Source organism: Cupressus sempervirens, chromosome 1 (assembly GCF_028749045.1).
Source record: "Cupressus sempervirens isolate cs-2001-9-10 chromosome 1, ASM2874904v1, whole genome shotgun sequence".
NCBI lineage: Eukaryota > Viridiplantae > Streptophyta > Pinopsida > Cupressales > Cupressaceae > Cupressus > Cupressus sempervirens.
In genome coordinates this window covers 864,621,279-864,693,367 of record NC_143118.1, presented here as the reverse complement: position 1 = coordinate 864,693,367, position 72,089 = coordinate 864,621,279, and positions in this window count along the sequence as shown.

Genomic DNA, 72,089 nt, shown 5'->3' with positions numbered 1-72,089 from the left:
CATAGTTTCCCATTATGAACCCAACTCAAAATATACCTAATCCACTTGGTTTGGAAATTTCTTGGCATATGCGAGATATGAGTCAAGCCTTTGGCTTCAAGATGCTTGTATTCGGGTTTCAAAGAGCCATATACACTCATTTCTCCTAGGGCATTGTCCATCTCTAGGTTTCCAATTTCTAGAACAAAACATCTGAAATGAGTACGAATATCATTGATAAGAAGTAAGTTAGGTGGAATTTTTGATTGAGCTCCATTTGGGTCAAGTGATTCTACAATTGTTGGAGCTAGCTTGAAATTTGGCACCTTCCACTCCACACCTTTGGCTAGCATTTCTAAACCTCTTTTTGCCTTGGTGTCGTTGCTACTCCCGGATGCCATTGGTGCTTGATAAAATTTCTAAATAGATTTTTTGCTTTTAAAAATCACTTGAAATTGCTTGGAGTCGCTTGGAATTTTCTCCAGAATCATTGAAATTTCTTAGCTCTAAAATTAGGATGAAGAATGAAATCGAATTCTGCCCTTTTTGACAAAAATTTTGCCATAAATGTTTGGTATGAAAGTAGATTAGATGACATAGTGTTTGATAGGTTGTCATTCATTTTCTCAGTAGAAGCTTGCAACTTGGTGGTCAAACAAAAACTTTTAGTTACTCTTGACCTAGTTCGGTAAGGTCTTCAACCCACTTTCCTCGATAGATGCAACTCGGAGAAAGATGTGTATCTGGAATACTGATTTGATCATTTTTCTTTCTTGCATTTGGAACTGCTCTAGATATAGCTTGATGATATAGTTTTAGATCCTTTATGAATCTAATTGGAAATGATGGAGTCACCCACTTCTTGAGTAACATTTCCATCACTTGAATGATCTTACTCGGTGGATTTTGGAATCCACTAATGCCTCATTTTCTTCTGAATGTTTTCAAATCTAGTTGTCTTTTCATCTTTAACTCTTCCTATATTCATGCAATTTTTAGCTATATGACCAAGTTCTGTACATGTATAACATCTTACTATTGTGTCTCTTTTCCTCAAGTGATGCCTTGGGAAGTCTTTGCCAATGTGTCCATATTCTCAACAATAATGACATCTGCACTAGGTATTGTAATCCCATCCAAAGATTGCTTTAACAAGTTGTTCAGCTGGATTGAATGGTTTGGATGTGCATTCGAATGCTTTGTGACCATACTTCTTGCATTTGTGACAACTACCTTCAAATTTTGGTTTTTCTTTGCATTCATTAGCTTTATGACCATGTTGACTGCAATTGTAGCATTTACCATTGAATTTACCTTTTCCATTACTCCAACACTTGTTTGATGTGTGACCTAGCTTACCACAATGATTGCAAGTAGGTCTTTGATTCCTTTGGGCACCTTGTTTGGAGGTTTCACCTTCTTCCTTGTAACCAAGTCCAACTTTGCCTTTTTGTCTATGAAGATTCTGCTTACTTTGCTGATTTAATTGAGTCATGTCTACTTGAGATTTCATCATTCTCTCATTGATTTGCTTTTCAGTGATCAAGTCATTTTCCAAACTTTCATTGATTTTTTTTTTAGATCTCAAGTCATTTTTTAAGCTTTCATTGATTTGTCTTTCAGTGATCAGATCATTCTTCGGGCTTTCATTTTCAGATCTCAGATTCATAATTTCTTCATTTGCATTAGATAGTTGATTTACAAGATCTTCATGCTGAAGGGATTGTTTATTTCTTGCCTCTAAGTCTTCATTTTCCTTGTCTCTCTATTCCAAGACTTCACATAGCCTAATTGATTGGATTTCTTGTTCTCTTTTAATCTTTCTTACTTCTTCCTACAGAGAACCATTCTTTGCTAGGAGTTCCTTAATAGCCTCATTAGCTTCATCTGAACTGCTTGATGGTAAAAGGTCTTCAATCTTTTCTTCAACATACTGATGATCATTCATTTTTCTTGCAAGTTCCTTCCTTCTCTTCAGGGATTGAGAAAGATGCTCCTTTTCTTCTTTGAGTTAAGTCATGGCCATTTCTAGATCTATCTTTTTATTTTTAATAACTTTGTCAAGTCTGAATATCTCCATTGTCCTTGATCTTTGTTCAAGTTGTCAAGCTTTATCCTAAGAACCAAAATGCTCTGATACCAATCATTGGAAATATTCAAGATATAATAGGTTACTGAGAGGGGAGGGGTGAATCAGTAACTTCAAAATTTTGAACAATTCAGCATTTTAACTATTCACCATTCAATCATCTAATCTACTGCATATATGAGAAATCAAACATCCATAACACATGTACACAGTGATTTGGTGACCCAAAAACCTTCCAAATAGAAAGTAAAACTAGGGTGGGGATGATACCCATAAAACTTTGTTACTGTAGTATGAAGTTGACCTGTTAAGGCTTACATTTACCACTTCTAGTGATCTACCCTATTAGGAACATAAAGGACTGCTAGGTCCAACTTGTTAGAGGATTTACAAGCATACACTGAAGTATGCACCCTGTTAGGAGATTTATACAAAGATTGTTAAGTCTACCCTGTTAAAGGATTTACAAAATTGATTCACTTGTTAGGATGAAACAATGGATCTACTTATAAACTTGATTTTCTGATTAGATCCTTGAAGTATATATCACCTCTTGTGACTAATGAATCATTACTGCTCCTTGTAGACCTTGCTGAATATTGTACTCTTTTGCTGATTTGCATTTACAATTCTCAAAATATTACATGTCTATCTTTTTACTCTAATTCTCATCATATTCCTCTTGCAAATGATATAATACATTACATATATACCATTCCAATAATTACAATTGCAGCATCAACTAAAAAACAAGTGAACAAAATATTATTGAGTCGACCAAACAGTAAATAACTCAGGTTCACTAAACTAACTCGGTGACCTTCTGATACTTAGCATCCACTGAATTACTTAGCATCTTCATGCACTCAGTAGAAGTGAAGGCTTGGTCCATACTAATCACCTGACATAGTTCTAAACTTGGTAACCATTGGAGACTCAGTGGATATAGTATCACTCGGTAAAAATTGAATCCTTTGTTTACCTTGCTTTCACTTGGTAAAGATTATACTTTCATTACTTGGTAAAAATTGCACTTGCATCACTCGTCAGGCGCTGTGCTTCTATCACTCAGTAGACACTATGCGTCCATCACTCAGTAGGCACTATGCTTCCATCACTCGATAGACACTTTGCTCCCATCACTTGGTAGACATTGTTCTCCCATCACTCAGTAGACACTGTGCTTCCATCACTCAGTAGGCACTTTACTTCCATCACTCGGTAGACACTGTGCTTCCATCACTTGGTAGACATTGTTGGATTGCACATTCACTCGATAGTTATACTCAGCTCAGTTAACACTTGAATGCTCGGTGTGAATTGCAAGGCTCCGTTTAAACTACTTAAGTGATGAATGTACAAGGTAACCACTAAATACTTGATATACATTGTAGATTGAGTGATGAGGTCGACATCTATACCGATACAGATAAGTGTTGTCACTAATGGAAATAATAAATTAATGCCAACAACCTTTCTTGCTTTAGTAGCTCATTGATATAGATAATTTTGCCTAATTTCAGCAAAATACTCATCATTTCCCAAGATTACTTGCAAGGCTCTACTCACTACCTTCTCTGGGATATGCATTATTTTTTGTCTTTTATTTCCCTTAGGTACCCATGATAAGGTTGATGGTTGTTCTTCTTCTAACTCAACCTCCAGTTGCACATCTAGTTTAGGTGATTCTCCATTTACAGTGGCATCTTCTCCTTTTGGTTCAGGTGACATTTGGGACATTATGTAGTCAAAATTCTCCACCACTTTCTTTAAATTTTTAGGGTACGACACTTCTATGTAAAAACCCTTAAAATCAAGATTTGTTCTCCTCAAAGCCTCTTCCACCTTCCTAATTTCACCATACTTTTCAAGTAGCCCATTAGCCTCCTCTATTGTTACTATATTTGCAATCGAATCTTCAACAGGAATAGGTTTGCTTGGAGGTAGGACATATCCCCTAATGGCCTTGACGTCATTGGTAATATAATTTTCAAGATCATACATCCTATATGGCCTAGTAGCAAATTTGTATTGGCTCAAATACTCACTCAATTCCTCATATGCATTTTTCCCAATCTCAAAATCCCCTACTTTAAAAGTTCTACAAACAAATGCAAGCTTGTGTAGGGTAGGAGGGACCATTTCCTTATTCATTAAAAGAAATTGCCAAAAGAATTCAATAATGGCCAATCTAGGGGGTAAATATTTGGGAAAAATGTGAGGAGGCTGTGGACATGAATATACCCTAATCAATGTGCAATCCTTAAACAAAAAGAAGTCCCCCCAATTATGATCTATCCTATTTTTCTCATCTAGGAAAGTAGGTCTATGCAAAGGTCTTAAAACATTTGGTGCTCTGAAAAAAGTATGGTCTACTATCCTCATAATAATAGAACTAAAAAAATTAAAGAACACAAGGACATTTGAATAATAGAAATCCTTATGCCAAATATGAGTCCAAAGTTGCATAGGTAACTCACCAATTTCATCAGAAGTTTGATCAATGAAGTCCCCGTTGATGTATTCAATGTTGTTATATAAGATAAGTTGCATCGGCAATGAATAATGGTGGAACTTGAAGTCTTTCATCTCTCACTTCTTTGCATTACAAATCTGCATGTGCATATTTTCAATGATGAAGGCTACATAATCATACTCTTTATGGTGGAAAGGGTCCTATATATCACATGCCATCAAAAAAAGGGAACCATACACACAATCCTCTGCACCATCACTTCCCATCACTTTGTGCAACCCATACACTATGTTTTTGAAATAATTCTTAAACCTACTCAAAGGTAGAAAATTCCCCACCTTTTTTGGAAGTAACCCTACCTTTTTTACCCTATAAGAAATATGTGGTAGCAGAACATTGTTCACAAAGTATGTTTTATTCCTGTCAAATTTTCCTTGCAAATCTGCAATGTCAATAGGTACATCCATTTGTCCCATTAATCCAAAGGCCTCAACAAAAGAAGTTTTGTCCAATGTGCATAGTATACTCTCGTTATGCCTACGAAATGTTCTAGTTATTGGATTGTAGGAATTCATCAGGGCTTTCAACAAATCAACATCAATGAACACTTATGAAAATATCAATTTTGTCATATTTTTGTTCCATGGGTTACACATGTTGGATACAATTGTTCAATTGTATGATGTCTTTGATGTCACACAAATGTCATATCAGTCATCAGATAGAGTCTACCGAGCTCAAAAAGTTAGCAAGGAAAAGGATAGTGTCTACCGAGCTCAGAAGGTCAGCAAGGCAAAGGACAGTGTCTACTAAGCTCAGAAGGTTAGCAAAGCAAAGGATAGTGTCTACCGAGCTCAGAAGGTCAGCAAGGCAAAGGACAATGTCTACCAAGCTCAGAAGGTTAGCAAGGCAAAAGGACAAAATTTACCGAGCCCAGGAGGTTAGTAAAGAAAACTTGCAGTATCTACGAAGTAAATAGTTCTTACCAAGCTAACTCAATCATCAAAGGAAATGTGGTAGAAATAGTTCTTACCAAGCTCACTCGGTCATCAAAGAAAATGTGGTAGAAATAGTTCTTACCAAGCTCACTCAGTCATCAAAGGAAATGTGGCAGAAGTAGTTATTATCGAGCTCTCATGAAAGAATTCAGTTCTTACCGAGTAAACTCAATAGCCAAAGGATTTTATGCATATTGAAATGTTAACTAAGTCAAGAAGGTTAACTTAGGAAATTTCTGGAAGTAGTATTTATTGTGTAGGGTTGGCCAGTAAAAGATTTCATTGTTTTATGAAATAACATTTATTTGTTTAGAGTAATATTTCTAGCCGACTGATGTATGGTTTATTGGTAAATGTAACATGTAAATGGGCCAACATGACAATCCGAATGGTATAATTAAGAGGTCAAGTTGTGAATTCTAAGTGTGAAGTGGAAGTATGTGTGGAATTAATATGATATGAAGATTGATTATTGTGGAAGCAAATTTGAAGGATGATCAGAGATCATTGAGGAGCAGCAAAGCTATATTTGATCAAAGAGGATCTAATGATGCTGATCAGAGACTTGTAGTTAGAAAATTCAATTGCATCTTGCTTAGGTCAATTCATTGTTTCTTTCTAACCATTGTAGTAGTGATTTAAAATCTCTTAACAGAGTTGGTTTAACAACCATTTTGTAAATCTTCTAACAAGGTGATAGTTTTGTTGAATTGTTCTAAAGACCTCTAGCAAGGCCACTCCTAACAGGGTGATTAAATTCTCTAATAGGGTCACACATAATAGTGTGTATTGTAACATTTAACAAGGTTGGCTCCTAATAGGGCTCACTTCAAAAGAGTGAAAAATTGGTGACTAGTTACTTGGTGGTTTTTCCCATATTGGGTTTCCACATTAAATCTGGTCTCTTGTGTTCATTTTGTTTTCAATTGCATGCATGTTTTCTTGAAAATAAGTAACAATATAATTTATTGACTTAAAAAATTTTTGTTATGTTTATCAAGTATCAGAAGTAATTGGATCTTTAAGACATCTAAGGGATATGTGGATTAATTTTTGTAAGTAATTGATTCAACCCCCCTCTTAGTTACTCTACCTTTAATTCCAACAACACATTGGCACATTTTCTATTCTATTCTGATAGAAGTACATAAAAAGATCATAACCAGTCAATCTAGGGCATTCAACATCTCAAAAAAAAGCATATGGGTCTTAGAAAACATGATCATTTTCTGAAATTGCATTCAATGATCTTGGGAGAATTTTCAGCCAATCCTCAACATGCTTTTTTGGTTTCCCGACCCTTGTCTTCTTCTTAGTCTTAGCAGAAGATTTCTTCCTTTTTCCTTCAAGTGTGACCTCTACAACATCGTCACCCTCATCTTCAAATTTGACTTCTTCTTAATGCATTTCTTCAACTTCCTTGTCTGCCATCTTCTCTATAAGTATGCTCGTGACTCTTTATAGAGGATACACAAAACTCTGCAACTGGTAGATTTCAGAATGGAATAGAAAAACAATTCTTCAAAGTGGCAAATATTCTATTAATTAGTTAAACCCTTAATGTTTTAATCATGAAAATATTAGATTTTTCAATAAATTTAGCATGCACGAGCTTTAAAACCATTCATGGAAGTTGTCATCAAGGTATATCAGCCACAAAATTTGATTTTGATGTAATTTTCAAAGCTCTATTTTACTTCGCTATAGCAATTTTGTCTTTCCTACTTACCTAGCATGACACATCAGCTACATTTTTTCAAATTATGGTTTCCTGTTCTTATGCTGAGTCAAACCTTCAATCATCATAACACCAAAAATACCCTTGATGAATTTCTATGTTCACTCAGAGATGCTTCAGCATACCCTAATCATAACAATGTAATGATGTCTTGGCACTGTATTGAAAATCCCTTTTACATTCTTATGATGCCCTTTACCCTATATGACCTCAAACCTTTTCACTTGATACTTCTATTCTTACGATTTAGACTTTCATCATAGAAGTGTAAAACCCTTATCATAGCCTTCTTCACCCTTTACGCCTATATGCAACCCTTTACACTGCAACATCAAAAACCTTTTTACTGACACCTTCGATCTCATGATCCAACTATTCCTTGTATGAGCATAAAACCCTTGCTAAGGCTTTCCTTTTACCCTTTTTATTGCTCCTTTATGCCCTTACAAGTTGCCTTTACCTCGTAACCTCGAAGAACCTTCTCAGATGATATCCTGCTCTTACATTTACCCTTTCTTGTAGAAGCGTAAAGCCTTCTCTTCATCTCCTTTATCTACCCTTTTACGCCTATATGCTAAAACTCATCTCATGACCACAAAGAAAGGATAAAAAGGCTCTTCATTCATACGCTTAGCTTGCAAGCATAATGGCGTAATGACAAAACTGCCCTTTTCAAGTATCAATAACCTTGATTTGATCTTAGAAAATTAAAAAATAACATCGTTGTTAATTTGTGCATATGAAAAATTCAAACCTTAAGTTGTATGCTACGCGGGCTAGGCCCATCTGACATGGGTGTCGTGTTCTCATCTGATTCGCTTGCACTAGGGCCCATATGACAATTCAATAGGTCCCACTCGACACTTTTACTACTAAAACATGGATTTACGGTTGTCCATAAACTCAAAAAATGTATGCACGTAATCACATTTGAACTTTACTTTCATTCTTATGAAATCCTTTTACTCGTAGAATCGTAAAACCTTTCATGCACCCTTTCAAATCATGCTTTACGCCATGCCAGGGCATTATGCCCTTATGCCATCCATTGAAATGTATATGCATAAATCATAACTCAATACCTCTCTGCCCTTTCATTTAACTATTTACTCGTATCCCCGTAAAGCAATATAACATCTTCATTAAAAAACCCTTATGCTTACTCACGAATCACCTTAAGTGTATGCCTGGGAATGCCTTTTCAAACCCTTTGTGCTCATTTTCTCAAACCTACATCATAAGACCCTAAAGGGAAAATTTTAAGTGCTCTACAAATCTTTTTAAATATTTAAAAAGAAACCTAGGGTTTTTCACACATAGGGTATTTTAATGGCTGAGATTAGAGACAAACCTTGAGAATTTAAAAGGAAAAGACAACACATATAATAGGGCATGAATAGGGTAACCTAAAAATTTGAAAAATATGAGGAATGAAAACCCTAATCTACTTAATTCAAAGACTTAAATGATTTTTCACCCAAATTTTCAAAAAGTTTCTATACTGTGAAAAATCAAACCAATAGTGGCTCTGTCTGGGGATGATAGACTACCTAAGTCTATGCAAGAATTCAAAATCTATGGAGGAGAAGACCACATACTTGGTGCAAAAATGACAACTTCTTTAGAGAGCATAGAGCAACACATAAAAACAAGAAACCAGACTGCACAAGGATATTTACAAAGATTTACAAAATATACAAAATGCATAAAAAAACCAAGAAACCCTAAAACTACTGTTCATTGAAAATAGATACTTCAAGAAAAGTACCTCTTCAAGAATTGTCCATGAACTAGAAATTCAAGAATCCTCTAGTTAATTCCCTCAAAAGATATAAATCTTCTCCGTTTCTATCACAAATGTTATATGGACCATGCCAAATTAGGTCAAATTTACCATGTTTTCCCTTATCTTCCATTCTAGCATTCCACATTAGTACTATATCTCCTATTTCAAATTTTCTTTCAATGGCCTTTTTATCATATAAGTGCTTCATTTGTGATTGGAACTTAGCATTCTAAATAGAGGAATCTCTTCTTATCTCCTCTAACTGTTTAATGTCATCCATTCTGAGTTGCATCTCATCAATGATATCATCTTCATATAGCTGAATGGATTTATACATCTCCCTTAGATTATTCTAGGGAAGTCTAGCCTATATACCTTAAACCAAGTCAAATGGGGCACAACCAATGGCCTTTTTCATAGTAACCCTGTTAGCCCACAAGGCTAATGGAAATTTTGAATCCCATGCCTTCTTTTTTTCCCCTAGAATTCTTTTGATAATCTTTAGTATACTTTTATTGCTTGATTCTGCCTGACCATTCCCTTGAGGATGATAAGATGAGGATGTATATTCTGTAATGCCATATTTTTTGCAAAAATCTTTATATTCACCAGATCTGAAACACATAGCATTATCAATTATTATCTTCTGTGGGCAAAAAAATCTAGTTATAATATTGTTTAAGATGAAATTGATCACCACTTTTCTTGTAGCCTTCTTGGTAGGGATTCGTTCAACCCATTTAGTGAAGTAATTAGTTTCCACCAAAATCCAAGAATGTCCACCACTGGATTTGTTTGAGATTTCACCTATGAAATCAATTCGCTATTGTTGAAATGGTGCCTATACTTCTATAGGTCTTAATGATAAATTCCCAAAAAAAATCAACTTTCCACTGAATCTTTGGCAAGTATCACATGTCTTAACCAATTCATGAGCATCCTTGAAAAGCGTTGGCCAACAAAAACCACATCTAAGGACTTTGTGGGCTATGGTTTTAGCCATGTAATGACCTCCACACAAACCTTCATGCATATGTTTAAAAATTTTCATAGCCTCAGTTTCATCTACACGTTTCAAAAGTACTCCTTCCATATCCCTCCACCATAACTATCCTTGAACTATAATATACCTTATAGCTTGCAACTTCAAAGATCTTTTTTGATTGTCTATTAATTCTAGTGGGGACTTCATATTTTGCAAATAATAGATCACATCCTTGTACCAATTAAAGTTATTCATGTCACAAAGATCATCTCTGCAATTATCATCCAATTGATTAATTTGGTTTGCCTCTAGATTTTCTTCTATCATTAACTTGGCCAAACCTTGACCTCTAACCAATTTAGTAATTTGGATGTCAATATTGAATTCTTGTATTCTATTGATCCACCTACACCTCCTACTAGATACATCTTTTTGTGATAAAAATTCTTTCACAGCAGTAGTAGGAACAAAAGCAATAACTTTAGCTCCCATCAAGTAAAACCTAAAATATTTCACCCCTTTTACTAGTGCATATGCCTATTTTTCATTGATGTCATACTTAAGCTCTATTGCTTGGAAAGACTTGCTAAAGAATGAAATTGGTTGCTCATAATCTTCTTCATTTTTTTGTAACAATACTACAGCAACAGTGTGAAATGAAGCAAAAGAAAATATGTGCATTGGCTTATCATAATCACGAGCTCTAAGAATAGGGGCATCTTTAATAGCTTTCTTAATTTTCTAAAATGCAACACTAGGTTCACCATCCCATTTTATCTCAGATCCTTTCTTCAGAATTCTTGATATTGGCCTACTAATCTTTGCAAAGTTAGCCACAAACCTTCTGAGAAAATTAATTTTCCCAAAAAATGATTGAATTCCTTTAACAATTTTAGGCTTCTAAATCTTGTCTATTGCTTCTACCCTTTTAGGGTCAATCCTCACTCCATGCTTACCAACTAGATGGCCCAACAATTTTTCTTCAATTACACCAAAGTTACACTTTCTAGGATTTAAAGAGATGCCATACTTGAGGGCTCTAATAAACATCTTTTCTAGATACATGCAATGATCATTTTCATCCTTAGAATAAGCAGTTAAATCATCTTGATATACAACCAAGAATTTATTAATGATATCAGCAAAAGCTACATCCATGGCTCTTTGAAAAGTAGCCCCAACATTGGTAAGCCCAAATGGCATCCTGACATAAACATAAGTACCCCATTGAGTAGTGAAAGTAGTTTTAAATTGTTCAGATTCTTTAACAACCACTTAATTGTAACCTAAAAATCCATCCATCATTGACATAAGCTCTGAACTAGTGACCATTTGCAACATGGCTTCCATATTTGGCAAACCATACTTGTCCTTTAATGAAGATATGTTAAGATTTCTAAAATCAACACACAACCTTATATCTCCATTTTTCTTCCTAACAGGGACTAAATAGGATACCCATGATGAATGTCTAATAGGTTTTATGATCCCTACATCTCTTAGCTTGACCAATTCCTCTTGCATTTTAGGGGCCAAGGTTGAATTTATTAGTCTTTGTTTTTGTCTAAAAGTCTTAGCATCTAGTTTCAAAGGGATTTCATGTTGAAAAAGATCTTCGCCATAGGCCTTTAGATCATCATACGACCATGCAAACACATGTCTATATTTCCTTAGTAGACCTATCAAACCCTGCCTTATATTAGGAGACAATTTTTTACCAATATATATCTTCTTAGGGGTTTCTCTAGTTTCCAAATTTATCTCCTCCAGATCCTTAACACTGTATTCACGAGTATCCATTTGAGATCTATCATGATTATCAAAAATAGTTTCTAGGACAACCAAACCCTTTGGTATTTTTTTTTTTTTTCAATTGCACTTCTTGTCCAAAAATATTATCTTTTCCATCTATGTTTTCTACATATGCTACACAATCAATTTCTTGCCTTGATAACATATACTCACAATTCATGAACCTTAAAATATCTTTATCATCCTCAAATACTTGCCAATTTTGGATATTGTCAAGAACAGAGGGTCTAGCTTAGATTTCCACTTTAGATATACCAGCAAATGTAATGCCATTAAGCTTTATTGCTACATTTTCTAACAAAACAACCATCTTGTTGTTAGTCCTATCCTTCCAAGCTATTCCAAATGCATCAAAATATTCAATCATATCCCATACTGCATTTCTATATTATTTTAATCTTTTTTTTTTTTTATACATAAACATTTCTCACTTGGGATACTACCAATTCAAAATCTCCTATAACATGTAAGCACTTTATGCCATGCTTGTGAGCTAATCTGAGTCCTAATAATAGAGCCTCATATTCTACTATATTATTAGTACAAGGGAAACTCAATGTAAAAGAGAACTTATATGTTATTCTTGTAGGAGAAATTAGTAAGATACTTGCACTAGATCCTTCTTTGCAGCATGCACCATCAAAGAACATAGTCCATAAATCACCCTTATATGCTTTTACATTAGCTTCTACTTCCATCTATGATTTATGTTTATCTTTCCTCAACGTTAGGACCTTATCTCAGAATGCATTTACATCTATGTCCACAAAATTTGTCATATTATCTTCTACATCTTCCTCTATCATGTATATACTTTTAGGCTCTCTATTTACTTTAACTAGATTCCCATCAATATTAAAAGTAGCAAATGATTGATCACATTGTAAGCTTCCTCCCATGGTAGCACTCCATTTTCTAGATAATAACATACCATATTGGGGTGGGATATCAACAACCAAGACACTCATAGTAAGCTCTTTGTTAGGGAAAGCTATTAATCTATATGGAAAAGAGTTTATAGTGCCTATGAATGTCACTTCTCTTTTATCCATAGCACAACATCTTACCTGAGTAGTATCAACCTTGAGACCCAATTCTTTCATTATTTCAAAAGGCATCACAATGTTAGAGGCACCAAAATCAATCATGCAATTTTTTAGTGTCTTACTATTGACTAAGATACTCAGGAAAAATGGTTCCACATTTCCCAAACATTCATTGATAGAACTATCCAAAAACATCTGAGGAATTTGAGACAACTATTTTATCTTCTTTGTGTTCCATCTCTTCCTTATTTCTTTCTTTGGGATGATGATTTTCATTATAGTCATGTCTTACTTTTATATCAGTGTCTCTCAACCATACCATGGCTTTAGTTTGGTGTTCAGGGATTCTTAACAATTCAGAAAATGAGACTTTGACACTGATTTGTGATAACACATTGGTCATGTCTATAAAAGAATCAAAGGAATCATCAATCATCATACTCTTTTTCTCAATTTTTTTATCCAAAATGTTCACAACCTCTTGATGATTCTTGCCATTTTTAGTGGTCATTTTTGGTACCTTCTCATCTAACTTCTTGGGAACATTATTTGGAAATTCAACAGTCTTAGGATTGTTCATTTTCCTTGGTTCCCATTTCTTGCAAGTAATTTTAACCTTCACAGTGGGAATATCTTTAGGCTTCATGGCTATCCCTTTTTTAATATTGACACCTTTTATAAACATACTAGTGACCTTGCCATTATCCTCTTTCTAAGTCATGTTTCTAGTCTACACTTGAGCTATCATGTTACTAGTAATTTGATCAATCTCTTCCCTAGAAGGCTTCCTTAGTGTCACCTCCTCTTTAGTATTCACCATGTTGCACATGTTGTCTTCAACATCACTCTCATCAGAAAATACTTGTTGCTACAGCTTATTTTGAAATTGCCTTTGCTCATTTACATCTCTATCATAATCTTCACAATCAGAATATTCACAATGTGAGTCAAACATATTACACCCTACATCATCATGGTTTTCTTCATGTTCATGACATTCTTCCACTACAATTTGATTCCTAGAAAATGACAAAGCTACTACACAATATTCAAGGGCATGAGGTAGTTGACAAGCAAAACACCATGTAGGTTTAGCAGTGAATTCAAGATCATCTACCAAATTTACAAAGTTTTTGGATAAAGGATCAAGGGTCACTTTGTTATTGGTATTCTTGGGGGGATTAACATTAGGCTGACCATCCTTCCAAGTAGTGTTATAAGGGAAATTTTGTAATCTATTTTGTCTACTAAAATTTGATTGGTAAGAGACCCTATTTTCAATGGGGTTCCTATCATTCTTTACCTAAGGAAGATTCAAACCTTTTATAGCATTTAGAATTTGACTCATTTCACTAGGCTCTTGCTTTTTCCCTCCAGTAGCTTTATGTTCTTCCTTTCTATTTCCCTTATTCCCAAATAACCTAGGATCATCTCTTTTTCTTTCTAACCTCCTTGAAATCCTTAAGTTATTTTCTATATTAATAGCAATTCTGAAAGCATCTCTTAAAGTCCTAGGCTCTTTATCCCTAAGTTGGTATGCCATTTTACCATCAAAAGCATTCAGATAAGTGATCAGATATACCTCGTCATCAATTCACATGGCTTGCATTAGCTTGTACATCCTTTTCTAGAATCTGGTGTTAAATTTAGTGACAGATTCATTAGGCAACCTCTTAATATTATTGAATTCACTCAAACTATAACTCTAATTTTTATTGTCACCATATTGCTCTTTGAAAAAATATTCAATATCTTTCCAATCAACAATAGATAATTCAGGGAGTCTCTTGAACCATTCTCTAGCATCTTCAGTTAGTGATTGAACAAACAACTTCATAATGACATCTTTAGCTTCAACCTCATAATCACTCATCATATCAAGAAAACTCCTCAAATGGTCCTCACAAGAGATAGCATTATTTCCATCAAATTTAGGCAATCTTTTCCTCATTTCTTGTGGTATAGGATTAGGAAAACTAGGGATCCCATCAAAACATATTTTCCTATAACCTTCTAAGTGGACAAGTCTCCTTTGTACATCAATCTTAAGTTGATTAGCACTATCTTTCTTATTATTATTCGTAGTGTTACTAGTGCTAGCATCACCAATAGATTTGTTGAGATCTACTTTCTATGAAGATGAAGACAAGAAAGAAAAAGGTACCTTAGTAGTATTCTAATTTGCATCATTAGATCCACCGTCATCTTTAGGCATAGCTGTAGACTGCTTCTTGGTAATTTCTAGGAATTTGATCTTATTGTTCATCTTAGCTATAGTAGCCTCATTTTAAGCAATCTCCAATCTCTTAGCTAAAGCATCTCTTTCTTTCCTTTTCTTTTCCAATTCAATATCAAAAAGTGACATAGAATCATGGATCTAAACTATCTTTACTGGCTCATTGATCTTAACACCAATCTCCTTTTGTTTTCCTTTGTCCTTAGCCCCTACAATAGGTTCCACATTATTTACTCTATTGTTATCAACTTCTAGAGTAAAATAGTTCTTAACTTTCTGTATCACATGTCCATCTAGATTCATTTTCTGAGTTTCCAACAATTTCTTTTCTTGTCTCCTAAGTTGTTCAACTTGTCCCACAATATCAGGCTGCCATGGACTAGCTGCTATCTCATTTTTCTTCTTTAGAGTAGAAATTCACCTTAGTAATTCTTGTTTTTCTTCATAGTTCTTCATAATCACTTCTTCCCTTTCCTTTTGAAATCTCCTATTTATAGCTTCTTGCTCAGCAAGTTGTGCTTTCAAAATTTCATTCTCATTAGGATTAGGGATGGTGAACTTAGACCCAAATGTTTTCTTGTCATTAAAAATTTTAGGTTCTAAGTGTCTAGCTCTGACCTTTCCAGGGGAATAATCTAACAAGAAAGGATTTTTACTACATTGGAAAAGATTGTTACTAGTCCTATCCTCAAGACTAAATACATGTGGTTGCACAATCTTCTCTTGACATATCATTTCAGGGGTATTATAGAAAACATCATAAAAAAAAACTAGATGAGATCCTGGATCTTTGGAGAAAGGCACTTTCTCAATAGAAGAATGGTGAGCATTATCTTTCCCTACTACTTGCTCCTGTGAATAGCTTCCTTTTTGCATCTAGCTTCCCTTCACAACCCAATTCTATCTTCCTCTAGGACGGAGATTAGTTTGTAATTTGATTGTCAGGTTTTTCCTCACATTTTATCATGTATTTCTTTTATTTTCCATAATTTGGGGCAATAATTTTCTTAATCTTGACATTGGTTAAAACCTTTTGAGTCACCACCCACTCTATCAAAATGGGAAAAAGAACTAAACAAATGATAAATCCTTTAGTGACAATCTTGGGCAAAATGTATACAAATTCCAAATCCACAGGAAACTTCAGCATAAAAAATTTGCAACTCTACCCAAGGGGACACAGATCTCTAATAATTCACTATTTATGACAACACTAAGTGTAATTCTCCAGCAGAGTCGCCATTTTGTTGGTGTTTAAAATTACTGAACAAAAAAATACTTAATATCACAGTGAACTTACTCATACAATCTAAGGATTAGCCAATTCCTAGTAGCAATTATATGAATAAACCACTTTGACCCAACTTCAACAAAACTAAAGGATGGTTTCCTACTCTTTAGGCTTTGCTAAACCAAGATGGACAGGTATACCGAGGGATGATTCTAATGCAAATTGTTGCATAGAGATTCTTTTAGTTTCATTATGATTCTCATCTATTACCCACTAACACATGACCAGTTCACTTTACTTCTTTTAATGTTCTCAAACTTGTATGCATCCCTTATTAGCAGATCTGGTCATAATTCTCCTAGGATTTACAAATATTTCTAGAAATAACAGCTACCTAACACTCAAAGAATAGATATAAATGAGTAGTGACCAACATTTATAACTTTGAACAAAATGGAACAAAAAATAATTTTGATTTTATAATTGGTTTGATATGCAGTAGTAGAATTCATCCTTGTTCACTTCTGACTTATGCGACCAATTCCTTATCCATTGGGCAAAAAATTGACTATTGGTAGGAGATCTAATTCAAATAACTTGTAAATGAATTAATCAATTGTAATCACCCATTCCCATTCTTATGAAGTATCATTTTCATAAATTCATAAACCCTACTTATTCACTGAAGCATTTCTATAATTCCTTGAATTAAAAGCAACAATGAAATTAGTATACAACCCATCCAGATTGCACTTAGTCAATTCAAACCTTATTTAAATGATTTCAAAGTAGATAAACACATAAAATGGAGACAAAAATTGATGACATAGATATAGTGTAAATACCCTTTTGTATTATCCTTTTAGATGACTAATACAATGACCAATAGAATGGAAAGCCCAGAATACCTCGCTAATTCTGTCATTTCAATATATCATCAGAAAGTACAACTAGAAATAAACTCAAAACAACTACACACTATTGGACCAATTGTATTCTCTCAAAAGACTAAAAATTATACAAAATTCAAACCATCACATTGTCTTGAAAACTCATTTATATAGGCATGAGTTGCAACAAGAAAAGGGAAAATGTGATTGATAGGTGTCCTTTTATAAAAATGAGTACATCAACCCTTTTTGAAAATATCTGAACACCTTAATTCAAAAGGAAACAAAAAATAGTTGTAGATGACAGCTAGAGCATAAGATCTTTAATTTTTTCTTTTTCTTTAACTGTTCCCTGTTGGTATGGCTTTGATTTCTACAAATGCTTCCCAAACAAATACTTCTCTTTTGGTGGGCCGTTCACATTCCTTGACTATTGCTAGGTCATCAATAGTTTTCTACCACCTGGCATCAATAATTACCCTTCCTTCTATGGAAAACATATTCATTTTAGTTTCAACCTTGAATAGGGTATCAATTAGTTCATTAAAAACATACTCATCAATATCATTCTAAAAAATGGGTGCCACCTGTGGCAAGTCTACAATATGGTCAAATGAATTAGAATATTTGTTAGCACTTTCATTTTGCTTTGAATTACTACTAGCTTCCTTGTGAAAATTTTCAATAAGTCTTTCACTTTATCCATACCTTCCTTCACCGTAATAACTTTATCTGGGAGATCTGGCTTCTTGGCTAACAAGGGTATCAACATGTTAAAGAATTGCATATATGGCTCCCATTGTTGAAAAATAGGCTCAAGCCATCAAATTGCATCCTTGCATACCTATTTTGTAGATTGTAGATTGATGAATGCATTATAAGCATCTTGAGATATTCTTTTCAAAGTGCTTATTCTATGATTTAATACATTTATCAAAGCATTTTTCTTGGTGACATTGTCAAATTGGGAAGCTCTTGTCTCCACACTAACCACAGGCACTAGCACTATTACCCCTATAGGTATCTCCTCTGTTCTGCTTCTATAATCATATTGAATTTGCCCAAAAATGGTTTACATAGAATTCTATGCCACCAGCTCATCATCCTTATCTTCTAAATAGTTCAAAAAATTCAAGGTAAACACTTTGTCAACTCAAATTTGGTGAATTTTTGTCATTTGAAATAATGCAGCAGCTCAACACTATTGAAATACTAGTTCTTAGAACACACTATATTACTTGGCATCAACTATATTTTTCCTTATGCTCAGCACCTGAAGATCACTTAACATGAGCTAAGATTTTTTGATGCTCAGCACCTGAATATTCACTCGGCACCTGAAGATCACTCAGCACACACTAAATTTTTCCTATTACTTAGCTCCAATTCAAAATTTGCTTGGCTTCAACTAACTTTCTCAACACCCACTAATGATCTTAGTTTAAGCTTTGCAGTCAACCTTGTTACAACTTCTTCCTCCAATGTTTCTAAGTATGACCAACCTCTATATTTTTTAGTATGTTATCAATACATCATTTAACCACTATCTTACTAATCCTTGCACTTCATTACAACATCATAACTCAACCTTTTCCCTTAGGTTCTCTTGTTACATCTTGTTGATCAAATCCTCTTAATCAATCAATTAAGTGATAGTACTTTGATCCTATAAGAAAATATCATTCCTACAAATAGCAAGTTTGACATCAATGACAAAACAATGATTGAAAACATTTTTTTAATAAAAGTCTTCCTTCTTTGCAATAATTTTCCTCTTTGATCTTCAACAATGAGCTTTTCAATCAGATTTCCAACAATCTCCATCTTTGGCATTGATGGAAAACCAAACTGATGAGCCATTAGGCTAAACTATTCAACCACAAGCTAACTAAATTAGAACTATAAGTCAAATACCAAAAAGTAAATTGTGACTTCACATCTCCTTCTACTATCTTAATTTCTTCATTTCTACTTCTCCCTCTTAGTTGATGTATCCTTTTTCTTTGTTTTCTCTTTGTATTACTCATCTTCTGCTATATTCTATTCTGATCAAATTTTTCCTCTTTCTTCATTTGATCAGTACCTCCCTCATACTTTTGATCACATTTTTTTGATCAGTTTCTCACAACTTCTCCCTCTTTGACAACAATGCCAAAGACATATTAGTATCTTAGTATGTAAGGGTAGTTTTTGTAAGTTCATTCTATTTCTCCTTCTATCACCTTGCTTGTGACTAATTTAAAACTTTAGCACTTCTACTACTTTAGGCATGAATCCTAAAGTAAACATCCTCTACATCACTATGTAAAATCTTCAACAATTAGCTCATTTGATGCAAGGCATTCTTGTTTTTACTTCAAGTAGCCTTGGCTAGAGGTATCACCCCTAACTTACCTCTAAGATACTCAAAAGCATCTTAAGGTGCTACTTTTCTAAAGATGTCAGTAATCTATTCCTTTGAGTTAACATATTCCATCTTTACTTATTTGTCTTCCACCAACTCTCTTACATAGTGATACTTGATTGCAATGTGCTAGGTTTTAGCATGCATTATAGGGTTCTATGATATGTTGATAGCACTTGTATTATCACAATAAAGTATCACATGTTTATTTACCTCTACCTTCATAGCTTGCAATAAATGTTTGATCCATACAATATTGGTGCAATTTATAGAAGCTACAACATATTCAGCTTCAGCAGTAGACTGTGAGGTACAACTCTTCTTTTTGCTAGTCCATATAATTAACCTTTTTCCTAAGAAAAGTGCTCCTCCATTGGTGCTTTTTCTATCATCAATGTTACCTCCCCAATTTGCATCACTGTAGGATTTTAATTCAATTTTTCACTCCTCTTGTAGTACAAACCAAAGTCATCAGTTCCTTTCAGGTATCTCAGTATTCTCTTTACTACCATTAAGTGATTTTCTCTTGGATTTGCAGAAAATCTTGCCACTATTCCAAAAACTAATGCAATGTTTGGTCTACTATGTACAACATATTGCAGCTTTCCAATCATTGATGTATACAATGTCTAATTCACTTTAGTAGACTCATCATTCTTTGATAACTTATGTCCAGTTGCCATAGGTGTGCTAACTAGTTTTGACTCTTCTAACCCAAATGTTTTGAGTATCTTCTTGATGTACTTGGATTGGGCCACAAATATGGCATGCTTCAATTGATGTACTTGTAATCCAACAAGGAATTTGATTTCTCCAAATAATGACATCTCAAACTCATGTTTCATTTGATCAACAAAATATTTGCAAAGAACATCTTTTCCTCCAAATATTATATCATCAACAAAGATTTCTAATATCAAAATGTATTTTCCTTTTTCAGCTTTGATGTACAAGTTGTTTTTGTCATCTATTCTCTCAAATCCTATATTTACAAGATATTTGTGCAATCTCTCATACCATGCTCTAGGTGCTTGCTTCAATCCATAAAATGCTTTGTGAAATTTGTAAAAAATGTTCTTGTTCTTGTCATCTATGAATCCCTCTGGTTGTTCTATGTACACTTCCTCTTCCAGTATACCATTCAGAAAAATAGACTTAACATTCATTTGGTACAATTGGAAACCTTTGTATGCAACATATGCAAGTAATGTTCTTACTCCTATTCTTGCAACAGGGGAAAATGTTTCTCCATAATCCAATCCTTCTTCTTGTGCATAGCCTTTGCAAACTAATCTAGCTTTGTTCCTTTTTATCTCACCATTCTCATTAAGTTTGTTCCTAAACACCCATTTGGTACCAATTACATTTTTATTAGTTGGTCTAGGAACTAGGGTCCATGTTTTGTTCTTCTCAATCTAATCTATTTTCTATTCCATGGCTTTATACCAGTCATCATCTTGTAGTGAATCTTTCACTATTTTTGGTTCAACCTTAATAGACATGATTCATTCCTTAGTTTATTCCTTGTCATTAGTTTGGCATCCTTCTCACCAATGATTTGTTCTGCAGGGTGATGTCTTTTTACATACTTGGCTAACCTTGGTTTTTTCCTTCTTTCCATGTTTGATCCTTCAACTTTAGAGTCATGTTGTTCTTCTTCATTTGGTACTTCATCATTCCTCTAATGCATACTATTTTCAAAACTAGAATGTGCATTTTCTACATTCTATAGCTCATCTTCTAAATGCAGCTTGGCATTCACTGGCTGAGACTTGGCTAATACTAAAATTTGTTGCTGATTTCCAACTTGATTTGAAGAATTGTCTTCAATAATCACTCCTTCATAAAAGTATACAAAGGATCTATAATCCTTTGATTTTTTAGTTTCATCAACCTGAACTTTTGCATGCTCATCAAAATTTACATTTGCACTCTCCACAACCTTGTTAGTGTTAGTGTTCAAACAGTTATATGCCTTATTTCTAGTGAAGTATCCAAGGAATATGCCTTCATCACTCTTTGCATCAAACTTTCCATTTCTAGTATTATTAAGAATATAGAATTTACAACCAAATACTTTGAAATATTTAACATTAGGTGAGTGATCATACCATAATTCAAAAGGTGTTGCATTTGTACTTTTCTTGACTTGAACTCTATTCAGTTTGTAGACTGCAGTGCTTACAACTTCTCTCTAGTACTTGGTGGAGTTCTTGGTGCTAATGTTTACCTTTTGATACCTTTGTCATTGTAGAATATTTCAATCTCTTTTGATGTAAACTCACCTCCTTTGTCTAATGTTAGGCATTTCAGATTCTTTCCTATTTCTTTCTCAACTTTGGCCAAATACCACTTAAACATTTGAAATGCATCAGATTATTTCTTTAAAAACATAACAATCATCATCCTAGAATAATCATCTACAAGTAGCATTATGTATTTATCTCCTAGGTAGCTTTGCACTTCTATTAGACCACATAAGTCTGTATGAACTAACTATAGTACTTCTTTGGAAGTGTATGTTTTGCTTTTGAAACTAGACTTAGTCATGTTCCCTAGTTAATATTGTTTACACATTATATTTTTAGGTTTCTTCAATTTTGGCAATCCTTTGACTTTATTCTTTTTGCTAATATTGATCAGATTATCAAAGTTAACATGACACAACCTTTTATGCCACAACCACACATCATCAAATCTAACAACAAGACATGTTGCATCTTCTATATCTAGGTAAAATAGATTACTCCTAGTTTTTTCACCTTTTCCAATCAGACTTCCATCAGTGTCATAAATCTTGGCAATTTTGTTTCCAAATTTTACTTTGCAACTTGCATTGCCTAACTATGATACACTCAACAAGTTGTAGTTCAATCCTTCAACATAATATGCATTATCACATGAAATTTTTTCGGTGAGCTTAAGAGAGCCTTTTCCTTTGATTTGACATGGAGCATCATTAATATCATGAGAATTTCTGGAGTTTGATTGTGTCGTAATTTTTAAGCATCTTAAAAATTACGACACAATCAAACTCCAGAAATTCTCATGATATTACTAATGGATTGTGGAAATCAAATGACATTAATGGAGCATCATTACCAAATCTAACACTATTTCCATGATATTGAGTAAAGGTAATGAACTTACTTTTATCTCCTATCCTATGATGTGAGTATCCACTATCTATGATCCACTTTTCATTCTTGTTCACATAGGTAACCAATGTTGTTGCTTCATCTTCATCTTTATCTAATTCATCTTTCATGGCCACATAGACTACTTCATCATCATTCTCATCAAAATCTTACTCAATAGTGTAGCATATTTTGCCTTTCTCCTTGTAGTCTTTTTTATCATCTTCTCTCTTGTTCCTATACTTATTTCCTTCTTTGAAGTTCTTGTTCTATGTAAATCTTGCAGCAATATGACCTACTTCATTGCAATTGAAACATATGATAGGGAGTTTACCTTTGAATTTACCTTTTCCTATATAGAATCTCCTAGCCAATAGTGCTTCTAACTGTTCCACATCTTCCTCATCTATGTTGCTGTCACTGGATGCTTTTTTTCCTTTCTTCTCTTCTTGCTTGATGTCTCATCCTTAGTGTCTTTTATTCTCATCTTGGCCTTGAAAGTAGATTCAAGGTTCTTAGGTTTGTAGTTATCAAAGTTGGACAATTCAAATGCAATAAGTCTTGCCACTATTCCTTGAAAGGCTAGTGTGTTTCCTTGTACACACCTAAGCTCTTGGATGGCTAAAAATATAATAACATAGATAGGGAGTAGAGTTCTTAAGTATTTTTTGATGGAAGTTTCTTCTTCCAATTGACCACCTAGACTTCTTATTGCACTTACCACTTCTTTCATTCTTGCAGCATATTGAGCAGCATTTTCACCTCCCTCTATTTTCATGTCATCAAACTCTCCTCTTAGGCTTTCTCTCTTTTCTCTCTAGACATTTTAATCTCCTGCATAGATATCTAATAAGGCTTTCCACATCTTGAATGTAGTGTCACAATCTTTGACATCATCGTATTTTGCATAATTAAGTGTAGAGTCAATCTTAGTATTTCTTGATTGTGCTCTGTTTTATTCAAATCATCTATAGTGAGAGGTCCTCCTAGATTTACATGTTCTGTTCCAACTGAGGTTTGTGCATAGTCACCTATTGATCCAAGGTGCAATTTTATTAGACTCTACCATGTAGCAAATTTGTCTTTGTTGAGCTTGGGAACTTCTCTCTTGGACATCTTGATCTTTTTGCTTCAAGTATGTTGAAACTAAATCAGTAGATGGCTCTGATACCAATTGTTAGAAATGCTTTAGAATAAATGAGAGGGGGAGGGGGTGTGAATTAGTTATTCAAGGTCCAAATGTCCTATTAAACTTTTTCACTAAGTATAGTGAGCCCATTCAACCATTCATTCATTCAAGCTTTAACTTACCTAAGCAGGAAGTTATTGTAAATCAACATGCAAGCATAACACATAAGAAATCAACACATAACTCAATGATTAAACCACTAGTAACATGCTACTCAATTATCACTCTTCTAAAGTGATGCCCCATGAAAGGCTTGCCCAGTTAAAGGTTTACAACACACTGCTAAATGTGACCTTGTTAGAGGATTTAACCACCTTATTAGAAGTGGGCTTGGTTAGAGGACTTCAAAACATTCACTTAGAATGCCACACTATTAAAGGATTTACAAATGGCTATTAGGCCAACCTAAGTCCATAGGATTTTCATATCTAATATAATTGCTAGAGAGTATTAGAAAATCTTTGACCTAACTACAACATACAACTTAACTTGTAGATCTTGGATCACTTCTCAGTTCATACAATTGCTTGGCCTTCAATCTCTGCAATTTTGATAGCTTGCCCTCCTTTCAAGCTTAGTCTCCTTGAGTCTCCATGCTCAATGTGTCAGTGCAATCATCTCTTCTTGACCAGTTGTAGAAGTAGAGCCTCTATGCTATTCCTTCTTCTAGATGTCACCTTCTGGACACCTTTCTAACCACTTCACAATTTGGATCTTTGGAAATAGTAGCAACATCAACAACATTTTCTTCTTGGTCTATGACTCCTTAAATAGAAGTGTTAGACTTCTTTTCCCACTCAATTCTTCCTTTTTTAATTTAAATTCATACCAATTAGGTAGGATTCATTGTACCTAACCCATATTTGTTTTCTTCTAGAAACTTCTTGAATAATCCTTTTGAATTTTCCCAAAAATGGTTTACATAGAATTTTGTGCCACCAGCTCCTCATCCTTATCTTCCAACTAGTTCACAAAATTCAAGGTAACCACTTTGTTGGCTCAAATTTGGTGAATCTTCATCATTTGAAATAATGCAATAGCTTGACACTATTGAAGTACTGGTGCTCGACACATACTGTGGTACTTGGCATCAACTGTATTTTTCCTAATGCTCAGCACTTGAAGATCACTTGGCACTAACTTAGATTTTCTAATGCTCAGCATCTAAATTTCACTCAACACCTAAATATCACTCATCACACACTTGAATTTTCTTATTACTTGGCTCCAACTAAGAATTTTCTTAGCTTCAACTAACTTTCCCGGCACCCACTAATGATCTTAGTTTAAGCTTTGCAATCAACCTTGTTACAACTTATTCTTCCAATGTTTCTAAGTGTGACCAACCTTTATATTTTTGAGTATGTTATCAATACATCATTTAACCACTGTCTTAACTTATCCTTGCACTTCATTAGAACATCATAACTCAAGCTTTTCCCTTAGGTGCTCTTGTTACATCTTGTTGATCAAATCCTCTTCATCAATCAACTAAGTGATAGTACTTGGATCCTATAAGAAAATATCATTCCTATGAATAATAGATTTGACATCAATGACAAGAAAATGATTGAAACATTCTTTTAACAATAATCTTCCTTCTTTACAACAATTTTTCTCTTTGATCTTCAACAATGAGCTTTTCAATCAGATTTCCAACACAACAATAGAAATGAAAAAAGGAATGGAAATGGTAATGATAACTGTCAGAAAGAAGAAAGCAACGAACATGTTGATGAATTCAAGAGGCATTTGTGATAGATAAGGGTCCAAAAAGAACTTATATGGTTTTGAAGGAAGAATATTTTGGTGCACCTAATAAGACATTGAAGTTGAAGATTTTTTGTGACTCATCCTACCTAAATTAAGTAGTTTAAGAAGAGATAGACCATCAGTTGGTCAGAACTAATATTAGAGAGGGATTTGGAAGTATCGCGTTAATAGAAGGTAGAGGACATAGAGAGGAACCCATGGTTAAATGCACAAGTCTAGATATGTTTGCAATCAGAAAGAATTCAAAAAATAAATTTTTTGATGAATAGAAATAGTTTTTGAATTTGTGGTAGATACACATATAATGTGTAGTCCATTTTGAAATGATTTAAGGATTGTGAACAAGATTGTTTGTACCATTTGTTCATGACAAGTGTCCTAAGCAAATTGAAGACTGATTTGATAGCAATTTCAATTGTGAAGAAAGATATTTGAAGTGTGAAGTTGTAGAAGCCCCAAATCATGACTTTAAGGTATTTTATAGAGCTAAAACTAAGTTTTTTATTACATAGAGTTGAATTTCAATGGCTAGTCAAATAGTTTTTTATGTGAATGAAAGGCCATGTCATGTATTCAAGAAACATCCATTTTTTTGACTTGTGGATGACCTGTTAGGAATATTTTTACAATTTTTAGATAATGTGCTTCATGTCAAAGACATTAGAAGCTATATATATTATAAAATTGAGAGCATAGGTGATGAAGATATACACAAGGACTTAGTAACTATGAGTAATACTGACCTATCCTTGAAGTGTGAGTATGCATACTTAGGCAAGTTGAATTTGGTAAAATATATGTTTTATATGGAGTTTGACAATAATGATTAGACCCAAATCATTCTAAGTAGGATACATAATGATATGTTTTGTTTAGGTGGTGCACAAGTTGAAATTGATAATGACCCAATTCACAAGGTCATAGGATTGAGTAAAGAGGGATGCAATCCCATAAATGAAAATAATGTAAGGAATATGGTTGAGATAAACCTAAACACAAGATTTGATGGAAGGAACATGAAGATTTATTCAATTGAGGACAAAGCAGTAAAATTGTTGAGCAAGATATTATGGTACAAGTTTAACCATGGTTCAAGGGTTAACTTAGTACTAGCTAGATTTTTACATCTAGCTTATTTAATGGAAATTTAGGGAAGAAATGTAGATTTTTTTGGATTATTAGATTCTAGTTATTAGACAAAATTGCAAAAGTGAAGAAGACAAAGAGTACAATCTTTAGATTTGAGTGCTTACTAACTCATTTATTCTCTTATGCAACAAGGAAGTTCCCAAGAGTGAAAAATTGGTATAGCAACTAGTGTGTAATGAAATTGGTGACTAATGCTACAAATCAAAACAAGAGAATGCCAGAGATGATAACATTAATAGAGTGATGAAGAGTTTCTAGACTGAAATGAAATAGAGGTACATAATGCCTACAACATAATTTTGCATGCTACACTTTTGTAGGCTTATCCTCTCATCATTGCACTTACTCTTGTGCTTAATGGAGGATAATCCACTCAACATGGACATGTTCTTGGTTGTAAGACTTATCAATATGCTGATTCCTAGGCATTTTAGAAGCATTCTAGAGGCCTTTATATACAAGCACTCCACAGATAGACTACACAAAAACCAAGAGTTAAGTTCATAGAGCCCATGGGATTTGAGATGAATGTAGAGCTTATAGAAGGGGATGTTATGAAGGAAGTAGAGGAGGAAATTTTAAAATACATGACTATAATGTCAGAGGTGAGTGTGTAGTCCAGACCTATAAGCCTAGTTTATATGGAGGCAAGAACACCTACTAGTGATGAGGAAGTAGAATAGACATAGTAGACACCCTCACCACTGTATATTTTTATGGGTAGTAAATCCATACAAGTGGATAGTACACATATCATTGTTGATGCAAAGGAGAGTCTATTTTCAGCTTTTGGCCAAATAATTATTGGCAATATGACAACATATACCATCTCTAATGACGAGGAAGAGGAAAAGAAGAAAGAGGTTGAAGAAAAGAGAAAAAAAGAAAAGAGGAAGGAAAAAAAGAAAAAGCTATAAGAGGAAGAGATAAGGATGAAGGAAAAATAAGATGAGAGAAAGAAGGAATATGAAAAGAAGAAGAATGTACAAGAAGAGAAAAAGAAGAAAGTAGAGGAAGCAGCTAAGAAGCTAGAGGAGGAAAGGAAGAAGAAAGAAGAAGAAGAAGAGAAAATGAAGAAAGATAAAGAAGCAACTAAGAAGTTGGAGGAATAAAAGAAGAAGGCCAGGGAAGAAAAGAAAATTGTAGTTACATCCACTCCACTTGTAACTCCTATAGCAGTAGCAATAGAAAAAACATTAGTAGTGGCATTTGACAATGATGATGATCAAAAGGGACTTATGATTTTCTTGGGAAAATTTCTCCAAAAGAACATATCAGTAAATTCTTTAGAGAAGACACTAACTAAAGTCTTGGATAGAATCCAAAAGATAGTTAGCTCAACTGTAGCTATTCTAGATTTGTAGTCAAAGGACAAAGAATTGGTGAAGACCTTTGATGAAGAATTCACAACTTTAGTTGAGGTAGCGTCAACACAATCTTAGGCCAAGCATGATGTAGCACTATTTGACACAGGGTGCAAAAATGTGAGAAATGAATTGAAGGCACTAGACGTATGCATCAAGGAACTTAGGAAACACATTGATGAAGTTAAGAAGCTTTATGGATAGTATGTGCTATCATACAAATACTTGATAGACTTTAAGAGTCAGATAAAGGGTAAGATGGGTGAACTTGAAACACTCACCACAAAATTTTAGCTCCCACAAACTAGAATTGAAGAATGTGGAGCAAAAGTGGAGAAGATCCATAGTATGATTAGAAGCTTGGAATCAAATAAGGAGAATACAACAAAAAGGTTCTTGTTGACACTGAAGTTTGTACCCCACCAAATTTTTTTACCTAAAATGTAACATGGAAACAACCTCGTGTAACATGGAAACAACCTCAAATGTATGAGACTTTGAAAATTGAGATAGATTGTCCAAAGAAGGTCAAATTCTTTACCATTAGGGTGCACCTAACTACTGAGAGGAAAAGGGAGAAGGGGATGCATGGAAATCAAAGTAACTAATCTAATCTAAAGTGGGTGATACATCAAATAGTATCATTCAATCCTATCTATACACAAGAAAGAAAAGTTCATCAATATAATCCTTATATACACAGATTCTATCTTAACTTTGACTCAAAGGTCATATACTGATAAGATATCAATGAATAACACAAGGAAGGAACTTCACTCTATATCATTCAAAGACAAATAGACACAACACACAATCAAGGAATGGAAGCAATACATCAATATAAACCAAGAAGATATTTGCCCAATATATTAATGGAAGAAGGAGATATAATCGAGAATTATATTCATTTACAAGTGAAAGAAAATTATAGTAGCAAAGTATATGATACTACCACTATATAATTAGAGAAAAGACCAACCCTTGGAAAGGTTACAAAACTTGCTTTTATATTTCAAGCATAACTAAGATGGCTTCTATCCTAAGGAAAAGATCAACTACTATCATTAAAGTTGAAGAGAACAATCATTACATATTTAGGGAAGATTTGATCATGGTACACATCTAGATGTAGGAAATGATATCTTTCATACTAAACCAAGCCCTAAGAAGATAGAAATGATAACCATTATTGTTCTGATTGGGTAGGTGGATAAATCAGGAAGAGATGGAGTGTCCTCTTATATTAATAAGGCATTGAGCATGCTAACAAGTGGTTACAAATAATAAAAAAGATCAATTATGCCATTAAAGAGTTTCTTGCTTTATTCTCAACATGCCAAATTAGATATATCAGTAGGTCAATTATATTCAACTTTCGCTCTACACCTTTCTTCCAATTTCATTGGTCAAGGGAACCCCTTATATTTTTCAGCTTGACTAAGTAGAACACCCTTTCTAATCAACCAAGGGACTTATGATCTTATGATCATCAATGATGTCAAATGCCCTTGTATCAACTTCAGTTGAGAAACTAACCTTTATGATCTTACAATCATTAGTTTACACCCTTGGCATATCATCTTACCTTTCCCTCCTTTACCTCATGAACCTATGATCATGATGATCTCTCCTTTATTATAACTTCAACAACATTGAATTTCACCTTCACAATCTCACGATCACTATAAACTAACCCCCATCACGAATTTGATGATCTATCATCTTACCCTCATGATATCATGAACAAGGTTTATTGTGAGATCAAAAGATCTTTTCTATTTTCCTCTATTGATGAAAGCTTCGATTCAACCTTTTTTGCCTTCATTTGATGAATTATCCCTTTAAAATGGATCCTTGCAATGCTACGACAATAGGAACTCATGAGATTGTGCCCACATAGACACATGTCTAAAGCTCATGTTACCACAAGTGACTAAGTATCATGCACCTTTAGAAAGTGGGAAAGTGACAATCCTTGATCATCACTAGATCAATGACTATTGTGAAACTGGAAACCCTTGGATCTTGTCAGAACCTACAACCAATCAGAGCATACCACCTTGTCACCCTTCTAACACATTCTACCAAGATATGATCCTATGATGGTATGATAGCATGATCATACCTTTGCGTTGTAATACCCAAAAATTGGCTCATTGCCATTCTACCAATTCTAGTCTACTTCATCAAAGCTAGAGTCTTATCTCATTAGGAAAATTCTTGTCCTAACATTCACTACTTGACTTAATTGTCAGATGCAGAAGACTCTAATTTGCATTAATCATAGTAATTATTTAATTACTATAGTATTTACTCATATTAGTTGCATTGAAACCTATTTGATTTAAATTTAATTTAATCTAAAAGTATTTATACTTTATTAAATTAAATTATCACCTAAGACTAATGTACTAAGGGATTAAATTTATTTAATTTAATAATTGTGCTTATTTTAATTAATTGAATATGATTATTCAATTAAATGGAAAATAAATTTATGAGATCATATCTCATTTATTAAATTAAATAATATCTTCAAAATCTTCTCTTTAGTTCTAAATGGAAACTTTGAGTGAACTACTTATCAAAATTAGAATCAATCTAGTTAACTTACTCTCTCACTCATGGCAAGTCCAATTAATTGCCAATCACATTCAGATCAAAAATATTTCACTTCACCTACACAAGGAAGTTTCCATCTTAATTGAATCTTTGCTTCAATCCCGACCATCGATCCGAGTTGATCTCACCCATTGATGGATTCCAAGAATTCTACTTAAGGAACTCATAATTCCTCATCAAGAAGGTTGAATGGAATTGATATTGAATTGCTGTTGAAATTCATACTTTCTTAGCTCACATATTTGCACAAATTTACATTCCTAGCTTAATCTCATTTAGTTTAAATATGCATATGCTTAATCTAGTTCATTTTATACATTATTAGCTTAATTACATAACACATTTAGAATACTTTGCACATTCATTTAGACTAGCTACATTTCTCTAAATCCTTTGTTCTTAGAGGGTTTGGTTACCTATACCTCAAATCTAAGGGCATTAACAAGAAAATTCCCTTTAGATAGGAGGTAACGGGTCACACTGTCAAGTGTTCTATATGAACAATTCAATGTTCATTTCAGGATGACTTTGCAAGTAATGGCCATGTTGAAGTGTGCGTGTGTTAATAGAGGCCACATTCCACGCACACATTTCTGGCACCCACTGTGGGGCTGAGGAAATCAATTTCTCTGGCCTCGTCTACATTTTTTTATGGTATTTTAGTGTTTTTTTTGTACTATTCTATACTAATACTTGAATCTTCATGTGAGACATTTCATTTTTGTGCAAGGATTTTAAGTTCTTGCAGGAAGTTTTATACCGTATCAAGTGAAAAAGTGCCCAACTATGCAAGTCTTCACATGACACATTATTTTCTTGTGTGACTTAGAGAAAGATTTTGTGCAACCCTACACAAGATTTCGCACGAAGATCTACAATAGCAAGTTCAATTTCAACATTTTTAGCGTTTTGTTCATTCAATTTTGTAACGTGTTTTTCTTGGAATCTGCGTTCTTATGTTTCTCTAATTTTTTGTAGCTTAACTATTGTCCGTACAATGTTTTAACAAAGATTCCTTATAAAACCCACTCAAACAAAAATTGACCCTTGTTTGGGGGAGGATTGCTAGAGATACGTTTGATGAAGACCACTTTTAAAACCCACAAAACAATGTGTCTTATTTATTGCTTTCAAAACATAGATTAAGTAGGGCTTGTGAACTTATTAGGGTGCAAGACAGAAGAATAGGGGATTATGCTCTTCACCACTTGGAGGTCATGACCAAGGGTGAATCAAAAACCTAGATGCTTCTTAAAGATGACATTTCAAGAGAGGCAAGCAACTTAGTGGTTCTTTAGTGCTTGTTCTTTTTTATAATGAGATGATGGTTTCCTTTTTAAGGGAATCAAAATCTGTAGGAAGAATGAGGCTGGATTGATTAAGCTAAGTGGGTAATTAATCTATTCTACATGTTTGGGTGAGGAAATAAGGTAGAGGATTATGCTCTTTCCCCTTGAGGGAAATTTGAAACTCGAACCCTTAAATCTAGACCACCAATCCAAGTCAATCCTTTAGAGGGTCTGCTGGAGTGATCCAACCTCTGAGAATAACTCAAGTGAACATGCTCCTTTCATTGGAGATTCCAACTCACTATAATCAAGATGCTTTGTAGAGAAAAAGACTCCAAATCCAGATTAATTTCTTTCCCTTAATTCTTGATATCGCATATCAAAGGGAAGCTCTATTTATACACTAGTCCACACCGGCCCCTTGCTTGCTAAGCAAGTAGTGTGCACTTTTAGATACTGGTGTGGGCTATTGGTCTCAACTTTGGTTGCAAAGCCACTGCGATATAATACGAATGTAAGCCAAGTAAAAACCTTGTAGTTAGAAGCCACCCGGTTCACATCTAAAAGGAGGTATAATCTTTGTGCAAGGAGGGGGAAGAATATCTCTTGTAGAAATCACCATAGGCATGCTATTGGACATTTGAAGGTGGTATAAGTGCTCATCCCCTGCCACAAGGGCTCTCATTCAGCGTATACTATTGAGTCCTTTGAATATACTAAAAACATGGGCACCCTCTAGGGGGTGACACAACTGTGTGAGGTACACACATACGCATAAGATGTGGGACAAAGGTTTTTCCTTCTCTACCATTTTCTATTTCTAGGGATAAAGTGTGTTTGCTATTGAGTCTACAACATGTCCAAACTTCCTCAAACAAGCTAAGAGTCAAGACTCCCTTGTCCCTTTGAGTTGCTTTGCCCTTAGTTGGATTGTATTCGACTACTAATTGTTTCCCAATACCTGGTTCAAATGCTTTGTTTAATTATAACTAAAGCACTTTTATATATAATTTTCAAAGTTAACCTTGCTGTCCATTCAAAAAATCAGTCCAACTAGCTTGTCAATTTGTCCAAACAGTCAAGAAATCTCTTCAAAATCCAACACTGTTGTCAATCTAGTCCTAATTTTTGTGCATAGATTGGCATTTTTTTGCACGTGAATTTATCTTTTTGCGTGAGCCTATTCAAGTCTTCACATGACATCTTGAATATACCCACACAATATCTTTCCAACTATATTAGCTATCTTATCACTTTTTTGTGCAAGCTAAATAAACTCTTTGCACAAATTTAAATTGCTTCTTTGAGTCTTTGCATGACCCGATAAACTTTCTCGCATGCCTGAAAGAGAATCTTTGCATGAGACTCTACTATAAAAATATAAAATCAACTTATTTGACCAATTTGTGATCTTTGTTCAGTATAATTCCTCCATTGAGTTGTCCCTTTTCTGTCTACACATAGTCCCAAAAAGTGGCATTTCGCTTAAACTGAAGATTTGTGATCTACACTTTGACCTAGTCTTGTCCTTTAGTTTTTTTTGGATTCTCATGCTTATCATACTCCATGTTACATTAGTCATAACCTTTGGCTATTGTAGCCTTCAAATCAAACTACTCATGCCTTAGTATACATCATTTTTGTCTTGTCCTATTAAGGCTTAGTCTTAGTGCGGTCCTTGTCTAGGTTCTTGCCTTTTGTCCTTGTCTATGACTGTCACAATAAGGAGCGGAAATTTTTTTGGTCCTCTTAGACTTAGGTGGGGTCATTCTAGGGGTCATAATCATGGTAGAGGTTTCTTACCTTTTGTTACACAATCTGCATCTAGTTTGGCTAGTGAGACATCTTCATGATCCCCCTCACCTGTCAAGACACATTGAGTCCAACGCACATTCTCCATAAACCTACAACAAACTAGGAATACATTATATCAAGAGGAACCTGAAACTAGTAGAGGTCCTCTATCTCCAAACACAATGTTTGACTTCCTTTTCAAAGGACTGTTTGAAATAAAACATACTGAAATTGAGCACATTCTTACAATGACTAATCATGAAATTCAACATGGTGGTAATAGTAGACGTCAAGAACCACCTAGGAATGATAAAGAGAAAGAGAAAGACCATGACACTAATGAGGAATAGGAAGATGTGGAAATACTCCCTAAACACATAGAAATTTTTTGAAGAGACAAAAACTTTCAAAAGGTCATGGGAATCCTACTCAACAAATAGAAAGAAAAGTACTTTCTCAAACCTTCCCAAGAGGGAGCTAAGTTGCCCTCTTATTTCAATGTGGAAACCATTATCATGCCTAAAGAAGAAATTGAGACTTCTAAACTCCAAAAAAAATTGAAAATTATGCAAGACTAGCTAGCTTAGATGATGCATGAGAAAGAGAAACCCACAAAAATATACACATTGGATGCTCTTTGTCCATTTCCATTTGACAAGGGCATAAACATGCCTTCTTTCCCATGAGGCATAGAGCTACCTAAGTATGACAAGTACTTTGGTACAAATAATCCCCAAGATCACTTGTAGGAATTTGGCACTTTGTCTATGGAGTTTATACATGATCAAACATACCTCATGCATTTATTCCCTAGAAGCCTAGGTGGTCAAGCTTTAGAGTGGTTTTCACATTTACGTCACAATATCAAGACATTTGATGAAATTGCCAATTTATTTGTTTAGTAGTATTCTCATAACATTCAACATCCTGTCAACATTCGAGATCTATGCAACCTTAAGAAAAAAGTTGGAGAACCTTTTCTCACATTCCTTTAATAGTGGAGGCAACTCTACACTAAGTATTCCTGCAAAATTATGGAAGCAAAGAAGCTTGACATTTTCACTGATAACCTCCTACTTGATTTCAGATATAGAGTCCAACTTCAAGGTCCATGTACCTTTGAATACATGATCATATAGGCTATCTGTATCAAGGAATTTATGGTCAAGAAAGGTGAACTCACTCTTGAGAAGGATGCAAAACAAGGTTCCAGGATAAAACCAAATATGTCAACAAGAATCAAGAAATTGTACATGATGGAGTTGTTGGCAATGTCACTCCCAAAATTGCTAAAGTGGTATTTAATCTCACTAACAACCTCAAGGAAGCCAAAAATGTTGGGAAACATCCTCCTAACAACAAGACATCTGAGAAAAAAATAAGAAACTCATGGGCCTCATGCCCCAAGTGAGAATATACACCCTTGGGAGAACCTTTGGATGTGGTTTACAAAACATTGCTACAACATGAACTTATTTCACCAATGGACAACCCTTGTCCCTATGATCCGCAACCATGTCCACCATGGTAGAACAAAACCTCATTCTATGAGTGTCACCAAAATAAGGGACATAAAAATAGCAACTACATAAACTTGCATCATAAAGTCTAGGACATGATTGATGCTAGTGATCTTTTGGTAGATGGACATAACAAAAACTTAGATCATAAGGAATTGAAAGAGCCCTTCCCAGCCTATGAAAAAGAAGAGACTTCAAAACCACAAATTAATAACAAGGTCAACTATACATATTCCAATGGTGACAATGTGATCAACATGGTTGAACCTATGGATTTTGAATATTGCAATGTTATTACCATTAAGGGTAAACAAGATAACGAAAAACCCAAGACACCATTTGTCTTGAGGGGCCCTACTCCCAACACAATGGATAATACACCCTTACAACACTATGCTGATGCTCTTATTGGCTCTCACTCCAAGTTGGTGCTCAAAGGCCATGCACCTTCTGCTTCTAATCTTGAAAAACACAAAGACAAAGCCCTTGCTAGTTCATCTAGCAAAGGTAAAAGACCCAAAACAAACTCGATGACAACCAGTTATAGTGTTCTTGATCAATTAAAACAAACTAATGCTCAGATTTCCATCTTTGAGCTACTTAAAATCTCACCTGCTCACAGGAAAATTCTAGACAAAATCCTCGCTGAGGAAAATGTTTGTCAAGATCTTGATCTTGAGTGATTTCAATCCATGGTAGGTCGCCTGACCTCACCTTATCTTATGACCTTCTCTAAGGAGGATAATAACTCATTGAGTCACCTACACAATCAACCTTTACACATCGAGGTTATGATACATCAAACACGTATTCATCGGGTACTCATCAATAATGGTGTTGGCCTAAACATTGTCTCTACTACTCTACTTAGACAATTAAATTATTCTAAGGAGTCTATTGATCCTCAATGCAAGATCACCATCAAAGCATAGTATGAAGTGGAATGAAAGTCTCTGAGTCTTGTGGTCTTACCCATTCATGTGGGTCTTGAAGAAAGGGGTGTCACCTATTAGGTGTTTGATATTCCCTTGGCTTACAACATTTTGTTAGGTCAGCCATGGATACATGAGATGCGCATTGTGCCATCCACATATCACCAATGCATCAAGTTCCCATTTCATGGCTCTAAAGTTACTATTCCTGCCACTACAAGCTATACTTGCAATATGCTCAAGTCTGCTGAAACTTTCATCCTTGCTAACCGTGAATCCACTAATTATCATGATAATAAGCTAAAACAAATTGAGAAATAATTGAAACTAAAAGAAACTGGCATGGGAGAGTATCACATTGAACTAGTGTTGTCATTGACATCTCTTCCACAGTCTCCTCATCATTACGAGAGACCCTCAGAGGAAAACAAGCCATTCGTATTAACACCTTAGACCAAGTATAATGGCACTTTTGTTAAGGCTATAGTTACCTTAAAGGATTAAAGTGAAAATAGAGCCATTGTAGCATGGCTTTATAGAGAAGAAACTCGAATAGACTTAATAGAGAAAGCTCGAGAAATAACTCCTGAGAAATATGGGCCTGGTCTTAGGCTTATGAAGCATTTTGGTTACAAGTGAACTAGCCCTATTGGGTGCAATAACAATGGCCTAATTGATCCTATCAAAGGAACAACTTGAAGAAACAGTGATACAACTAGCCTAGGATTTAAGAAGGTTCATTTCTATTTCGGGCCTAATAAATTCATACCAACACCTACGAGTTCATCTGGAAATGAGTCACAAGATGAGTTAGATACTCAAAGGGAAGAATCTAATGATGAGGATTCCTATCCTCATCCTATTCCTCATGATCTCACTAAACTCTTAGTTGAGCTAGATGACTTTGTGCCACATGTTAGCACTATGGATGATACAAGTGATTCTTTTGAGGACAATACTGAGAAACTCAAATATAATTCAAAAAAGGGAGAATCTAGTTAGTCATTATGTATTGAGTATCTGTGTAAGAACCCAAAAGATGAAGCTGACCATGTCCCTATCACTATTGGGGAGTTCTATAGCCTCTCGCCATGTAGCACTAATTCTAGGGAATATGAGGTTGACTCTCTTTTAGAAGTGACTACTGATAAAGACATTGACCAAGTTCATGTCTATGAAAACCAAATCGAAGTGGGTGAAATGTCTAGGGTTAGGTCGCATGGGTCTAATCCAACAAGTGTCCTAGAGTCATCAATTGCTAACATTTGTACTCAGAGGCATTCAAACACATCTATGGACAAAGTCATCATAGGTCTCAAATTACTAGTCCAAGCACTTGATGACTGTACTATGAATGCAATTGAACTAGCCACCACTCTCTCACTCACACATCCTGAGCTTAAAGACTAGAACTCTAATGCATCTAGTAAATTCTCCATGTTCTAGAATGACTATGCTCTCACTTGTTACCTAAATTCTATCAAACCTATAACATGTTCCACTACTGAGTAGAGTGTCAACATGACTAAGGCTAACATCAAATATCTTAGTCATACAGTTAAAAATAAAAAATGCAAAAGGTCTGATGGGGAAAACCACATTGTGGCAGTGTCAAAACCCAAAAAAGTAAAAACAAAAGATGTATCCAAGGGTGAAAACCTCTCTGAGTTGCCCATAGATGAGATATTTGATGCACTTCCTAGTCACTTTTAGGAGAGATCATCGGTGTTGATAGAGCCAACACAACCAATTAATCTAGTCATAGAAGAACATCCTCATATGATAAATCTGGTACAATTGCTATCACCTAAAGAAAAGGAAGAATTCATTACCTTTTTCAAAGAAAAGAAGATAAATTTTTCTTGGACATACTCTAACATGCTAGGACTAGATCCTGACCCTATCATGCATCACTTGTCCATAGCACTAGGCATCAAACCAATTAAACAGAAGCTTTGGAAAATGCATCCTCACGTTGCATTGCTCATCAAAGTAGAACTGGAGAAACTTCTAAAAGCTGGTTTCATTGGCACAATTGATTATGCTAAATGGATATCCAATATTGTTCCAATCTCCAAGCATGATAAATCTATCAAAGTTTGTATTTAATTTCATGATCTCAAATTGGCATGTCCTAAAGATGACTTTATGCTTCCTAATATTGATATGATAGTGGACATGATACCTGACTATGAGATGTACTCACTTATGGATGGGTTTTCTGGATACAATAAGATAAAAATTGTGCTAGAAGATGAGGAGAAAATGGCTTTCACATGTGCATGGGGAACCTTTTGCTAGAATGTAATGCCATTTGGCTTGAAGAATGCTAGTGCTACATATTAGTAGGCTATTACTACAATTTTCCATAATATGATGCATAAGACCATGGAGGACTACGTCAATGATACCTTGGTCAAAAGTGCTAAATGCAATACTCATTTGCAAGATTTGGGACCCATCCTAGATCATATGGAAAAATTCAATCTTCAACTCAATCCTAAGAAATGCGCATTTGGTGTCACATTAGGAAAGTTTCTGGGATACATCATTTATACAAAAGGAATTGAGGTGGATCTGGAGAAAGTACAAGAAATAATGGACATGCCACCACCTCAGAACATCAGTTAGATGAGAGGACTACAAGGAAGGCTCTAATCTATTTGCAGGTTTATCTCACAGTTGGCAGATAGATCACAACCCTTCATAAAGACCTTACATAAGGGTGTAAAATTTAATTGGAGCTAGGATTATGAGCAAAGCTTGACATAGATCAAACAATATCTAGTCAATTCGCCAATCCTGATGCCTCCCATCCATGGGAAGCCTTTTCTTTTATACGTTTTACCAACTAAAACATCTCTGGGGATCCTATTGGTTTAGGAAGATAATGACAACAAAGAAAGAGCTATTTACTACTTGAGCCAGACATTGATCTCTTATGAGAAGAACTATAGCATTATTGAGAAAGATTTCTTGGCAATTTCCTTTGCTTCCCAGAAGTTTAGACACTACATGCTTGCCCACACTACATGACTCATGACTAAAATAGATCCACTAAAGTACTTTCTTAGTAAGGCATCTCTCATAGGAAGATTAGCTAAATGGGTCATGATACTTAGTGAGTTTGACATCCAATACATTGAACGCAAGGCTATAAAAGGACAAGCAATTGCAGATTAGCTGGCCGATGCACCTAGGTAGAGTCTATTGCTAATGAACATTTATTTCCTTGATGAGTCAATTTTGACACACACACACAACAAACATGGGTTATGTTCTTTGATGGGTCCTTCACACAACAAGGATCAGGTGGTGGATTACTCTTCATTACACCACATAGATATTCATTGCCCAAAGCATACAAGATTTTGTTTCCTTGTACAAACAACATTGCTAAATACGCAACTTTGATCAATGGCATGAAAATTGTAGCCAAATGGAGAGTGGATTAGTTAGACATTTATGGTGACTCTTAGCTTGTCATCAATTAGGTTTATAATGTGTATCAAATAAAGGATCAAAAACTAATTCCTTACAAGCACATGGTTGATGACTTGAAGAAGTATTTTGTGCACATTACCTTCCAAAAATTTCCACAAGAAGATAATAAAGCGACTGATGCCATGAATACTTTGGCCTCCCTGCTAAAAATGCTTGAAAATGATATCCAGCATGAGTTCTTGGTGGAAGCATTACACTACCTAGCCTATGACACCCCTGATTCCAGAATGATCTATCCTATCATTAGATAGGAATCATCCTACTACCATCACATTTATTCCTATCTCTACAATCAAACCATTCTAAAAGGTTTGACTTGGAATGAGAAACATTACCTAATTTGTAATGCTTCACATTATGTCATTGTTGTTGATGATCTATATAGGAGAGGTCTTGATGGAACACTCCTTAGGTGTTTAGAACCTAAAGAGTCCAAACACACACTAATTGACATTCATAAGGGTATTTACGGATCTCACTCAAATGGCCTAACACCAGCTCACAAACTCCTTAGAGTTGATTACTATTGGCCTAAAATGGAGCAAGAAGTTATGAAGTATGCTAGATATTGCAAATAGTGTCAGCTTCATGGGAACCTTATCCATGCTCTAGCTAGAGAGTTTATTCCCTCTACTACAAAATGGCCATTTCAACAATGGGCCTTTGACTTGGTGGGTCAGATTCATGCAACCGCTTCTAATGGACATAGGTTCATTATCATAGCTACAGATTACTTCACAAAGTGGGTAGAGGTAGTACCTCTTGTAGTTGCCAATGGAAAAACTATAGCTCTTTTTATCACAAACTACATCATCTGCAGATATGGTGTACCATCCTTAATCATTACTGACAATGGAGGAAAATTTAAGAACAAAGACCTCAAGGATCTATGCAAGAAATTCAAAATCACACAATATTGGTCTTCCATTTATTACCCCAGGGGTAATGGCCAAGAAAAGGCATCTAATAAGGCAATCCTCAAAATTCTTCATCACACAATTAGCAAACTAGGGAGAGACTGACATCTCCAAATTAATCCAGCACAATGGGCATATAAGACAAGCATCAGAACTCCAACGAGCATGACCCCATTTGCTTTGGTGTATGGGGCAGATGTTGTGCTTCCAATAGAGGTCAAGATTCCTACCTTGAGAATCTCTATGAAGGGCCTTATTACTAATGATGACTATGGTATAGCTCGGCTTCAAGAGCTTGTGTTACTAGATGAATGTTGACAAGTGGCATGTGATCATCTATGAGCATATCAACAATGAATGTGAAGAAGCTAAAATTAGAGGGTCAAGCCACATGACTTCTAGTTGGGTGATCTTGTCCTAAGAGAGAACCCTAAGAATCAATAGCAACAAGTCCAAAAAGGGAAGTTTGAACCAAACTAGCTCGGTCCTTACATCATTACTACAATATATGGATCTGGTGCTTACCATCTTTCCACAACCAAAGGAGAAGTGCTCAAAGAACCTGTCAACACTCTCCACTTGAAGTAGTTTTACACTTGATCTGATATCAGTAGCTCTTTGTACATATCTATATGTCCTAAAAAAATCTTGAAATTTAGAAAAAGTCCTAAAAAAATTGTTACCCTAGTGAAAACCTAGCAATAGGCACCTTGGTGACACCAAAAAAAAAAAAATGTGCCATTGGTGAAAACCTAGAAATAGGCATCATGGTAGCAAAAAGAAGGAAATTTTTGTGAAGAAGGTGAAAACTTGGCAAACAAGCACCTCTTATTCTCAATGCTCCATCTTGCACTACATCTTCTGGCTCTTTGTACAGTTCCTTTACTATTTTTCTTGCTTTCTGCTCATGTAACCATGGATTGAGTCTTGTCATAGCTCACGGGTATTCCTCTTTACATGTCTCTCCTTTTGAGATTCTCCTCATAGAATCTCTTTCGCAATAGTCACCAATCATTCTAGTTGTGTCTACCTACTGTTGCTAGTGTCACATTTTTCAAAATTCTCCTAATAGAATCTCTTCCGCAATAGTCACCAGTCATTTGGTTGTGTCTGCCTACTACCACCAGTGTCACTCTTTTCAAGATTCTTCTAATAGAATCTCTTTTGCAATAGTCACCAGTTGTTTCAACTATATCTACCTACTATTTCTCATGTTACATTTTGAGATTCCTTTATGGAAGATCTCTTTTATGTCAGTCACTAGTCATCCTAGCTGCGTCTGTCTACTATCACTCAATCCTCCTAGGTTCTTCACCTCAAAGATTCCTCTTTGACCTCAGTCACCATTCATTATGAGTGCATCTACCTACTGTTGTCACCCTACTAAAGAGATTTCTTTCAAACATGTTCTAGACACTAATACTTGACATCAATCCTATAACACAAAAATGAACTCAAAATGACATATTTGTTTGGATAGGCTAAGCATTTTCTTAATTTGCTTTGTTTTTTCTTTATCATATCTCCTTGAGCAACTTGATGATGTCATTTCTGACTAGAGAAGTAATGACTGGGGGCATGATGTTTTCTTTTCCTTCTATTTTTAGTTTAGTTCCAATAAATCAACATATTCCTATAAGAGGGGTGTCTACTATAAGAGCCTCCATCTCATATTGGATGGCCGGGTGTACCTCGACTCCTTTTATATGAATATGTTAATAATGTTGGTTCTTCTCCTCATTTGTTGGAGTGAACTCTTCATGCTATGGTACATACTAATACTTGTCTTATTGAGTGAATGTACGGGTCAGTGCAAGTATGCCTAGCACATTTTTGTCTTAGGTTACAAATGTAAGGGTCATTGCAGACATAATACTTACTAAATACTTAGCATAAAATGGATCTCTCATGTGTTTGGTGTGTCTTCCATGCAAGCAACATTCCGGTCATCCTAACATTCATGTTTTGATGCTTATGTTGACTTGCTACAATATAAGGGACAAATGTTTTGGTCATTCCAGCTTCATTCATGTCTACTGATGATAAATTGTCGAGGCTCGATAACCAGACCTAGGGTTGCATTTAATATAGTCTGGCAACACATAAATCACTTGCATAAGCACATGATTTAGTAGCAATTTTTTCTCTATTCTTTGTAATGAGGGATTGGGTGTCTCTTCCAATGTAGTTGGATTCTCCATGACTGCACAAGTGCTTGGTTCATTATTTTGTGCTCCTCAATGAAATACCTGCCACTATCAAGAAAAACCACACAACACTACATAAGATGATAGTTCATTTCCATATGCATTGAATTCATATACTCACATCATCTACTCTACATAATCATAATCACATCACATCAAAGTAAAATAGACATAGACAATGACATGTACACAAGAATACTTGGCTCAAAATCTCATATATATATTTATCAAAAAAATGTGTCCATACAAAAATGGGCACTACTTGAGTGTTATCAATCAAAATAATACAAAATGGTGCTGGTACACCATTGGATACATGGCCAAGATCAAAATTGGGGATTAGAGTAATTAGGAGCTAGCTATGGCCTATGCCATTACCACCTACACCTGGAGGAGGGGGACAAGGTGGCTTATTTGGTCTCACTAGAGGAAGAGCACCCCTAGAATCTCGGGTATACTAAGAAAATCAAGGAACCTATTGAGCCTCATCAGGCACAACTATAGAGTATGCTGAGAAATAATAAGCTTCTTGGGTCATCTATAATCTAACCTCATCTTGCAGAATCTCTACCCTCTGCTCGGCTATTTGTACCTACTCTCATAGTCTTAGGATCTCCTGATCTCGCTTAGCCAGTTGTGCATCTGTCACTGCCACTACAATCTGTAACTCTCTGATCTTTCGAGAAGCCTGTCGGATCCTCTCCCTCTATCATCAAAAAATATCTAAGGATCTTATGGTGCACTACTCCTTCATCTCCTCTTTGAGAATCTTAGGTGCCTACTCAATGGGTGCTTGCTTCTCCACCCTCACCCTCTTTCACTATCTCTGCCCTCCACTGCTACTCCTAGCCCCTGGATCTGATCACATCTATCATGTAGGGATCTCCACCTACCTGACCCTCTACCTCACCTCTGGTAGTGGGCCCTGTGCTACCTATTGTGGGCGAGCCTACTGCTACTCTATTGGTTCCTATTGTGGGCATGGTACTACTCCCCTCAAGGGATCTATAAATCATGGGAGAGGGTCGCTGATAAGATATGCTTGATATGCTAATGTCACCCCTACATTGGCTACCTCTAGATGGTAGTCCCATTGTGTCACAACTAGGTTGTGCACATTGATCATTGATTGCCCTACATCTAGTCTCATCGACCATCCCCATGTTAGATCCTTCGTGACTCACGCATAGGCACAAAACTCCTGGGAGATGTCCTGTTGCCTCCCATACTACCCCCATACTCAGCTAATGGAAAACCACTCAATAATCTATGTAGTCCTGCCTATCAATTGCCATGAGCCAAACATCCAGCCGAGCTCTACGAGAGTGTCATCCCACTCGTTGATCTCTTGCCAGGGCTTCCATATGATGGAGACTAGGTCATCAAGATAGGCCCTCCACTGCTATGTCTTACCCAGGCCTACCTAGGTCATATGTCCTCTATATTTGTAAATGTATGGCTTTGTAGGCTCTCAAGCATCCTCAAAAATTGATCAGCTGACTGGTAGATGTTCCCATGCCCAGACCTATAACACATACACACCAATGACCATACTCTTCTGCTTGTGGTACACTATCTCGTGCATCTCATAGAACATATGGGTGAGCATGCACTAACCCCATCTGAATCTCTCTAGTGCATCCAAGATCCTTTGCAACATGATCCCCCATCCACACTCTAGTTCATGCTAATCTCTATCAAGTACCAAGAAGTAGTTGATGAATATGGCGAAAACTATAGCTAATTTGTGTGTCTACCCATATGTGTCAACAAGCTCATCCAAGGTGCTAGCCCATCCAATCGGTAACTGTATCCTAAAAATGGTACACAATGCCTTTGTACTTGCCCAGGGCACTGCATCATACAATACTCTTAGCCCATGAAATGGTATGCACAGGATCCTATATATGTCCTCGGGAGTCACAGTTATCTCTCCTTGAAGAAAGTGGAAGGTGTTCATTTTCGAATGGAAATGCTCCACCAATGTAATCAATAGGCCATGATTAATGAGCAATGCTAGGATTTGACATAGATATGTAAGCCCCAATCTATTTATATGAGCCATATCCTCTACATCTAGAATTTGCAAAAAATCCCCATAGAGCAGATAGTGAGATCTGAATGAAACATCACAAAAGACCTCCACACATGAACAAACAATAGTGACAAGAAAATGGTCAGTACTCAATCAACAAATCAGAATAATGAAGAAACAAATGTGAAGATCACACTAAAAATGTAAAAAATGTAATTTTTAAACATACTGTTGTCATAGGTTTTCATATGAAGATGTAATTCCTCGCATGAAAATTTATTTCTTTGAGCGAGAATGTATATCTTTGTGTGAGAAATTTCATTTATTGCGCGAAAAAATCAAGTTCTCACACATGTTCAAATCCCCACATGAAGAGAGTCTCTCTCAAATGAAGAAAGATGTTTTCATGTTAAAAGAGACAATCTCATGTGAAAGATTACAAATCTATGCACAAAATTCTAACATTGTTTGCACAATAAGTGGCTATCTCTTGTGCGAGAATCCACATCGACATGCACAAAGATACACTGGGTTGGTGGATCTTCATGTGAAGAAATAGTGCCTTCACATGATAAAGGATAGTCTCGTGTGAAGATTGATGCTGACCACCTAAAAACAAGCTAAAAGTGCAATAAATGACCTCAAAATGTGTGAAAATGAAAGTACAAAACTCAGATATTGATAACTCACCGGAGGTCCATAGTCTACCGGCGAGCTATTTCATAGAGAGCACTCAGAATGATGATATCTCACATTCACTCCCATACCTCTCTCAGAGCTCAACCTCACTAAAAGACAAAATGCACAAATGAATTGAAAATGACCCCTTGGCCCCTTATATAGGGGTTGACCTAGTTTTTTAAAGTGCTCCAATTTGTGTGAAAATCACCCCCCCTAGCTAATTTGACTATTATGAATCCATTTTCAGGATCAAAATCAAAATTTTAAATGCCTAAGTGCCTCAAAAATGTGTTTTAAAATTTTGGGGATTGACGTGATTGAATGCTTGTGCAGTCTAAATTTTTTTGATATTTTGGGATTCTTGGAATTCTTTCAACTCAAAATTCTTCATATTTTCAAAATCCATTTCAAAAATAGTCAACTCAAGTCAACCTTGGCCAATTCTACTCAACTTTTGGTCAAACTTGGTCTTTTGGACCTCAAAATTTTGCCAAATTAATTCTAAATTTTCTTTTGATTGTTCTAATTTCTTCTACATTCTGCTAAATCTTGGATTTCTTCTACATATCTTTATCTAATGCTTTATGTCATATTTTTGGTGTTTCATCTTTTGATTTCACTCCCAAGGGGTTAAGATGATTACATCATTGAATACTTATTTCTTGGGGCATCTCGTTCCCATCCTTTGTCCTTATCATTCAGGGAATCTTATCACTATGGGCATCTCATTTCCCTCCTTTTGGCATCTTTGTCATCTATTTCATCTAGTCATTAGTTGATTACAAGTATCAAGACAATCTAAATCTTGACTTTTAATGATCAAGCCTTGTTCTAGGGATGATTCTATGACTCGTAATTTGATTTTGTTTTCTGTTACCACTCTCAAGTATCTAGGTGTTCTATCTAGATCCTTAAAAGGTTAAGCTCCATTTTGAAGATAATCTTTTAAATTCTTTCGATTTAGGTATCTGGGTGTTCTACTTGGATCCTTAAATCTTAAGCTCTATTCTAGAGATAATCTTTTAAATGCTTTCAATTTAGGTATTTAGGTGTTCTATCTAGATCCTTAAAGGTTAAGCTCCATTCTAGAGATAATCTTTTAAATGCCTTCAATTTAGGTATCTGGCTGTTCTATCTGGATCCTTAAAGGTTAAGCTCTATTCTGGAGATAACCTTTTAAATTATTTCAATTTAGGTATCTAGGTGTTCTATCTAGATCCTTAAAGGTTAAGCTCCATTCTGGAGATAATCTTTTAAATGCCTTCAATTTAGGTACCCAGGTGTTTTATCTAGATCCTTAAAGGTTAAACTTCATTCTGGAGATAATATTTTAAATGCTTTCAATTTAGGTATCTAGGTGTTCTATCTAGATCCTTAAAGGTTAAGCTCCATTCTAGAGATAATCTTTTAAATGATTTCAATTTAGGTATCTAGGTGTTCTATCTGGGTCCTTAAAGATTAAGCTCCATTCTGGAGATAATCTTTTAAATACTATTGATCTCAGGTATCGAGACATTCTATCTGGATCTTTAAAGGTTAAAATTTGCTCTGATGGAAACCTTTAGAATGCTTATTAGTTTGGGTATCTAGGTGTTCAACTTGGATTCCTTAGGATCAAACTCTGTTCTAGAGATGGTTCTTAAAAGCTTATCAATTGGTCTCTAGATCATCAACTTCAGAACCAATCTTATCTCTTGATGTACACATCAAACTTTCTAATTTTATTTGAATTTAATATGCTACTCGCACATTCATTCAAAGAGGGGCAAAATGTAATACCCAAAAATTGGCTCATTGCCATTATACCAATTCTAGTCTACTTGATCAAAGCTAGAGTCTTATCTCATTAGGAAAATTCTTGTCCTCACATTCGCTACTTGACTTAACTGTCTGATGCAAAAAACTCTAATCTTCATTCATCATAATAATTATTTAATTCCTATAGTATTTACTCATATTAGTCACATTGAAACCTATTTGATTTAAATTAAATTTAATCTAAAAATATTTATACTTTATTAAATTAAATTATCACCTAAGACTAATGTACTAAGGGAAATTTATTTAATTTAATAATTGTTCTTATTTTAATTAATTGAATATGATTATTCAATTAAATGGAAAATACATTTATGAGATCATATCTCACTTATTAAATTAAATAATATCTTCAAAATCTTCTCTTCAATTCTAAATGGAAACATTGAGTGAACTACTTCTCAAAATTAGAATCAATCCAGTTAACTTACTCTCTCACTCATGGCAAGTTCAATTAATTTCCCATCACATTCATATAAAAAATAGTTCACTTCACTTGCACAAGGAAGTTTCCATCTTAACTGAATCTTTACTTCAATCTTGACCGTCGATCTGAGTTGATCTCACCCATTGATGGATTCCAGGAATTCTATTTAAGGGACTCATAATTCCTCATCAAGAAGGTCCAATGGAATTGATATCAAATTGTCATTGAAATTCATACTTAACTAGCTCACATATTTGCACACGTTTACATTCCTAGCTTAATCTCATTTAGTTTAAATATGCATATGCTTAATCTAGTTCATTTTATATGTTCTTAGCTTAATTACATAACACATTTAGAATACTTTTCACATTCATTTATACTAGCTGCATTTATTTAAATCCTTCATTTTTAGAGGGTCTGGTTAGCTATACCTCAAATTTGAGGGCATTAAGAAGAAAAATCCCTTTAGATAAGGGGCAACAGGTCATGCTGTCAAGTGTTCTATATGAACAATTCAATGTTCATTTCTAGATGACTTCACAGGTAATGAGCATGTTGAAGTGTATATGTTAATAGAGGCCACATTCCATGCATACATGCATAACCTTGGAAGCCCATGAAATTATCATTGAGATCTTATGATCTACCCTTTTTTTGTAGCATTGGAGTTCCTCAAAAATTTGGCACTTCTCCACTCTTATGATCTTACAATCATTCAATGCTATGACCACATAATACTTTGACCACTTATTTTCCATCATATCTTTGGAAACTCTTATAATCTCACCTTAAGATCTCACAAGCATTACACTTTGTAACATTAGAGACCCACAACCATTCTATGATCTTACAATCACTCCTTATCATAGCACCATCAACTGGAAGAGTGGCCCCTATGATCCTATGATACACTATCTTTTCATAACATTATAGACCCCTTTTATAACCTTTATGTTCACCCATCCTTACAATGCTATGACATCCTTTCATCTCCTCATAAGATCACAACTCTTGAAACCTTGTTGTGAGATCACCATTTCTAAAAACTTTACTTGCGATGTTACAATGAGTTCCATTGACTAGTTGTTGAGCTTTATAGGGTCACAACCTAAATTTTTTAAGTTTAGCAATAGAGTGTATCAATCAATGAATTAGCCCTCATTTGATGAACTAATTTAAGCTTGCAATGACCATTGATCCTCTTCTATCTAATGGACAAGAAAATTTGGGCCCTCTAAGGTGCTCTTATAGAAATTTAACCTGCAACCATGCAAAATAGGAAGTGATTGCATGATCATAACTTGAAACCAAATTCTATCCATTAACCCTACAACTATGCAAACAATGAGATTTGTGACTTCACCATCCTAACCCTAAGTTAATCTTAAATCCTTGCAATCTTGTGAACAAAAGCTCTACATAACCTCACAACTTCAATCCTTGACCCATCACTAACTCCTGTAAATGAGCAAACAAAGACTTTGCAACATCACCACCTTAACCATGGTCCACTTCTTATCCCTAAAAACATGTGAGTACACTAAGATTACCACTTCATGGCTTGAACCATGGGTCAACCTTAATCTTCTTTGATGGACTAAAACACTAAAGATCATTGCTATGATTTGATTTCAACCTTGTAACAATCAAATTCATAATCCCATAATCACTTGCAAAGATGCACTAAATATCTGATTTAACTATTTTGCAACCTCGTAGCCTATACAAGGATTAAACCATAAGCACTTGTGCTCATGTGAATAAGGAAATGATCTCAAGATTGCAACTTAGATTATTTATGAAGATATAACATGCAATATGAATAATTAAAGACTTAGGTATATAAGAGGAAAGAATAAGGTTATGATATATCCCTATTATACATGCATTGAAATTTAAATTTGAATAAAGTCAAATCTGACTATTGGACATGCCTACCACCCTAAAAAAATTAAATTTTTGGTTGGGAGGGAGGGGGGTTGGCAAAAATGGCTTACAATTTTGGTGACTCAGAAGGGATGCTAGCCTGCTAAGCATGAGATCAATGGCCTTGAGCATCCATTGGTCTATGGAGTCACAAAAATGAGACCTACATGTCATCTAAAACCACAAGAATCTATCTCCTTTGCAACCATTAAAAACTTCAAAACTTCATTATTTCTAGAGAAATAGTTTGTGCTTGTGCACTTATTAAAAAATAGCAAACTACTCTAATATGTATAGGAAACCCTAACCCTCTATTAAAGCAAGGTTTAAGGTGAATCCTATTGAATAGAACTAGTAGATCACCACCATCAAACCTAGATAACTAGAAAGTGTTGGCATACTTCCAACTAGTGATGACATAAGGGCCACTCCACATAACATCAAACTTAGAGTGCCTATCTAGTTTAGCTCTATCTGCATCCCACTTGAGAATGATATCTCCCTCTTTGAAAACTTCATCCTTTTCTTTTCTATCAAAACTCCTTTTGACCTCCTATTGATGAGCCTCAAGTCTATGCATAGCTTGTTATTTCTTCTCTTTTAATTTAATTAGTTCTACCAACCTAATTGTCATGGGATCATTTTATTCTAGCTGCAATTGATGAGCTAGCTTAAGATAGGGGAACTTTAGTCAAATAGGAATCTTGGCCTTCCTTCCATATACCAGCATAAAAGTTGAATTCCCTGCTTCTCTCTTGGGTGTGATTCTATTAGACCAAAGGGCAGTTTTTAACTTGGCATGCCAACATATCTGGTTATCTTCAATTTCTTCTTCATGATTTTGATGAGGTTCTTATTAGAGGATTTGACCAAGTCATTCCCTTAGGGATAATAGTTTGAGGAGATGCTCAAATTTATCCTATGTTCTTGAGCCCAAGAGCAAATATGATCTCCAACAAAAGATTTGGCATTATCAAATAAAATGGTTGATGGGACACTAAATCTAATTACAAGTCTATCAAGGAATTCAACTACAAAAGCCTTTGTTGCATATTTTAGAGCCACTACCTCTATCCACCTTGTGAAATAATCTATGGCTACCAAAATCCATTTATGACCAGCACTAGAGGGTAGATTTATTGGACCAACTAAATCTAAACCCCATTGAGCAAAGGGTTGGTCAATTGAATGGGGTGGATAGGAAGAGTAGGTAACCTTTTCTTTCCTAAGAAAAAAGAACATTTCCTCACCCACTTATGTCAATCATTGAATAGGGTTGGTCAATAATAGCTATCCCTCATTATCTTTATTGCAGTAGTTCTAGCTGAAAACTAACCACTAGTAGGGCCATCATGGAACTCTTTCACTAATCTACTGCTTTGATTAGTCTGTATACATCTTAATAGGGCTCCATCATAATCCTTTCTAAATAATATTCCATCTGCTAAGATATAAGGAATAGCCTACAATCTAAATTGTATTCTCTTGGTTATCTATATGTCTTGGGGATATTGTCCTCCTATCAAGAAGGTAGTCATGTTATGCAACAAATCACTTTGATCTTCATTTTCCATTGGTTTCTCACACTAGTTTTGGAGGGCACTCTCCTTGTGTACCTCAAAAGGTGAAGCCATCTACTCACATAGTCTTTTGCATCTTACCAGCTTGGTGCTCTTAATATCAATGCCACATTCTATCACTCTAGTAATCCATCAAGCCCTTTTTTCAATGATGTCTTTATTCAAGAGAAAATCCTTCACATTTGCATGTGGAACTAAAAGCTAGACTTTGTTGTGAGACAAGAGATGTCTGAATGTTTTGAGAGCCCTAACAATAACAAGGAACTATTTTTGTACATAGTTGTATCTTCCCTCATAATCATTAATCCCTTCACTAAAGATAGCAATAGGATGCTCCAAATTCTCATCATTCAACTATGTGAGGATAACTAAAATGCTTGACTCTCCTCTAGGAGAATGGAGGATAAAATCTTTGTCAAACATAGGGTTGACAAGAGTGGGAGCTAATGCAATTGATTTCTTGATCTCTTAAAGGCTATCCTTCCACTCATTGGTCCAAGTGAACACCAGGTTCTTCTTTAACATAGTTGTGAGAGGACTCACTATAGAAGCAAGATCCAAGATGAACCTTCTTACAAAGTTGATCCTACCAAGGAATCTTTACAACCCTTTCTTATGAGTAAGAAGTGGGAGAGAAAGACTTACTCCTACCCTATTTAAATCTATTTTTCACCTATTTCTTGACATAATGTGTCCCAAAAGTTTTTCTTTCTTAGTGTAAAATGCACATTTCTTTGGGTTTAGGGACACACCATACTCTCTACATCTGAAAAATACCTACCTCAAATGATTAAGATGATATGCTACATGTTTTGAAAATATAGTTATATCATCAAGATACACTAGCACAATTTCTCTAGTACACCTTTGAAAGCCATTTCAATTTCCTTCTAAAATGTGGAAAATACATTGGTTAGTCCAATGGCATGTTACAATAGGGATAAGTACCCCATTTGGTAGTGAAGGTTGTATTATGTTGGTCTAAATCCCTATGAGGAGATTCCAAACCTCTTAGGAGTTGTGGTATAGAGAATGCAACATGAGCCCACTACCCAAACATGCACTTCTAATTACAAAAGGATCTCACTACCCAAACAAGTAATTAGACTTCTAGAATATAGGTATTGTATCTTCTTCCTTGACTGATCTATGATCTTCAACTAGATCTTAGATCCCAAAATAGCTCATACAAAACTTTGAATATATCACTTTCACAAAAATTCACATACAATTGCTCAACATCACAATTACATGATAGCACGCCTCTTATTAAAAAATGTCCTTTGCATAAATAGCATGCATTTACAAAAAAAATTGTTGGGTCAGCTAAGACCACAATCAACTTTTCTAGCTTAGAGTAAACATATAGGATGTTAGCCTTAATTGGACAAGTAATTATTCTGTAAACAAAATAATTCTTTCCTTTAATTCCATTGTCTTTATTCACTAATAAATGATTATCTCTATGTCTTATAGTTTTTACTAACTTCTGAGATTATACACATCATCACCAACATGTATACTATTTCCATCTAACTTCACTAGTCATAATATGATGTCAACAACAAGTTATAAACAAAACAATACACTACTATATACCAAATTCTATACTTAGACAATTTTTTGATTACCAAAAGCTAAGTCTATTTTATTCTAAGGTTTCCTACAAGCATGTACATCATGTGTTGCCATAAATGACAACAATTACATATCTTTATTAGCCAATTGTCACCAATCTCCCCCTTTATCATTGATGGCAACAAAATAGGGAAAATTGGCTAAGTGACAAAAACTTAACACAACAAAATAAATAACACATTACATCTATTACAATTTGTCCAACTTTACATATGCTCTCCCTTACAATGTGTTTTACATTATGTATTTACAATATTCTCTCCCTTTGAAAATTCAAGTACTTTCTAATTTTCTGCAACTACTCCCCCTTTAACATAAATGAAAAAGGTAAAATAGCATAAACTATCAAAAATTGTCCAAAAATATTGTTCTTCCTTAAGATAATATGATCTTTATGCAATCATCAAAATTTTCTTTAAGACTATCCATACTTGTCATCCATGTCTCCTTGGTGGATTTAGTTGAGGTGAGAATTGCAAATAGAGCATATGATGCAATCTCAACTATATTAAGATCTAAATATAAAAAGTTAGAATATGTGTCCTTAGTCTTGACACATTCCTCCAATTGTTTCTCAACAAAAGATACTTTTAGAGAAATAGACTCTCTAAAATCTAATATCCTCTTCATAATATGTTCCTTCTAAAGTTCCACTTTCCTAATATCATTGTGGATATTGGCCACTTGTCCCTTAAAATCATCAGTCTTACAAGATGGATGTTGAATCTAGCTAGATAGAGCCTCTACCTCACTCATCTTTCCTTCTATCTGACTATTAATGTCCTTAGTTATCTTGTATGATAAAGTACACTTAATATACAATATTTTCCCATCCTATTGACATTTCTAAAGTTTCTTGATTCAAGTACCAAGACTAACCAAATCAATTTTAATGTTATGAAAGATGGTGCTAAAAAAGTTAGAATCATGTGAGATCTTTCCCTTTGCTTCTACAACATTTAACAAGTTAGTAAACTAAGTTATTGCTTCTAGGTGAGATTGTGTGTATTTTTGGCATCAACATTTTAGATCATACTCAATGATCCATCATCATCACATTTTTGTCACTCTCATTATGATGATGGGTCATTGAGTATGATCTGAAATGATGATGCAAAAAAAATAGACACAATTGTTGTTTGGTGTGGAGCCCAATCAGTCCCTAAGTAGGAGATTGTTAGATTGTGGTGACTAATTAGGAAAGTATTTTACATACGTCGTAAATTATTTGGGGCTTAAGGCATCATCTCGAAAAAAATTTGGGCCCTATTTTATTGGGATTTTGGGCTGACATGTAATTATTAATTATAACCCTAAAGTGGTAAAAATACTTGTATAAAAGAGCTTAGGGTTAGGGATTGTTTCATAGTTGTAATGCAAAATTTGTTCTTGTGGCAGTATTGAGTTGTAAGGGATTATGGATTGTAATCAAGTTATAATCACTAGATTGTAATAATATCTGACTTTCTATTTGGTGGATGTAGCCCAGGCATTGGGTGAAGCATGTTAAATCTTGGTATCTTGTGTTCTTTTCCATGTGATCTATTATTTTCTATTATTGGTTATATTGGTATGTAATTGTTATTTCTATCTATGGTTTAATCCTAACAAGTGGTATCAAAGAAAGGTTGTTTTCTAGTTATCCTCTATAAGAAAGTCTCATAGTTGAGTGGGAGTCCCACAATTGATTGGGAGCAATGGCAGACTAGGGTAAGATGAGGGTTGATAGGTTTAATGGGTAGAACTTCTAGTTATGGAAGATGCAAATGGAAGACTATTTTTATCAAAAGCATTTATGGAAGCTGTTAGAAGGCAAAGCCAAGAATTAGGGATCTATGTCAAATGATAAATGAGATCTTTTAGATAGAAAGGCACTTGGAAGAATTCAATTATGCTTAGCACCATTAGTGGCATTTAATATTACAAAAGTGAAGACAATAGAAGAGCTAATGAAAACCCTAGCAACATTGTATGAAAAGCCCTCTGCTTTAAAAAAGATATTTCTCATTAAGCATTTATTTAATATGAAAATGATAGAATGTGGATTTTTTGCAGATCATTTAAATGAGTTTAACCTATTACTAGTTAATTATCTTCTATGGGTATCAATTTTGAAGAATAAATTAGGGCTCTCTTGATTTTGTGTTCTTTGCCTAAAAGCTAGAATGGCTTGGTAATGACTTTGAGTGATTTTGTTCCTGGACCTAGTACCCTAAAATATGATGACGTGATCGGTGTTATTTTGAGTGAGGAAACTCGTAGGAAATCCTTAGGTGGATCTACATCAAGAAGTGGTTTCAATGCACAAAGTATGGGCAGAATGACTAAGAGAGGAAGTAATTCTAGAAATCATTAGAAATCAAGAGGAAATTCAAAGGGGAGGAGGTCTCAATCAAGAGGACTGAATGACTACTAGTACTATGGGAATCCAGGTCATAAAAAGAAAGATTGTTGGAATCGAAAGAAAAATGAAGGAGATAAACCAGATGGAGACAAGGAGGAAAATGTGGTAAGTAACAAATCCAAAGAGGATGCTTTGCCTCTATCTTTAGAAAGTGTTGATGATTCATGGGATTTAGATTTTGGTGCTTCATTTCATGAGGTTATTTCATTGATTATGTTGGAGGGGATTTTGGACTTGTTTATTTGGGGAATAATGAACCCTGTCAAATTGTTAGAAAGGAAAAAATTAAGATTAAGTTGTAGAATGGGAATCATTGGCTACTACATCAGGTAATAAATGTTCCATGGCTAAGGATGAATTTAATTTTAGCAGGGCAACTCGGTGATGGGGGTTGTAGTTACTTTTAATGATAAAATGGAAGGTTACAAAAGGTTCCCTTGTAGTAGCAAAAAGTGTGAAAGCAAGCACCTTATATCTTTGTATAGGTCATATTGTTCCTTATACTTTAATTTTTTTAGAGAAAAATGAATGTTTAGGAAGAATCGTTGTAGTTGAGCAAGGAGAACAAATAGCTACTATAGATTCTGGTACAATGTTGTGGCACAACAGACTTGGGCACATGAGTGAGAAAGGTATGAAAGTACTTCATTAAAAGAAAGTTTGACCAAGTCTAAAATGTGTTAATATGAATTTTTGTAAAAATTGTGTGTATGGAAAACAAAAGAAAGTGAGTTTTGTAAAGACTAGGAAGCAATACAAAAAGGAGAAATTAGAGCTTGTGCATATAGTTGTATGGGGATCGGCTCAGGTATCTTCCCTTGGTGGCTCTCATTATTATATTACAGTTATTAATGATGCAACTAGAACGGTATGGATTTATTTCCTTAGACAAAAATTTGATGTATTTCAAACTTTTAAGAAATAAAAATGCTTGGTTGAAAATGAGACTGGTAAGAAATTGAAATGCACCAAATTTAATAATGGTGGTGAGTATTGTAGTCATGAATTTGAAAATTATTGCTCCACTAATTGTATTCATAGATAGAAAATTGTTCAAAGGACTCCACAGGAAAATGGAGTGGTTGAATGCATGAATAGGACTATCATGAAATGTACAAGGAGCATGAGGTTGCATGGTGGGTTGTCCTTACACATGTGGGTGAAGGCTATCAATACTACTATATATTTGATTAATAGAGGTCCATGTACTCCTTTGAGTTGTGGTATTCCAAAGGAAGCATAGACTGGTAAGAAGATGAGTTATTCTTTTTTCAAAACCTTTGGTTGTGAAGCTTTTGCTCACATAGATTTTGAAAATAGAATCAAGCTAGAAGCTAAGTCAAAGAAATGTGTATTTTTTGGATATGGCATTAATGAATTTGGTTATAGGCTTTGATATTTTGAAAATAAAAAAATTGTAAGAAGCAAGGATGTCATATTCAATGAGAATGTGTTGTACAAAGATCTGTTGCAACAACATGAGAAGAAAGAAGATGATTATGTAGTTCTAGATGATACTCCAAAAGATGATGTTCTAGCCATTCCTCATGATGTGCAACAACTACAACAAAAAATAGCACACACACTGGTGAATGTTAGATAGTCACCAAGGAAAACTAGACCTCCAAAAATATTTTTTCCTTCTTTGTATTCAATTTTAGTTACTAATACTGGTGAACCTGAATGTTATGATGAAGTTGTATAAGTGGATACTAAGATTTAGTGGGAGTCTTCAATGAAAGATGAAATGGACTCTTTGCTGAAGAATAAGTCATGGGATTTATGCAAGTTTTTTGCAGGTAAAAGAGCTTTATAGAATAAGTGGGTTTATAGGTTGAAAGAAGAGGAAGGATGCAAGAAAAGATTTAAAACTAGGTTAGTTGTGAAAGGATTTGCATAGAAAAAAGACATTGATTTTGATGACATATTTTCTCCTATTGTTAAGATGATTTCTATCCATACTATTTTAAGTCTTGTGGCAAGTAAAGATTTGCATTTAGAGTAGCTTGATCTTAAAATAGCCTTCCTTCATGGTGATTTGGATGAAGAAATATATATGGCTCAGCCACAAGGTTTTGAGGTCAAAGGTAAGGAGAATATAGTGTGCAAATTGAAGGAAAGTTTATATGGCTTGAAGAAAGCACCCCGACAATGGTATCTAAAATTTGACAATTTTATGCATGAGCATGGATACAATAGGTGTCATTCATATCATTGTGTTTATTTTAAGAGGTTGGATGATGATAGCTACATTATTTTATGTTTATATATTGATGATATGCTTGTAGTTGGGTCTAACATGGATCATATTAAGGGGTTGGAATGCTAGTTAACACATGCATTTTTTATGAAGGATTTGGGGGTAGAAAAAAAAGTCCTTAATATGAAGATTTGTAGAGATAGGAAGAACAAAACATTGATGCTAGCTCAGGCTAATTATGTGGAGGAGGTGTTGCAATGTTTCTCTATGGAGAATGCTAAAGCTGTCATCACACCTTTACCTAGTCATTTGAAATAGACTAAGGAGATTTGTCCCAAGACACAAAAAAGGGAGGATAAGATATCCAAGGTACCCTATGCTTCAATTGTAGGAAGCTTGATGTATGCTATGGTATGTACTAGGCTAGATATTGTTGCAATGGGAGTCATTAGCAAGTATATGAGTCATCCAAGAATAAAGCATTGGAATGTCATCAGATGGATTCTTAGATATTTGAGAGGAACATCTAATAAATGTTTACACTTTGGGGTCTCTACTACTGATTTACAGGGCTATGTTGACTTAGATTTGGGAGGGGATATTGATACCAAGTGGAGTACTATAAGTTGTGTCTTTACTATTGGTGGTGCAGCTGTGAGCTAGATTTCTAGGTTACAAAAGGTTAATGCTTTATCCACTACAGAGGTTGAGTATGTACCTACCACAGAGGCAGCCAAGGAGATGATATGGCTTTAGTTATTCTTGAAAGAATTGGGACACCCTCAAAAGGATAATTATTTTTTTATAGATAGTCAAAGTGCCATTCATCTTGTAAAGAATTTAGCTCTACATTCAAAGACCAAACACATACAATTGTGGTACCATTTCATTTGGTCAGTTTTGAAGGATGGATAGTTAAAGCTAGAGAAGATACATACAAATGAAAATCCAATAGATATGTTGACAAAGGTAGTAACAAGGGAGAATTTGAACTCCTCTTCATCTTTAGTTGGTCTTCTAGACTAAACATGAATAAAACAATAGCAGAGTCTAGGGTGGTTTGATCTAGAGGGAGCCTCATGGAATAGCAGCATAGCTATAGGATCAGTCTCCAAGTGGGAGATTGTTGTTTAGTGTGGAGCCTAATCAGTCCCTAACAGGGAGATTGCTAGATTGTGGTGACCAATTAGGATAGTATTGTACATACTTCATAAATTCTTTGGGGCTCGAGGCATTAGCTCGAAAAAAAAATTGGGCCCTATTTTATCGAGATTTTAGGCTGATATGTAATTATTAATTATAACCCTAAAGTGGTAAAATTACTTGTATAAATGTGCTTAAGGTTAGGGATTGTTTCATAGTTGTAATGTGAAATTGGTTCTTCTGATGGCACTAAGCTATAAGGGATTACAGATTGTAATCAGGTTATAATCACTAGATCATAATAATATTGGACTTTCTATTTGGTGGATGCATCCTATGGATTGGGTAAACCACATTACATCTTGGTGTCTTGTGTTCTTTTTTGTGTGATCTATTATTTTTTGTTATTGGTTATATTTGTGTGTAATTGTTATTTCTATCTGTGGTTTAATCCTAACAACAGTCTCACCTAGAAGAAAGAATTTAACTATCATGGATTGTGGAAATATATTATCTTTAAGTAAATAAACTCCTCATGAAATGATTTTGGCACTACTTGTACCCTTTGTTTAGTATATTATTCTATGTGTTGCATGCCAAGGTACTATGTAGTTTGTCAATGACCTCCATCAAGGTCTTCTGTAAGATATTCACTATCCTATTTTTCTATATAATATTTTATAGGGATGAGATCAAATGTTTTTGGTCATCATCATTAGTTGTTAAGCTAGCAAGAGAGAGAAAAGTAGATGAACTAGACAGTTTAGTGTCATCCTCCCTTTGTTTCTTAGCTACCTTTTTTATTCTTCTCTCTTCTTCTTCTTTCTTTTCTTTAACTTTCTTATCATTTTCTCTCTTCTCTTCTTCTTCCAATCACTTCTTCTTATCTTCTTGTATTTTCTTTCTTATTTCTTCTTCTACTATTCTTTTCTTTTCCTCCTTTTCCTCTATTTACTTTTCATCCTCAAGAAATTTATGCTTGGCCTCTTCTATTTTTTTCTTTTGTTCTTCAAGTAGCCTCTTTTCTCTATAATCTATCTTAGTTTATCTTCAATATCCTTAGTATTAGGTTCATTTGATTCAAAACCTTCAAATGGATTAGTATCATCAATGTTAATGGTAACATTGGTTTGATCAATTTGCATAGTATCACCACTCACTAACACTTCCAATGTTCTAGGTGATGGAGGAGATGTTGCCTTTGATTCTGTCAACATCTGATTGACATCTGCTATAGTCTCACTTCTTAATTTATCTTTTTTAGCTACCATAAATAGAAATTGTCTCACTATATTTCTAAAATAGAGTGTGAGATTATTCAATGATCTTTTAATCTCTTCATCATCATCAGTCTTGCAAATAGTTCTTAGCATAGACTTGCAAAGTTCTAGATCTTCTTCTCTTGTTGGAGCCTTCTTCTCTATGAGTCTTTCATAGACTTTTTGGTTTACTACACTCTCAATATCCTTCAATTTCAAATTATTTGCAATCATGTATCTCACAGTACAGATATCAACATGATCCTTCTCAAAACTATTATACAAATCATAAAAAAAAAAATCTAAACAAATTTACCATCATTAGCAATAGTTGTGTTAATCTTTTCTATCTTTGACTTCCAGGGTTGCTGAGAGTTTCCTGTTGATTGCTTGGATGATGCTACTTTCTTTGCTTTCTTGATCTCTTGTTCTTCTTCCAATTGTCAACAATGTCTTCTACCTTTTTCCTAGTCTAATGGTTTGTTGCTTGACACATTTTGTCTTAGTGATCGTAGCTTCCACCAATCTCTTAGATTTTCTACTATGCTAAACATCTGGCATTGCTACATATGGAATTCTTTTCTCTAAATATTTCTCTACAAAAAATATTGACAAACATTGTACATTCACGAGTATGCTCTTTTTCATAGTTTTCCCAACTACCTCAGACTCACTCTTAGTTATACCAGCCTCTGATGATGCTTTCTTCATAATATAATCTATCTTCTTATGCATTCCTTCTCCATGGTTTCTTGATGAGCTAATTGGCTAATCTCATCATAAGTTCCAAATTTGTATTTTTCTTTATCTTTCTCTAATTTCAATAATAAATCATTATAACTAACTACTGTATCATCATTCAATTCATAACCCAAGGGATCAAGTTCAATGTTTCTCAAGGTTATAATGCTTGTAAATAAGTATAATTTGTATCAACCATAATGTAAATGTCTTCCTTAAATCTGTCTACAATCGCAGGTGCAATTCTGAATCTCTATTTCATTTAATTCTGAAATGTTCTCATTATCAGTTTTCCACTATCCAATATCTTATCTACAGGATGCCTTTTGCATACTGTTGTGATCTTCTCCATTATGCATCTATCACTACTCATTATGTCTATGACAAATAAATAAGGAAATTTTTTAAGTACATGAAAGAATATGTGATTGATCAATGACTAAAATCTAAACACATCATTCTTAGTCCTTTTGATCTTTTCTAGGTTCTCTATGAGTTGCACTCTCATAATTTCACTAGGATTTACTTGTTCCTTATCTACGCATATCTTATATGCTACATAGATGAATTTGGCTGATATTTCATCAATCTTTGAGCTTGCACATATAGAATAGATAATGATTCTACTCAAGAATCTTACATCATCTTGCTTGATGGTGTTGATCACCATAGCCTTTCCATTATACACTACTTTAGTATAGCTCTCAAATTTCTTCTTATTTTCTTACTATATGTACACTACCTTGTTTATGAAGACTAGTTACCTCATGAGTTAGGTCAAAAGAAATATCAATTACATTATCTTGTATCCATAGTTTTCCATCTTGTATCCTACTTACTATGATCTGTGTCCATTCATCTCTATCCAATTCACAATATAAATGATATTTGAATAGGTCTAGTTCCTTTAAATGTTCAAATTTGGGCTTCAAAGTCATGTCATGATTGAAAACTAATTTCATATCTTTGTTCATGTATTCACTACCAATAGACTCAAACTTACTATTTAGATAACTTCGTACATCTTCAAGATATACTATGTTGTTTGGAGAAATAGATTACATTGAGTTAGGGTTTCCTTCAGTAGGTTTCATAGAAACAATCTTTCAATTAGGTCTATCTCATTCTCAACATTGTGCACTATTGATATATCCATGATTCTATCAAATAAGAACTTTTACCAAAAAAATTTATGGAAAATTGATTAAATACCTCTTTCCAAAAATAGGGTTTGCTTTGTAATCATGCTAACACATCACTTATAAGTGATCTCTACTATGGATGTATTTACAATGAAGTGAAAACCAATTATGTACCCCATTTATTCCATCAACTTGAACTTTCATTAATTGTGTATTTTTCAAACACGAAAAAGTTGTTAATTACATTTTGTAATCAAATAACTACTCAAGATCATTTATCTAATCTTCAGATGCCACCCAAGGTTTTCCATAGTATTTTACATCATGACAAAACTCTACAATACTTCACTTCATGAAATTATCTATAAAAACATACTTTTCATTTTTTGTTACATAATTAACCTTTACTATAATAGTAGTAACTCTAAATTCCTTCATAACTTGTTTAGATAAGCTCTAAATTACAAGAAAGCTTAGGTACAATCTAAAAATAACTAGATACACATTTTCCCAACTTTTCTACCTTTAATTTTTTCTCAAAATGAAGTTCTCAAATTTTCATGTTGTGAACAAGCTTAATTCAACTTAATTGAATCAAACTTGAAAAATGACTTTGATCTTCCTACCTCATCATCATCTAGTTTTTCCTTTGAGATATCTACTCCTTTTACAAATGCCCCATTAAGTTCTTCTCAAAGTTCACTAACAATGTTTCTTTGTTCCTCATTGTCTCTATTAGTTCCATAGTTCCTTTCATGGTTCCTTCTATCATTTTTGATGTTCTTTCCATTGTTCCTTATGTTCTTGAAGTTTCTTCCATTGTTCCTTCTATCTTTGAAGTATCTATCCATTCTGTAGTAATTTGTTATATGTCTAAAGTTATTGCATAACTGACATACTATTGCTCTACTTCTAAGATTTTGTTGATCATTAGTTGGATGATAATTCTAAGCAATGTGTCCAAAGTTGTTACACATATAACACAAAATCTATTTTTTGTCTTCATAAGGTCTTCCTTCACTCAATGTCCTTTCATTAGATCTTCTTCTATCTATAGGGTTAGTATTTCTAGAAATTCTACTATTTCTTCTATCATTGTCATACTTAGGTTTCTTACAGTCAATTTCTTTATGACCCATACCATGACAATTATGACAATAAGAGTTCTTAATATGATTAAATTACTTATTTGCACAATCTCTTTTCATATGACCTATTTCATTGCATGAAGAACGCTTACCTTTGAATTCATACCTGGTTTCCTTAGGAGATTCTGCTTGCTTTGGTTAATCCAAAATTTCTACTTCCTTGTTTTGCTTAATTTCTTTAGATTTATCAGAAGATTGACTGGATTCAAACTTATCATCAAATTTATATTTTTCTTTCAGATCTAATCTAATCTCAGGTTTCTTCATAGACATGCTAATTAGGTAACCAAGACTAGTCTTATCATAAGTAGGTCTCTGTATTGACATCGAATCATCAAGGTTTTCTCTTCTAGAATAAAGTTTCTCAAGCTGCTACTTACACTGAGTTAATTCACCTTTCAAAATAGTATTGTACTTATAAAGTTCTTCATGATCTTATTTTAATATTTCATATTCAAATGTTTTCTTTTCTAGATTAGCTCTAAAAACTACATTCTCAATCTTCAAATCAAATTCAACTTTGCTAGGATTATTTCTCAAAGTTAACTTCAGATTTGTAATCTTCAATTCATGCTTCAAGATCTTGTGCACTATTTTTCAGCTTTGAATAATCATCATCACTAGTTCTAGATTTAGTAGATTTGGGCTTAGATTTTAGATGTTCAATATTTTCCTTTAATTGACCAATGTATACTTTGGAGTCTACATATATTTCCTTTAGCTTATCTCTTTCTTTAGTAAGGAGATCAATTTGTTCAAGAGGTTCTTCATTAACTATTCCATATCCATAGGGATCTTTCTCAAGATATTAAGCCTCTTCAAAGTAACTACAATCTAATATCAATTTTAGAAATAGGGATTAGTTTTGGGGGTGGGGGGGTGGGGGGCAGCATTGTGGCGGGCGATGTGAATCAGTAATCTACAAAATGTAGTTGCCAAGTGGCTATTATTTCTTACTTTAAACCATGCATAACAAAGTACTAAATTTTTTGGTGTTTTTACACTACTAAGAAACAAAATACCTAATACCAAGATGGTGAACATCACAATAACCTAAGGATTAGTTACTTCCTATAAATAACTATATGTTCCTCAAATTTGGATCCAACTTCAACAAAATCGTGGAAGATTTTCTACTCTTTTGGCTCTCCAAAACCAAGGCTAGTGCACCTAAGGGATAAAAGATTCACAATTTGATACTACATTCACACTTCATTCACTCCATGATATCTTATAAAAATATTAACCCCCTATAGTAGATTGGTAAGAATTCTTCTTATATTTACAGATAACTTTGGGAAATAGTAGCTAATTAAGACTTAAAGGTTAAATGTAAACAAGTGCTGACTAGGTTTAGCATTCTTAAAATATTTAAAGTAAAATTGATAATGATTTTTATACTTGAAATCTATCTACAATCTCTCCATATGCTAACTAAAATAGTTGATCAGTACCTTATCCATTGAGATTTAGAGTCTATCCAATTTTCTTGACCTAATTGACTACATTACAATCAATATAATCAACAATTCTCTCTACAAATCTCTCTTACATAGATCCTTCCTAATGCCTAAAGATCCTATCGTATTCATTGAAGAATTTACTCAATTCATTGAATCAAAAGAAATAACAAATTGACATACAACTTATCCTAGTTGCATTAAACTGAAAAAACTTTACTCGCACAATCTCAAAATAACCAGCCACTAAAAATGGACAAGGTTTTAGAGAGAAAAGATAATGGGGACGGTTCATCTTTGTATTAATCTTCTTTGAAAATTATATGACATTTGGTAATACCCAAAACAACTCAAAATAAGACATCATGATCATAACAATTAATGTATTCTTAGAATTTGTAGAGAAAATACATCAAAGAGTTGATACCAAGAAAAAATGGACTGAAATAGAGTAATAGAACTAAAAGTTATACCATAAATTAGACCTCTTATCTAGCCCTAGAATATCACTTATATAGTGTGAGATGAAACAAGCTATAGGCATAGAGAAACTGACACCTACCCTTAAGATAGAAAGATATTTACATTGTTACTATCATAAATGACCAAAAAAAATTGTGCAATAGAATGGTCTACATCATGAATATTCTTCTATGGGGACCAATTCTGTTTGACCTTTTGTTGTATTTCTTTGTTGATGAGAAGCTAATGATTGGCCTTTTTTCTTTTGTTGTTCCTTGGAAGAAATAGCCAATGAATTTGTTTGTAATGGTCTTGGCTTTGATTTTTGCAAACTTACTTCAACTTGAGGCTCTCCATCCACATTATCATGCACTATTAAAACAACAGTTATATATGTCTCCCCAGTTGCCATCTCAATAGTTGAGAGCACTGTGCTTATCAGTGAAGTTGGTTGTTCTTTCTTTTTTTCTTTTGCTTGTATTGATGTATCAATTTTTCTATTCTCATCCTCGTCCACATCATCTACTTCTATTTTCATTTTCTTTGCATGCAAAAAATCCTCCATCCATTTGTTGAAAATCATGTCATCAAGGAAATCAAAAATGAAGACCTCACATTGTTTGTTGATCTCAAAATATCCTATTTTATTGATTTCAACAAATTCTTCTTTGATGGAATTATAGAATAATTGCACTTTAACAACTTTTGCATTTTTCATTTCCCATAGAAAATGTCCTTTTTCACTTATAACCCCATCTATTTTATGGCATAATAAATCATCTAATTCTTTGTCCCATTTTTCCTTTTCTTTTATTTTATCTAACTTTTTAAGTGCATGGGGAAAGTGTTCAAATTTATCACCTAGATACTTACAAATACAAATCATTATCCTTTTTTGTACTACAACTCTCTTTACATCAAAATTAGACAAATTATTAGTCATATCAAAAGTTTTTTCTATCTATTCATGGGATAGACTAATAACTGAGACACATAGAAGGGTGACATCTTTATCCCTACCACCCCATTTATCCATGATGGGATTTAAAGCAACTTCAACACTTTTTATTTCATTCCACATATCCAAAATTTTCATCAATTTCTCATAAAATGTTGGCCATTCAATCTTATCTACCAAATATAAGATTATTTTCTAGATTTTATCTTCATATATATATCATTTAATTCTACATGCAAACCCCAAAGTTTATTCTTCTCTTCTTCATATTGCTCAGTAGTATAGAATTATGGAATTTTTGGAGTGTTAGGTAACTCTACCAAGGGGGTTGATTTGAATGCTTCAATTGGGGGGTGAGGATAGGTAATTTGGGGCCATCTTGACTCTCCCACTTTTCCCTTTCCTAGTTGCTTGTCCATCTAGGCTACCCAAGTCTCTAGCTGATGTATCCTATTCCCTCTCTCCTCATATGCTTTTAATATTTCTTTAAACTCTGTATTGAGGTCTAGGAGTTTACTTTTATCTTTTTCAGCAACTACCACCCGAAAGTCCATCATTTCCCTAGTCTTTTTTTATACCTTTGTACTGTCTACCTTATCTACTTTATAAACAATGAGACTACTTGTATGCTTAACACTGGAAATGTCTTGTAACCTATTTTTATCTCTCTTTTCAATAGACCATATCACCAATTCCTGGTGATCATTGTTTTATTTTATTCCTCTATGTGCCTATAGTATTTTTTCCTCAGTCTTAAATTGAGTATCTTTGTCCTTCCTAACAGAATAAAAAACCATAGCACTAGCTATGTCCCATTCAGGCAATATTAAAAATCCCATCTTTCAATAGTTGTCTTCCCCCTTCAGGGGTCAATTGTGTAAATTCCTCCATAAAGTTAACTTTTACTTCCTCTTCAATTTCAAATTCCAACTTATTAAGATTCTTTTCTTTTATTAATTTGCACTTATTTTCAAAATTACCAATATTTCTTTTCTATAAGATCTAGGCAAAGCTCTAGTCTTTACAAAACTTTCACCATCAATGAATTTTTGGGCTGCTTGTGCTATTAAGGGGTCTATTTCCTTCCCTCTATAATATGCAATTGTAAGATCAAAGGATGGCACAGGAGGCTCTTCCGGTGCTCCTCCTTCAATATCAACAATTGTAACCACAATATCCCCCTCCCCTCCAATTTGTTTCATCTATTATCTCAAGGATGCTTCATCATGTATCAAAAATATTTTTTGGGTGGTTGAGTATTATTCAACATGGGAAGATGATCCTTGATCTAATCTCTTTTTTTTAGGAGCATTTGTATTAGAACGTCTTTCAGACCTTGGCCTCTTGTATGGGAGACATGTTGTATATTCTTGGCCACTACATACGTTGCTCATTTTTGCAATGTATAATGCCCCGAGGTCATAATCATTCTACTAGCCAACCTTCTCTCCACCTTAATAGCCCTATCTAGGTATGATTTTTTTGTGATTTCTTTCTTCTCATTAAATCTTTGCATAATTACAAAAAAATTATTAATAGGCATATCCATTTTCATGCCTTATTTCTATCTACTAGGGGATTATAATCAGGCTCAAAAGAATTTATAAAAGCTAAGACTTTACTATGAACTATCCATTTTTCTTTCCTAAGCTCTTATTCTTGCAACAAGAATCTATTTCTAATTATATCATTAGGAAAATATACAATAATTTTCTAAGCTTTGGCTTTACTCCTCTCTCCAAGGAGGTCATAAAATCCTTCTAAATCTACAAAGAAAGCATGGGACTAAGCCATCTGATACTTATCCAAGAACTTCCCCAAGTTCCTCCATCCCTTTTTAACAAAAAAAAATTATGAACAACACTAATAATTGAAAAGAAAGTACCTTTAGATTTACCAAGAAAATCCCTCTCCTCAACTTATCTGATTTTCCATAACAATTCAACAATCCCTACTTTCAAAGGCACCTGGTATGGTAACACATGTGGTTTTCCCAAGAATCCATAAACCCTAGAATTAGTGGAAACAACACATGGAATAACATCATCCCAATTTTGGCTCACCAACAATCCTTTAGAGTGGTCTTTAGGTCTATTCAATTCTAATAAAGGTTGTGGTATTCTAGGGTTGTCCCCTACTAACAACATGGAAATAACAACTAATGAAAATGTGCTTAAAGTTAATTTTTGTGATCTCAATTGCATGAATAAAATTCATGAAGCCACCATTATTGAACCACCAAAGCATGAAAGGTTATCAAAGCATAAAGAATTTCTCGAGCTAGGGCACAAAAATTCTACTAGGTGATTCAGTGAATTGTAGAAAAAATTCCATAGAAGAGAAGCAAAAATTTAGCAAGTAAGAGGTCTACAACTCGTAAATTAAGTATTTGGTGTTGTGAAAGTTTAAAATCTTTAAAAATGCCTCCACAAAAGGAATTCTCTAGTCAAACTAATTTCCTTAAGAGGGTTGTGCATGATGATTTCCTTGAACAACTCCCATTGTCTGTAAATGAAATAACTAAGGGGAGAGAGATTATTCCAAAGAACCCTAGGTTAGTTGCAGCAGAAAGTTTCCATGATAGAGAAAATTGGGTAAGAGACACAAAGGTTTTAATGGGAGGTCTAGAATTGTTTAAAAAATGGTTTGTTGAGAGAAACCTTGACACCCCTTTGAGCAATGTTTGGGAATTTGATATTGGAAAAGTAGTAGTACCTGGGGTTTTCTTTGATAGTGATCTACTTGCTGATTTGGCCAAGAAGTATGATCATATTACTAGATTTGTGAAGAATTATGCTAGAGACAATCTTTTAAAGTATTCTCCTAAATTTATTAGTGAAGTTTTCAATCTTAACCCTAACTGTTCTTTGCATGAGACCATTAACATGGATGACCTTTAGGAAAGGTATGATGCATAGAGAACATACCTAAGGACAGTGCCCCTTTAAAAACATTTTTCTAGGATTGGTATATTGCCTTGGTCATAGCCCATACACCAGAACCATTAATGAGGAAACATTTCAATCCTAGGGCTCAGGCATTATATTCACCCTATGTAGAATTTTTGGGATGGGTGAGGAGGAACATATTAAAGCATCTATTTTTCTTATTATGGCTCAGACATTACAATTTGGAATGAGTAGTATTCTTTATCTTGCCACTTTTCTTGCACAAGAAATTCATAATGGTTTGGTGGGAATATCACAAGTTAAGGTAAATAGACCCTTATGTTGGTATTCATTGCTCATGCATATATGTCTATTTAAGGGAGTTAATTTTTTCTCTAAGGGTATGAAGTTGGAAGTAACAAGGGATGGAGAAGAGAATCCAATCCAGTTGTCAAGTGTTGACATGACTTCAGAGGCTAGAGATGCCAATTTTGTGAGATTTGATCGATATTTTGCATTTAGGCTTAGACTGCTTTTGAGAGGAGATAGCCCTAGGTTTCCACAATCATTGCTAGAATTATTCAAACCTAAGGACCATGTAAAGAGGCTTTTGGTTAGTCATAACTAGGGGATATAATACCATACAATGTTTCTATAGTAATTAGAGTATATGGCTTTCTGGGGAAGCCTAATGTGTTACCTTTCCATGTGCCTTTGAAGATAGGGATAGTAGAATTATTATGGTATATCGGGACCATAGAGGAAAGAGAAATGACTAAAAATGGTACCTTTTTCCTAGTATTCACTGTGGCCCATGATTTTGTTTTTGTCAAAAAAGGATGGAGGCATCTCAAATTTTTTTTTGGATAGATACAACATGGTAGAGTCCCATGCAAGATATATTGATCCAGAAGGGTTTTATGATGTTTTGAGAGAAAGAATAAAAACTTCTCATATGATATAATAGGTATATTTTCCTAAATATATTTGTAAGAATTTGCCTAAGGGAAAAATTCACCCAGGAACTAAGAACTCAAACACAAGCACACAGTAGACCAAAGAGAGAAAGAGTATGATCAAAATAACAATGTATTCAATAATTGGTTCATTAAGAGTACACTAGGAGTGCCTAAATATAAAGGCCTCATGAGAGCTTCTAGAATGCATAGAAGTTAGCATCATGATGTGTCATACAACCAAGCACATGTCCACTAGATATGGGTTATCCTCCATTAAGCACGGAAGTAAGTGCCATGATGAGAGGATAAGCCTACAAGGGTGTGACATGAAAAATACTGTTGTAGACACCATGTGCTTAAATAGAGTTGTGTACTCCTATGTTGCCTACATGATAACTCAAAAGGTGTGCAAACTCCCAAGTGTCTCACCAAAAAAAAAAAAAAAATACAAAATAATTAAATAATGCATTAACCTAAGTAAACTTAAGTAAGTGTAATAAGTAAATACTTATTTACACCAACACCCCCCCTTAAGTGAAACTAGGGGAATGCCCTTAAGCTTATGAAACTAGGATGAAGATGCATAATGGTTCTCGTCTACTAGGCCATATTAGGTACCCATGTACATAATGCAAATGCAAATCTCCCATAAAGAGGGGAAAGAGGGAAAACCTCATGGGAAAAACCCTCCCCCAAAAAGAGAGATAAGTAAGGATGCATCAATGGATGGAGTAATTAGGAGCCCCCATTAAGACATACATCCAATATATACATAAGAGAATAAGAGAAGGAAGAGAGACATAATAGGCTCCCTCCCCCCTCGAAAAGAAGAACGTCAGCAACTGAAAGCTGCTCCGATGAAGAAGTTGGTCCAAAAATGCAGAATGGTGTTCCTCCCCTTAGGAAGAAACAATGCCAAAGGTACACTCTTGAAGATGTGTGCTGGCCCTGAAACTTGCTCAAGTATCCCTGTACTAATGCTAAAGTTCACCCCTTCCAACTATGCTAAAAAGAATGAATGCAGATTGGTCAAGGATGTTTGTTGAACCTGTTCCACTGAACCATCTATCTCCTCAACTAACAAAGAGACCTCCACTAATTGTTGTTCATAAGGATCCACAATCACACCAACTTGTGAAGATTGATCATGTAGAGAATGGACACAAGGGTCAAAGTGAGCCCTTGCAACAACTGTCGAAGAATCATCATCAATGAGAAGATGTATGTCCTCAAGTCTATCTCCCAAGTCAACTGAAGCTAGAGGTGGAAGATGAGATGTAACATGATGTGATGGACCTTTCACTATGAAAATGTAAGCACATGGACTAGATTAATGTGACCTCTCACTGCAACTATTGATAGAACCCCACATGTCTGAACCTGTTGAAGCACTATCGCTAGTGTCACTATCATTTTCCACTGTGTATGATGTGCGGAGAGGAGTAGAGGATAAGCTCAGTGAACTTTCCTCAAAGAGAACATCCTTCTCCACAAAAATCTCATGAGTCTCTAGATCCATTAGTCTGTAAGCCTTCACATTGTCTTCATAACCGATAAAGGTACAAGGCCTAGGTGTTGGTGCCTTGCAACTCCTGGAAGAAAGGTTAGCCCTTGTTGGACAACTAAAGACTCCAAGGTGACTCACAACTAGTTTTCTGCCACACCATGCCTCAAAAGGAGTCTTTCCATCTAAGGCTAGATGAGGAGACCTATTAAGTATGTGAGGAGCATTGCTAATGGCTTCAGCTTCAAGTGTAGGATCAAGAGACTTGGCCTTTATCATGCAACTTGCCATGGTCTTGACAGTCCTAATCCTCATAGCTACAACATTTGTCTTATGCAGATTGAATGCTAGTGAGTTCTGAAGATCAATCCTCTCAATTTTGCAAAATTTCTTAGGTCTTCTATCAACATATATGTTCTCATTGTCCACCCTTAGTACTTTGATGGCTTTCCTTGACTTGTTTTCAACATGAGCCTTGAAGTCTTGAAGCTTATGAACCACTTCATTCTTGTGATGAAGGAAGAAGACCCGAGTGAATCTAGAAAAGTCATCAACAAATGTGAGTATGTAGCAACCTTAGCTGATTGAAGTCACTACAAAGGGTCTTGCTAACACCATGTGAACTAGCTGAAGAACAAATGGAGCT